The sequence below is a fragment of the Ailuropoda melanoleuca genome, chromosome 6 (assembly GCF_002007445.2).
Source record: "Ailuropoda melanoleuca isolate Jingjing chromosome 6, ASM200744v2, whole genome shotgun sequence".
Classification (NCBI taxonomy): domain Eukaryota; kingdom Metazoa; phylum Chordata; class Mammalia; order Carnivora; family Ursidae; genus Ailuropoda; species Ailuropoda melanoleuca.
Window position 1 is genome coordinate 92,216,872 of NC_048223.1, and position 60,913 is coordinate 92,277,784.

General features: G+C 44.4%; 2 protein-coding genes and 1 long non-coding RNA gene across 7 annotated transcripts in view; 2 read left to right on the plus strand and 1 right to left on the minus strand.

The window, feature by feature from the left end:
- The first annotated feature begins 15,089 nt into the window (after window positions 1-15,089).
- Window positions 15,090-34,608, plus strand: HNRNPF (heterogeneous nuclear ribonucleoprotein F). Of its 5 annotated transcripts, none has more exons than XR_004626199.1 (5): window positions 15,090-15,231; window positions 15,570-15,634; window positions 26,631-26,787; window positions 27,285-27,423; window positions 29,268-29,313. XR_004626199.1 is itself a non-coding variant. In XM_034662886.1 (5 exons), the coding sequence occupies exon 5, from the start codon at window positions 32,742-32,744 to the stop codon at window positions 33,984-33,986; it is 1,245 nt and encodes a 414-aa protein (XP_034518777.1). In that variant the 5' UTR covers window positions 15,188-15,231; window positions 15,570-15,634; window positions 26,631-26,787; window positions 27,285-27,423; window positions 32,691-32,741; the 3' UTR covers window positions 33,987-34,608. The 5 variants fall into 5 exon arrangements, 4 of the variants coding, with proteins under 4 accessions (XP_002917333.1, XP_034518778.1, XP_034518777.1 ...); XM_034662886.1 differs by lacking the exon at window positions 29,268-29,313 and adding an exon at window positions 32,691-34,608 and having other exon boundaries at window positions 15,188-15,231; XM_034662887.1 differs by lacking the exons at window positions 26,631-26,787; window positions 27,285-27,423 and adding an exon at window positions 32,691-34,608 and having other exon boundaries at window positions 15,163-15,231; window positions 29,268-29,334.
- Window positions 34,609-45,422: 10,814 nt separating this feature from the next.
- On the minus strand, window positions 45,423-53,304 carry FXYD4 (FXYD domain containing ion transport regulator 4). Its single transcript, XM_034662904.1, has 12 exons — window positions 53,201-53,304; window positions 52,651-52,793; window positions 49,631-49,734; window positions 49,304-49,403; window positions 47,745-47,804; window positions 47,157-47,189; window positions 47,015-47,038; window positions 46,439-46,504; window positions 46,267-46,341; window positions 46,135-46,171; window positions 45,803-45,840; window positions 45,423-45,609 (listed from the first exon to the last, which is right to left on the minus strand). Exons 5-12 carry the CDS (start codon window positions 47,782-47,784, stop codon window positions 45,590-45,592), a joined length of 333 nt encoding a protein of 110 aa, XP_034518795.1. The 5' UTR covers window positions 47,785-47,804; window positions 49,304-49,403; window positions 49,631-49,734; window positions 52,651-52,793; window positions 53,201-53,304; the 3' UTR covers window positions 45,423-45,589.
- Window positions 51,367-60,913, plus strand: part of LOC117802717 — a 25,859-nt gene continuing 16,312 nt past the window's right edge. The window contains exon 1 of the long non-coding RNA XR_004626202.1: window positions 51,367-51,590. This is a non-coding gene — a long non-coding RNA (uncharacterized LOC117802717). The remainder of the gene's footprint in view (window positions 51,591-60,913) is intronic.

The window sequence follows — 60,913 nt, forward strand, 5'->3', positions numbered from 1 at the left end:
GGGGGGGGGGATCATTTAGGGAATCCTCCTGTAGTAAAAGAAAGATAGATGTAAATATTAAGGACAGAAGATATAAATATTAAAACAATGGTGGGGGAGGGGTACCTGGGTGGCTCAGTCAGTTAAGTGTCTGCCTTCAGCTCAGGTCATGATTTCCAGATCCTGGGATCAAGCCCTGCATCAGGCATCCTGCTCAGCGGGGAGTCTGCTTCTCCGCCTCCCCCTCCCTTTGTGCTCTCTCTCTCTTTCTCACTCACTCTCTCAAATAAATAAAATATTTAAAAAAAATTTTTTTTAAACAATTGGGACCCCAGGAGGAGTTTATCTTCTGGAATCTGGTGATTTCCACTATGTTGGAGTGGAAGTTACCTCTATAGTAGTGCTGTCCAATAGAAATAGAATGTGAGCCATATATGTAATTTAAAATTTTTCTAGGAGCCACATTTACAAAAGTAGGAAGAAGTAGGTTAAATTAATTTTATGTTTTTGTTTGTTTCAACATGTCCAAAATATCATTTCGTATGTAATCAATATATAAAATTATCAATGAGACACTTTATATTATTTTTACTGGATTAAATCTTTGAAACCTGGTGTGTATTTTCTACTGAACAGCACATCTGAATACAGATGTTAAATTTTTATTGAGAATACTTAATGTATATTTATATTTTATAAAATTTACAGTTAAAAAGTAGATTCTTATATCCATATTGTTCGAAACATAGTTAAAAGTTTTCCAGTAACTGAATTATCAGTATTTAAATTAAGGCAGGCATGTGAAGAAATTGGAACTCTTGTGTATTGCTGACAGGAATGCAAAATGGTGCAGCCACTATGGAAAACAGTATGGCAAATACTCAAAAAATTAAAGAGAATTACCATATGATCCAGCAATTACATTTTTGGATATACTCAAAATAATTGAAAGTAAGGTCTGAAAGCTATTTATACACCAATGTTCATAGCAGCATTATTTACAATAGTCAGAAGGTAGAAGCAACCCAATTCATTGATAGGTGAATGACAGCCTTAAGAGAGAAGGAAATTCTGGGGCATCTGGGTGGTTCAGTCAGTTAAGCTTCCAGCTCTTGATTTTGGCTCAGGTCATGATCTCAGGGTCGTGAGATTGAGCCTAGCATCCAGGGCTCAGCAGATTCTCTCTCTCTTCCTCCCTCTGCCCCCTCCCCTGCTCGTGCTCTCTCTAAAAAAAAAAGAGAAGGAAATCTCAGGACATGCTACTACATGGATGAAACGAGGACATCATGCTGCATGAAATAAGCCAGTCACAAAAAGGCAAGTACTACATGATTTCACATACATGAGGTATCAAAAGTACACAGGTTCATAGCTCCGGAAAGAAGAGTGGTGATGTTGCCGGGGACTGTGGGCAGGCAGGAAATAGGGAATTGTTTAATATGTATAGAGTTTCAGGCTTTCAAGACAAAAAGACTGTGGAGATCGCTTGCACAACATTGAACGTACTTATCACTACTGATTTTATTTTATTTTTAATTTTTTAAAATTTTTTTTTTTTAAGATTTTATTTATTTGACAGAGAGTACAAGCAGGAGGAGTGGGAAGGAGAGGGAGAAGCTGGCTCCCGCTGAGCAGACAGCCCGACGCCAGGCTTGATCCCAGGACCCCGGGACCATGACCTGAACTGAAGGCAGACACACAACTGACTGAGCCACCCAGGCACCCCAACATTACTGATTTTAGAAAATAGTTAAGATGATCAACTTTATGTTGTGTATTTTACTACAATTAAAATAAAAAGTCAGGGGTGCCTGGGTGGCTCATTCAGTTAAGTGTCCAGCTCTTGATTTCAGCCCAGATCATGATGAGAGGGTCATGAGATTAAGGGCTGTGAGATTGAGCCTCACATCTATGCACTGAGCTCAGAGTCAGTTTGGGATTCTCTCTCCCTCTGCTCCTCCCCCCCCTCCTCCCCCACCAGTAAGTAAATACGTTATTATTTTTTTTAAAGTCAGGGGCGTCTGGCTGGCTCAGTCGGTAGAACATGTGACTCTTGATCTTGGGGTCATAAGTTTGAGCCTCACATTGGGTGTAGAGATTACTTTAAAAAATAAAAAAAATATTAAAAAGTCAGGTCCTCTGTCCCACTAGCCACGTTTCAAGTCCTTAACAGCCCTGTGTGGCTAAATGGCCCTCTTATCACACAGTGCAGCTTTAGACTAAGAAAGGAGGAACTGAAATGCTACTATCTTCAACTGTCACTTTGAAAGGGCTTCTCCACGGTTTGGTCTCTGCTGAAGCCACTGCCTTTCTTTACTCTGCCTAGAGGGCTAGAACCTGTTACCTTAATCTTGGGAGTTGAAAATACTAATGACTTCAGAATAAGCTTCGGCTTCCTTTAGGGAGTTTCACTTGAATACAGAGGGCAGGGCAGCCTTCGAATTGTTAGCTCTATCTACTTTGACTCTCTGAGTGTAATATTTCTCAAAGGGAGGCACAAGAGACTTCCTCTAACTCCAGTTGTCACCCCGTGAAAGTTTATTCCAAAATGGATTGTTTAACACTGAAATCACTGTGATCCAATGAATAAGATTGGAAAGCAATTTTTATAAAGTCTCATTTGTGAATAGCACAGAGATTTGACATTTCAGGGACAGAAAGAAGGGTAAAGGAACTAGATGAGGCATCGTCAAAGTTTGCTCTTGACTTTCCCTCTAGGGCTTACCTGTGATTTGCTTTTATTTACAGTTCTTACACTTTAGGTTTCCTATCAGGTGCTCAATATTTTAGACAAAGATTAGAGTTTTTAATTTTTATTTTAAGTTTGTTCGTTTTTCGAGAAAGAGCATGAGTGGAGCTGGGGTAAGGGGAAGATGCAGAGGGAAAGGGAAGGTGAGAATCTTAAGCAGGCTCTGTGCCCAGTGTGGAGCTGGACGCAACACTGGATCTCCTGACCCCAAAATCATGACCTGAGCTGCATGGACACTTAACTGACTGAGCCACCTAGGCACCCCGAGAGTTGTTTTTATAGTAATCGTTGTATTTTATTACTATGTGATTTAATTTTTCTATTGTCAAAGTCTTTTTAGTTAACTTGTGGCTCCCGAGAATTTTTATTCTTTTCTGAAAAGGCATAATATATAATAAGCCTGATAAGACATGCATTATGCCTTTTCAGAAAAGAATGAAAATCCCTTGGCTTGGTGGTAAACTCTTTAAATGCAAAGACCTAACAATTTAATTCTCTCTGTCTTCCATACCATTAAGCACAGGGCTCAAAATAAGTTCTCAGTGAGTATTTGCTGATGGCCAGAAATGCTTTTTCTATAGGTGTTAATGTGTGTTTTAAATGACATTTTTATTTAACAAGGGTTAAATGTCTTTGTTGCTCACCAGTAATCAAGGGCAGGCACCAAGTTTAGCTTAGTCACTGAGTATCCAGAACAGTTGGAATGGTGTCCTGCCTGAAGGAAGGACTCAAGTAGTATTGAATAGATAAGTAAATGAAACCTAACTACTTTTTAAAGTGAACTGCTTTAAAATGAGTATAGAGGTGGCACCTGACAGGCTCAAGTCTGTAGAGCATGCGACTCTTGATCTTGGGGTCGGGAGTTCAAACCACTCTGGGTGGAGAGATTACTTAAAAAACAAACAAAAAACCCAAAAAGACAAACCCACACAAACAGAAAATAAAGATGTACTTTATGGGGCTCCTGGTTGACTCAGTAGGTAGAGCATGTGACTCTTGATCTCAGGGTTGTAAATTTGAGCCCCACATTGGGTGTAGAGATTACTTGAAAAAAAAAACTTCAAAAAAATAAAAATAAAACAAAATGAGTAGATAATTGTATTTCTTAATCCTTAAGACGAACTCTCATATAAGTATTTTAAGTGTTAAAAAATACAGGAAAAGTTAGGTTTTTGACATCCTCTCAGATTTTATAAACATAAAGCCACATTTAAAGGGCACAGTTGCCTGAATACATTCAGCACCAGGAAGAGTTACGCTCATAGGAGCTCAGCCACAGAAATGGGGGCCTCTGTCAGTTGTGGTGAAGACGAATGAAAACCAACTTTGTGACTCTAAGTCAGTGAACATCCTAATAGGAAATGAAGAGTTTACAGTTCACATTTTCAGGAAATGCCAAAATGCTTTTGATCGCATTTGCAGATTTCAGGAGATTTATTTATAGATTCAATATTCATGACTGCATTGTAGATTGAGTCAGGTTACCCTCTCACTTAGAAGAGAATAGGAAGGTCTTTACCAATATTATGACTTGTTGGTTATCAATTGGCAAGGACAGAAGAGAGTCACTGTTAAGACCCCTTATTTCACTGTTGAGGAGATTCAGCCCAGGGAAGATAAATGACTTTTCCAAAGACACCCAAATAGTAAATTGTTGCACAGAAATCCAGAATGCTTGGAACCTGGTCTAGTGATCTTCCTCTTAAGCCAGACTGATTATTTGCTGTGTGTATATGTGTGCTTGTGTGTCCCTCACTCTGTACAGTAGTGTGGGACCATCGAAGTGACCACACAAGTACAAAGCCATCTCATTGTTCAACAGGGAAGAATTCTTATCAATAGTATTTCTGTGATCTTTAAAATTGTTGCCAAAACATTAAAAACCCTGTGACTGTTATAAGTGTATTGGGAAATGAAAACAATACTAAAACTAATATTTATTTTGTATTCTGTAACTTACTAGAAACATTGAGAATTAAAGTGTTTTATTTGTAAAACCTTACCAAAAATAGTCTGAAAAATGCTTGCCTCTTATTTTCACTGTAGAGCTTATGACAGAGCATCTTTTTATTTTTTATTTATTTATTTTTTTAAAGATGTTATTTATTTATGTGACAGAGATAGACAGCCAGAGAGAGAGGGAACACAGCAGGGGAGTGGGAGAAGAAGAAGCAGGCTCCCAGTGGAGGAGCCCCATGTGGAACTCCGGGATCACACCCTGAGCCGAAGGCAGACGCTTAACGACTGCGCTACCCAGGCGCCACCAGAGCATCTTTTTAATTCCTTGGCCAATTGTCATACGCCTTTATAAATTCAGATCACCTTCCAACATTTTATCATTTGCACTTTTAATGTCAAGAAATATCTCCAAGAATCCCCAGCACAAAGTTATTTTGCCAGCATCACCTTTTCTAGGACATCTTTAACCTTTTCATCATAAACACTTTCCCTGTGTTAAGTTCTTCAACGAGTTCCTCTGGCTGCAGATCTGGAGTCTCTTTTCTTTTCTTTTCTTTTCTTTTCTTTTCTTTTCTTTTCTTTTCTTTTCTTTTCTTTTTTTTTCTTTTCTTTTCTTTTTCTTTTTTTTAGTATATTATGTTAGTCACCATACAGTACATCCCTAGTTTTTGATATAAAGTTCCATGATTCATTACTTGCGTATAACACCCAGTGACCCATGCAATATGAATCTCTTGAACAGCAGCAATGTCAACATTCCCCTCTGTTAGCTCTTTTGGCTCTAACTTCACTTACTCTCAGTTCCGATTTCACTCCCAGCATTATCACTTTTCATTTATTTGCTGCATTTTTGTCTTTGTTGGTTAATTCCCTCTTTTGATGATCCATTTTTTTTTTCCTGAAATGTCACACAGGTTTATTTTGGGAGACAAGAAGTAACCCAATCACATGCTCTTCTGTCCATATGTGAGCTAAGCAACAGACTCAGTGATCCCTGACAGACTTTCAGAGAGCTTACATGCCTTGTCACTTACCGTGATACACATGTTATTTCTATAGTGATTTGTGGCCTGAAGACCTAGCAGCAAAGTTTATATTTTATTAAATTACAGTTGATACACTGTTTTAACTAAAATTTGAACCATGTTGTTGGGGGGCTGATGTGTTACTAAACCATGGTGAGTGTAATTTGTGTATAAGGGAACCCTTCAAAGTGAGGTCTGGCTGTATCCAGGTACAATCTAGTAGAGAGTTTAAAAGGAACATAGACTTGAGGGTTTGATAGGTTAAATACAGGATAACCATTGTCAACCTTTTAAAAGAAAAAGATAAGCAATTCAGCCAACAAAATCAAGTTTATTCAGGAATGGCACAAGAATGGCAATTTGGGACAAGCACACTATGGCAAATGATAGGTAAGTACATAGAACGATGGAGGAGAGCATCCGTTTATAGGGGAAAGAAGGAAGTTGGGAGGGGTGTATTGAACAAAACTCCATTGAAGGAAAATGAGAGTTCATTGGCTGTAGGCAAAGTGGTGGTGGCCTTTCCTTGGTTGCTGAGCTGAGAGGAAGTCTTCCTTCCTGCTGGATTTTGCAAGCTGTGAGGAGTGGTGTGTGTGATCCCTCCCTTCATGGCTTCCTGATTAATTCTGAGTTAGATTTCCTTAACACATTTTCACATCATAGACAAGTCCCTCACCTGTAAAACTAAGATAGAACTATCTCATCTCTCAGGTTACTGTGAGAAGTCGTGATCACATCAAGATCTCGTTTCACACAGCACAGGGCAGATGCCTGCCAGGCTTGTGAGCGGTAGTAGTAGCAGCAGAAATAGAATCTAAATTTTCCATAGACAATTCCAAAATTACTTTTACATTCTTATTGTAATTAAACAGGGAGATAAAATACTTTATGGAAGCATATCTGTTCACCTTCTTGCAGTTTGAAACCTCTTAAGACTACTTAAGGTGTCCAGTTTTGAGGGGGTGGGGAAGGAAGTTACAATATACAATAAGGTGGAACTGGGGTGTTAGGTGAGTAAAGGGATGGGGTTTCATGCAATGATCTGTGTTTCTCTGAGTCACATCTACATGGTATCTTTATTATTTGGTTTGGAATTATGTCCAGAACATTAGCCAGTCTGTTAACAAATGCAAGAATAGGGGCGCCTGGGTGGCTCAGTCAGTTGAACATCCGACTCTTGATTTTAGCTCAGGTCATGATCTCAAGGTGCTGAGATTGAGCCCCTCATTGGGCTCTGTATTCAGCGAGAAGTCTGCTTTAGAATTCTCTCCCTCTCTCTCTGCCCCTCTTCCTGCTTCCACTCTCTCTCTAAAATAAATAAATCTTAAAAAACAAAAACAAGTGCAAGAATAAATACATTCCAGGGGCCCCTGGCTGGCTCAGTCAGTAGAGCGCGGGACCCTTAATCTCAGAGTCATGAGTTCTAGCCCCATGTTGGGTATAAGGATTACTTAAAAAAGAGAGAGAGAGAGAGAACAAATACATTCCATTCCAGTAACAAGTAACATATTATCTTTTTGATATCTGTAATTTTAGTTTTCCATATCACTGTTCTTTTCTAGGAGTATATATATGGAAGTATATATATATATATATATATATATTGGTTGGTGAGTCATAGGCATTAAGGATAACAAGGTAAATGACTCAAAGTCTTTATCAATATTTTATTCCTAGTGACTGTAAAATGGTCACTGAGGAAGTGTAAGAACTTTCTCTGATGAGGGGATTTTTCCTCAGATTCTGGTGGTAGTCAATGATATTAGCATTGATATTAGGCAGTTAAGACCTGTGAAAGCAAAGAGAGACAACTTGTTTCGGGAGGGCACCCCGATGACCTATAAGTGAAATTCCTACAATGAAGCCCCTCAGTTTGGAGTGTGATGCTTGCTCAGCACTTTGAGATAATCTTCCATGCTTACAACCTTGACAAAATATAGACTTTTATTAAGAGATGCCTGAGAGTTCTCCCTGCTACCTTTTTTTGTAATTGAAATGTGGCCTCAATTGTTTTTGGTCCATGCATTTTCCCTCTGACATAGGAAACAATACACAGGAAAGGTCCTTCCTGGCACCAAGGAACAAAGGCTACTGAATTTGGGAAACTTAACTCTTTTTTTTTTTTTTTTAAGATTTTATTTATTTGACAGAGACAGCCAGCGAGAGAGGGAACACAAACAGGGGGAGTGGGAGAGGAAGATGCAGGCTCCTAGCGGAGGAGCCTGATGTGGGGCTCGATCCCAAAACGCTGGGATCACACCCTGAGCTGAAGGCAGACGCTTAACCGCTGTGCCACCCAGGCGCCCCTGGGAAACTTAACTCTTGATCAGTGATGCTTTTAGAGACAGATCTTGACCAAAAGGGAGAAATGTAAAAATTAATAAAGGAAACCTGAACTAAAATTGAAGTTGGGAAGACTTCTAGAGGAAGCTCTCATCACCTACCACTAATCAGTTATCATAAACAGGAAGAGAGGTGACTTGCATCTCCAACTGGAAGATGTCACTACTTTACTAGTCTCCCAGGAAGAAGGAAAATGTTCTTCTGCCCAGCAACAAGCCCAACCAATGGAAGACACTGCAGCTCAGCCAATGAAAAGCCATTGTCACCCTGAACTCTTACTTTCTTCCAATGAACTTTCATTTTCCCTTTGCCAATGACGTCCTTGCCCAACCCTCCTTTCTATAACAGCTTCCATTTTGTAGAACTTTCTTGGAGTACCTCTCTGCTTGATGAGATACTCTTGATTCACGAATCACTTGATAAAGCCATTCAATCTTCAAATTTACTCAGTAGTATTTTGGTTTTTTAATAGGAGAAACCAAGAAGAAAGGACAAAGGGCAGGAATAATATCAATAGGTGGTTATCCCAATATTCAGAAGAGGGGGACCATGAAGGAAACCTTAACACTTTTAGGTACATCCTCATAGAAATTTTTAACGTATGTAGATATGTATTGCACATTTGATGTAAATACCAAAATACATAATTTTAGGAAAATGTACACAAGACCAGTCTTAAAAAAAAAAAAAAAGATTTCTACTAGGGGTGCCTGGGTGGCTCAGTTGGTTAAGCGTCTAACTCCTGATTTTGGCTCAGGTTATGATTTCAGGGTAGTGAGATTGAGCCCTGTGTTGAGCTCTGTGCTGGGCATGTGTGAGACCGCCTAAGATTCTCTCCCTCCCCACCCGCCATGCCCTCTCTCAAAAAAAAAAAAAAAAAAAAATTCGCTGTCACATGTCAGGAAAACAGCAGAGTTAACTACTTGTCAGGTCAGGTGATTTATCTCTCCCAATATATTAAGCAGGAGGCACTGAGAACTCAGCCATGTCAGTAAGTACCCATCTATTATAGATGCACAACTAAAAATTTTGACTGGCCTTCCATATCTATCAAGGTTCAAAAAGAGGAACAGTACTACCAGATAATGTGCATATATAATTTGTTACAGGGATTTGACACTTAAGCCACTGTGGGAGCTGGTTAAGCGGTATCTGTCTAGAAGGGAAGATGGATATAAAGCCTGGGACAGCCAGAACAGCCGGAACTCAAGTCAGATATGAAGCTAAAATTCACCTTAGCTCTCCTTGTTCTTGTCTCTAACCTTTGTAGTATTGGCATCTAGCAGAAGACCCTTCCTGAGTTAAACACATATGTGGCCCAAGAGTTGGGGAAGTTAAAGGAGAAAGCAGGGGAGGTATAGCAGCTATAAAGCTGGCTTCTGCCACCCACCAATGATGATAAGGAACAGCAGGTTCTGCTCCCTGAAACCTCACACAAGGATCTCTCTCGAAGTCCCCTCCCCAAATGTAAACACACAGGGAAGGGAATTCTGGACAATATCCTTCAGCTTAACCAGGCTGCCACAGCATGAAGCCACTGACCTTGGTTTCTTTATAGTACTCCATGTGACCTGCCACTTGGTATGCCCTGACAAGAGCAAGAGTTTAGGACATTTTAGTGATTCTTGATATGAGGCTTTGATACAGGTAATTTTTGTTTTTTTTCCTCCTTGTACAGAAAAGTAAGCCCTATCCCTTCCCCCCCCCCCGTCTCTCTCATTGCCATCCATATACCAAACCACTTTACTCAACTGACCTTCTTTAACTTCTAACTGTCCCCCTTTTTTTCTCTTGTAGGTCAAAAACTTTGAAAGTCAACATTATTAACAACTCCTATTATGAAGATAAAGATCTCAAAGTTTTTCCAGTTTTGCAGGATAACATTTGGGGTTTATTTTTTTCATAAATAAAGTAGTCAAAATGTACATATTATTAGCTGGACACCATTGCTGCTTAATAACTGTCAAGTGATTAAAAAACAAAACAAAACAGGCACCTGGGTGGCTCAGTTGGTTAAGCGTCTGCCTTGGGCTCAGGTCGTGATCTCAGGGTCCTGGGATCGAGCCCCACATTGGGCTCCCTGCTCAGCGGGAGTCTGCTTCTCCCTCTCCCTCTGCTCCTCCCCTCTAATCCTGCTCTTTCTCTCCCTCATACTCTCTCTCTCTCAAATAAATAAATAAAATCTTAAAAAAAAAAAAACTTCTGACAAAAGCATAGATAATGAAAATGCTTAGCATATATTTAGCTCTCAGAGGGAGGACTGGAACCCACATGGCCTGTGCTCACACTTCTGTCTGATCACCTCTTCCCCACATGCAGTAAGGCTCAGGAATCATTGGGCAACACTGGCCTCCTTGCTCATTTGCCCTTGGGGAGCGCAAAGTCTGCCATGAAGAACTGGAGGCAGGAGAGGCTGCTCCCTAACAAGGGATTGGTATTCAGGGGGAGGGATTGTGGGGCTGACACAGGGACCTCAGCACAGGCTCCCTCCCACCCATTCAACCGTGATGGTTTCAAAATAGAAGCTGCAGTGGTAAGGAATTGTTTTCACCATATTACCTTGGGTGAGGTATGGTGAGGTCAGGCGCTGATCCAGAGAGAGAAACAGTTTTACAATTTTCTGTACTTACAGCTCTCGGGGGAGAATCCATCATGCCACCCAAGGCCCCTCAGGGGAAGCACCAGTTTGGTCACAAGGCAGAGCGAGGGATAACTGTGGGCAAGCACCTTTATTTTTGCTGGAAGGAAAGGGTTTGACAAGGCAAACAGGTTTAGGATTGGCTAATTTGAATAATTTCACTGGGCTCTAGGGTACAGGGGCTATCCCAGGATACCTGATCCTTGGCCCAGGGTGGGTGGGTGTATGATGGTCCAGAGTATATAATTCAGATAAGGGAGATGTTTGGTGGTGTGGACTTAACAGGTCACTTAAGAATAGGAATTGACCAGCCTCTAACTAGGGCCTCAGAACTGGATCAAGATACATCTACCCATACAATTTTATATCACAGCAAGCAATATTCTTTCAAAAAATGTAAATGATCACACATTTTGTTACTTCTCTGATCCCCAAACTTTAATACTCCCCACTGACTCTCCTGGGATGAGATATTTCATCAATCAAAAATTGTATTATAGTAATTGCTTTTTAAAGAGTTGAAAAACACCTCAGANTTTATTTATTTATTTATTTATTTTTTTTTTTATAGTAATTGCTTTTTAAAGAGTTGAAAAACACCTCAGAGCACTGGTTTATCTGTATTATTTTGTCCCCAAACAATGAAATAGTCAATACATCAAAATGTCAACATCTCTCACATTTATGTAGTATCTTCAATTTTCTGCACATTTTAAATAAATAAAATCTTTTTTTTTTTTTAAGATTTTATTTATTTATTTGACGGAGATAGAGACAGCCAACGAGAGAGGGAACACAAGCAGGGAGAGTGGGAGAGGAAGAAGCAGGCTCATAGCAGAGGAGCCTGACGTGGGGCTCGATCCCATAACGCCGGTATCACGCCCTGAGCCGAAGGCAGACGCTTAACCGCTGTGCCACCCAGGCGCCCCTAAATAAATAAAATCTTAAAAAAAAAATGGAAGTTACTGAGAGAGAAAAAGAGGCAGAGAAGAGCTGCACGCTGCCCTGCATCCGGTGCATCTTTTTTTCTTTCCACTTTTTATTGATATATAATTGACATCTTAAGGTCAGTCTTGATGTACGTCTTGATCCAAATGAAGTTTTCTTTTTTTTTTTAAAGATTTTATTTATTTACCTGACAGAGATAGAGACAGCCAGCGAGAGAGGGAACACAAGCAGGGGGAGTGGGAGAGGAAGAAGCAGGCTCATAGCAGAGGAGCCCGATGTGGGGCTGGATCCCATAACGCCGGGATCACGCCCTGAGACGAAGGCAGACGCCCAACCGCTGTGCCACCCAGGCGCCCCCAAATGAAGTTTTCTGACTTTCCTGAGCCCCACAGAAATGCAGGCATCTTACTGTACATAGTTTTGTATGTAGGCATCTTTTGTACATAGTTTATAATGAAGCTTAAACCTTACAACTCAGAATGAAAACAGAGAGACCTTAGCTCACTAATGTCCAAGCCAGGGCTTTTTTCTTGCTCGCCCTGATGAGGAAATGGTCAAAGGGATTGCCCAGTATCACGCAGTACCCCCCCAGTCTTTTGCCAGGCAAAAAAACCAATTCAGCCAAGTAACTATTAAGCTCAGAGAGGTGCCATAATTCCTCTTTCACTTTTTTTTTTAAAGATTTTTATTTATTTATTTGACAGAGATAGAGACAGCCAGGGAGAGAGGGAACACAAGCAGGGGGAGTGGGAGAGGAAGAAGCAGGCTCATGGTGGAGGAAGCCTGATGTGGGGCTCTATCCCATAACACCAGGATCACGCCCTGAGCCGAAGGCAGACGCTTAACCGCTGTGCCACCCAGGCGCCCCTCCTCTTTCAGTTTTTAATACAAAATGCTGTTTGAAATAACTGCAAAGTAATCCCTGAAAGAACTCCAAATAACCCAAGGGTCCAGCCTTCTGGGATGATGACTTACTTCTTGAAGCATTGGTGCGGCTTCAAAGGCGCATTTTTCTTCCTCCCTCCCTCCCTCCCTCCCTTCCTTTCTCTTTCTTTTTTTTTACTGATGTAAAATTGGCATATAACATTATGTTCCTGTCGGGTATATCACATAATTCGATATTTGCATATACTACAAAGTGATCACAAGTCTAGTTACCATCTGACACCATACGACCGACCTCCTTCACAAAGGTCTGTTTTTCTGTATTGGTCAAGAAAATTCTCCACACCTGCCATCTACAGGGGTTAATGACTGTGCCTCAGTTCCCTTCCACCAAGTGGTGATGGTAGTAACATCTACTGCTAGGTTGCTATGATGTTAAATGAAATTATGAGTATTCAGAGCCAGTACAAACTACAGTGAAGGTGCAATATATGTAAGCTATTGTTATCCTCATTGCAATCTGACAGTACAGCTTTGAGTGAAAGCCTTCTCTGAGCCTTGGGGATCCTGCCTACCCATTGGCACGCTCCTGGGTAGGGCTGGGGGGGGGGCAAAGCTTAACGGGTAAAGTGTCCTTTCAAGGGGTATTAACTGGAAAATTTTAATAGACTCCAGACAATACAAACTTCTGTACCATTTGTTATGGATGAGTGGCTTCCACAGAGGAGCTTATTTTTGAAATTTAAAAATATTTGTTGAAAGTTATTAAGTTTGTGATAATCTTTTTACATAAACAATGGGAATAAAAAGGCAGGTCAGGGGTGTCTGGGTGGCTCAGTCGTTAAGCGTCTGCCTTCGGCTCAGGGCGTGATCCCGGGGGCCTGGGATCAAGCCCCACATTGGGCTCCTCCGCTGGGAGCCTGCTTCTTCCTCTCCCGCTCCCCCTGCTTGTGTTCCCTTTCTCGCTTTCTCTCTGTCAAATAAATAAATAAAATCTTAAAAAAAAATTCTCTTAAAAAAAAACAACAACGCAGGTCTCTTTGAGAGCATACATCTTGGGGCGATCTTCACTTGTGGTGAATTCAGTTGTTTTTAAACCACAAACATTAAAGGTGCATCTCTCTGCAGGTACTCTCAACAATCAAAAAAACATGTCTCTTTAGATTTCAGAGCTTAGGTGAGACATCTTTTGTGAACACAGAGGTGAAAAGAATGGAGGCCCCTAAGACCCTACAGCTGAGGTGGTCCAAGTAGACCAGGTGTTGGCAAACATTTTCCAGTTGGTGAGATGAACTGGACGCTTGTGGAAAAGGCCCGGATCTGAGGTACCAGTATGAGCAATTCCAGCTCTTACGTGAAAGAGGGTCTACATGTGCTGTGCTGGTTCTCATCTCTGAAAAAAAAACATAGTGGGCACCTGTGATGACTCCTAAAACCAGAGGGAGGCTAATAATCAGGCCAAGGCCCTAGTCTTTCATTCAGGGAAGCCCTCAAAGATTATTGCATCGTTGATGAATAATGGAGAACTGTCAGACTTCATGAAGGGATTTGAGAGCCCATTTGGCTGAGTTTCTCTTAATGGACTACATGAACGTACCTTCTTGGACCTGGCTTCGCAGTCCCTTAATTCTGAAGCACTATTTTTTGGGTATAATTTTAATACTTGCCTCAGATTGGCTGCTTCCATTTTCTCTCTAGAACCAGAGTTTTCTACAGTGTGAGCTGTGATGGAGTCATTGTGGGGTTTAAAAACACCTACCTGATTTTTGTAGGACTTTCCTGTAATTTTGCCTTAATTTTCCCCTTGTACATTTTCATCTCCTCTGACAGCTCTCGCTTTTACTTTTCCCATTTTTCTTTCCTAGAATCAGCTTCTTTTGACAAACTGCTCTTTCCTCTACTACTGTCATCCACTCATAATCTGCCACTATTCCAAGCATTCCCTTAATATAACCAGTGATTTTAAAATAATTTGCTCTGCTAAATCTGTGATGAATGCTTGATCTCTTCCTCTTTATGAAGAGTCTCCAAAAATTAACATGGTAATAATTACTAACCCCGTAACACATCAAGAAAATCTCCACTGGGTAGCCATTTCCACCCACCCTATAGTCTCAGGTGTTCTGTGACTGAAAACCTGGAATTCTCCCTAGGCCTTCTGGGTCACCTTCAGAGACTGGGGGCTTCTCGGCCCAAGCGATAATCACTTGAGCCACCTCAGTAAACCTGTTAATCTTTCCCTAAATCCGGCAATCGGAGCCGCCTTTATCTGTCTCGGTGTTTTCGGTTCCCTATTTCTTCCTCGGCAGGAAATAACTCATTTTCTTCTCACGCTGGTCTTCAATCCAGGAGTCCTTTAAGCTCACGGTTTTGGGAGGGACTCTCAGTACATTCAAGAGCTCAACACTGCTGATTAGCAGATACCCCCCCTCTCCCATTCCCGGCCCCCCGCGAAGGGCTCGCCCGAGTCCCGCCGCTCTTGTCTCAACACCGCCCACTTCCGCCGGCCCCAGCCCTGCCCCGCGCCCTGCCGACCAATCCCTGGCTTCGCTCCATGCGCGTCACAATGGCGCCCTCGCAGCCCCGCCCCTGGACGCCCGCCGCGAGGCCCCGCCCCGCCGCGCTCCTTGCGCGCCTTGCGCGCCTTGCGTCCTTCCGGATCCGTGGTGGAAGTATCCCTGCGCCGTATCTTCCTGGAGAAGAAGGTGGGGTTCCGCGGGGAAACCGGCCGGCGGTTACGCCAGCAGCCGGAAGTGGGGCGGGGGCGCGGGCTCCCGGGCTGTTGTTCCTGGGTGCTGGGGTGCAGGGCAGAGCGGGGATCGGGCGAACCCACAGCAACAAGGCTGCGGTAAACGCCGCGTGCGCTCGACGCCGCGTGCGCTCGACGGGCGGGAGTTGTGCACTCGGGCCTTCCGCGCGCCAGACCCCGCCCCTCGGAGGCCCCGCCCAGGGCGCGCAGCCAGGGGTTTCCATGGTGATGGTAAACAAGCCTCAACTGCCTCAGCTACAACTGCCAAGTTCCCCGCGTTCCACCCTCCTCTAGGTGCTCAGAGGGACGATCGAGGTGCCGGATGTGAAGAGCGGGAGCGTGGAGACTTGGAGCCCAAGGTGAGGGGCGGGACGGGCGGCGGGTCCGAGACTGAGGGCCGCACAGCTGGGACCGACCGAGAACTGGGCTCTCGGGTGTGGGGACAGTGGGACTGAGATTTGGAGTCCGGGGAGGCTAGGTCTGAAATCAAGGGCCTCGCACAAGGGGACAGAATGGGGACTGGGCACATAGGGGCTGGGGACGGCGGGGCTGAGACTTGGGGTCGGGAGAGGTAAGATCTGAGGTCAAAGGCCTCTTGCTTGTTTACAGACCGGGGGCTGGGCTAACTGGGGCTAGAGGTGGCGGGGCTGAGAATTGGGGTCGGGGGAGGTCGGGTCAGAGGTCAACGGCCTTACACTCGGGGACTGGACCACTGGGCTGAGATTTTGGTGCGGGGAGGCAGGCCTGAGATCAAGGGCCGTACACTCAAGGACTGGACCGCTGGGCTGAGATTTAGGGCCTGGGGAGGCAGGGCCCGCGCGAGGAAGGGAGGAAAGGCCTGGTGCGGGCTCCAGGGGTAGCAGAGCTTGAGCGCCCCTGCCAGGAATAGCGTGAGGGCACCTGGCGATCGTGGGAGAGGGGCTTCATTTAAAAATGAAAGCAGTACTTTCACGTGGTTGAGTTGCACCAGACTGGTTGGGAACTGACTCCTCCCCCCTCCCACGTTCCCGCTCGCTGAGCCTCCACTTTCCGTCTTTGCGGCCCTTTCTTCCTCTCCGTGCGGCGTGTGTGTCCTGAGCGCCAGTCTGCGTTTTGTCTCCTGCATTTAGAGGTATAGTGTCCACATTTTGGGTAGAAACTCTGGTTTTCGTTATCTTTGCCTGGTGACCACACTTTTGCGGACCGAGCTTAATCGGCCTTTTCTTTTTCCTTGTCTTTTATTTCTTTGTATCCTTGAACGTATTTTGCTGATTCTTGACTGCGCCTAAGAAACTTCTGGAGTCGCCGGCGCTCGCGCTGCGCCCTCTACCTTCAGTGTTCCCGCGTGGTTCACTGAAAGTGGCGCTGGGCGGCCTGGTGACGCCGAGCGAGTCTCGGGGACTCGACCGACCCTGGTTTTTTATAGACCTGGTTGGGAGGCCACAGGCCCCTCCCCGTTGATTTGTACCTTTGATTTGTAAGGAGCTTTAAGGTTCTTTCCAGACAAATCCCCAGACCCGGGAGAGCCCCCTCCCCAGCTCTCGCAGGACCTCGCCCCCACCCCCACCCCCGGCCGGCCGCCGGGCCCGCGTCCCTTGGGTCCCGGCCCGCCTGCTCGCTGGAAGCTCTTCGCAGTAGTATATTTCCCCGAGGCCCTAGGACGAACGAACATGCTTCCTTCTCTAGTTCTCACTACTATTTGGGGGGGGGGGCGTCCGGGCTCCTATCTGCCACCGGGCCGCGTGCGTGGCGGGAGAGGAGTCCACGAGCCGCGGCACGCTGAGGGGGGAACCGCCGGGTGCGGGGGGGGGCGCCGAGATGCCGGAGGTTAGGGCCGCGCCTCAGGTATCCGGAACCTGGTGGAGCTGGGAAGAATTTTGAAGGTTTCAAATACCCTTTCAATTCAAAACGTTGTCGAAATTACCTATCAGTATAGTTATGTTACTTTCATTCACGTTTTTCAAAGGTTAACTATTTGTTTCTGAATTTCTAGTAAGAATGAAAATACCTCGGGTTCTCTGGTTAGACAAAAAATACATTAGGATATGTCCGTGAAAAGTAATGTTTTCAGTGTTAATTTCTAGAACGATTCTTCATTTCAAAATAAGTGAGTAAATTTCTACTTTTAATGAATTTTGGGAGAGATTGCTGATGTTACTAATTTCTAATATTTAAGCAAGCCCATCTTCAGTCATCTCTTGTGCCCGTATTTCTGTAAATTGATGAGCCTTATTCTATATTACGGTCTCCTTTTTATTTTTAATTTTTCTATTTTAACATTCTTTTTATGGTATTTGGTTTTTTTGGAATTTTTTTTTTGAGCAATGACTGGTTTCCATTTAAGAATACTGCTGCAAAGCTTTCTGTAGTATTCAAGTAAAAATGTGAATTGATTTAAGTGAAAAGATTGACTAAATAGGTTAGTCCTCAGATACGGGCAAAACTCTGAAGGAGAGAGAGAGCGGAGACATAGGGTGCTCGTCCAGGATAAGTGCCTACGGGGGCTGCAAAAATGGGAAGGGGTGTTCTGGCTCTCAAGACTTTTTGTAGAAGCATGTTAATTGACCCTTACTGGGTCCAGGCACAGAGCTACGAGTTTGACCGTATTTTAAAGTCACATGCTCATAACCGGTGTGGGGGGGGCGATATTGCTGTTATTGTACAGATGAGAAAATGGAGGCCCAGGGGAAAATGAAGTCACTTGCCCAGGGAGGGAATAGGACTCCGGTCTGCCTGACAGGGACAGCCCTCCTTTCCCAGAGACCCTTATCCCATCTTACTGCCCCGAATTGGAGTTATTGTGGAAAACAAGAGGCAGATCAGAGGGAGACACCGGCTCATCTAAGGCCAGTCTGGCTTATTTGACAGCAAATTACAGACTTAATAAGGTTTTTATCCATAAATATATTAGCTTATATTCTACAGGTTTTTTAAAAAATACAACTACAGTACCATTATCACATCTGAAAAAATAATAATTCCTTGAGATCATCATATACGCCGTGTTCAAATGCACCTACTGTAAATATTTCTTTAATAATATTTTTTTATAGCTGGAATCCAAACAAGATCACACCTTATATTTGGTAGAGATCTCTCTCTCAAATTCTCTTAATCAGAGCAGCGCTGTCCAGTGGAAATACAGTGCAAGCCACATATGTAATTTCATATTTTTAATAGCAAAAAGAAATGTGTTCATTCTAACAGTATTGTTTAACATATGTTCAAAATATTTTTAAATTACATTTTTTTCAAATTACGCTTTCAAAATCCAGTGTGTACTTTATATTTACAGCACATCTCATTTGTAGTAGACACATTTTAAGGGTGGACAAGTAGCTACCTTATTAGTGCAATCTAGAGGTTTTCTATTCTTTGTTGAATAAATTGGGTTGAGTGTCACAGAGTTAGTTCCTCGGGTGTTTGGCTTTTCTGATTACATTCAATGGTGGTGTTTGAATCTCTGACCTCTGCATTTTCTGTAAAATGGTAGTTACCTCTAAAGGCTGTTCTGGTTCTGCTGAGGTTTTCTTTTTGGAAAGAATACTTCTTTGGAGGTGCTATGTACTCCTGCTGGAGGCATTTGTGTTCCCCCTTTGTGATGTTAGCAGCCATTGATGGTCTTTCCCTAAATCCATTGTTGTGTTTATATTTCCAAATTAGTGACACTTTAAATATTCCTTCTCACTTATTAGTAGGAATACTTCTAGAGAGAGGAAACTTTCTTTTTTAATCATATGATTATTGTAAGTTGTACTTTATAAATGGTAGGTTAAGTTTTTGATTGTTTCCTGATGTTCATCAATATCTAACATAATTTAGTGATCTTTACCATGTGCCAAAGACACTTTGTCCGGTATCATTATGAAGTCATGAGTTTTAACATATAGGATGTGTGTTAATCCACTGTGGCTTTTATTCTCTTTGGTGCACAAATTACCCAGTTTGTGACCAGTGGGAGCGCTTCAGATTGGTTCCTGACTTTCTTGACACAACCGCAGTGGTCTTTGATGCCTTCCTTAGTTTAAGGTGTAATACTTCATTAAGTGGGTCCACCAAAGTTTATTCAACTGGACTTCTAATGGTAGACAATTGGGTTGTTTCTAGACTTTTCCTATTAGAAATAGAGCTGAGATGAATAGCTTTTACAGGTGTCTTTGCTTTTCTTTTGGCCATTTAATATTTCCACAAATGGTATTTGAAAGGGTTTGTTTTGCCAAGGGGATGTGTTTTCAAACTTCTGTATTTCTTGCCAAAATGGTAGGTATTTTAAATGTTCATTTTAAATTTTACTTTATCTTAAATGGATAAGGTGGAGCATCTTCATGTTAAAGGTCATTTCTTTTTCTGTCGACTCTCTTTACCTCTAGCCCATTTTCCTTTTTGGGTGGTTGGACTTTCTCTTTTTAGACCCTCTTTATATATTAAGGATATTAATGCTTTAGGGAAAAATTGGAAATGTCTTTCTCATTTTATCATTGGTATTTTTGCTTAGCTTGGTGTTTTTTAGCTATGCATTAGAGATTCGGAGGTTTTTGTTTTGGGATTTTTGTTCGTATTTATGTAATGAAATTTTTCAGTATCTTCCCATATTCTGGGTTTTGGGTCATAGGAAAGTTTTCCCTACTCCCAGTTTATAGAGGAATTCATCAATTTCCTTTTTTCCTTTCTATTGTGTAGGATATTTCTTAGCATTTCCCATAAAACATGAAAAATTCTTAGTTAACTCATTTTATCTTCATTAATATGTCAGTGTGACAGATTGCGGGGATTGACTTTGAAATGATGAGCTACAGTTGCATTCCTGGAATAAACCCAACTTGGTCATGATTATTGCATTGTGTATTGCTGGATTTGGTTGGCTGATAATTTCTTTAGGATCTTTCCATCTGAGTTCATGAGCAAAATTAGCCCATGAAACTTGATAAACTAATTCTAACACTCTTGGAAATGGAAAATCAATTCCAGGTTGATTGTAGATCAAAACATAAAAATGGAGATGAAAACAGCAGAGCTTTTGCAGTTAAAAAATATATATATATATATCCATATGGCCTTGGCCTAAGAAAAAGATCTCTTAAACACAGCACAAAAAGCGATAATCATTAAGGGGGGGAAAGACTAGAATGAAAAATTCTGAATTCCTGTTAGGTTTCTGTGACAGTATGCCTCTTTTACAAAAATTCTCAAATAGTGTGAATATTACAAATTCCTCACCCAAGTCTCTACATTGCAGAGATGATCCATTATTGGAATCTCCGTAGGTTTTTGTTCTGCTTTACACAAAATTTGTTTCGAATTACGCTGTCCAACAGAATATGAATGACAGATTTATTTTGTTTCATATTTAATTGAGATATAATTCACATGCCATATAGTTCACCCAGTTTAAAGGGTACAAATCAAAGGTTTTTAGTATATTCACAACATTGTGAAAACCATCATTACTGCTACCTAATTCAAGAACATTTTCTTACATTGAAATACCCTTAAGCATTCCTGGGATGAATTCCATTTGGTCATGGTGTATAATCTTTCTTACATGTTGTTGGATTCAGTTTGTAGTATTTTGTTGAGGAATTCTGCACCTGTACTCATGAGGGATATTAGAATGTAGTTATTTCCTGTAATGTCTGTCTGGTTTTGGTATGAGATTGTATTAGTTTACTAGGGGGCTGCCATAACAAAATACTACAGACTGGGTTGCAACAGAAATTTATTGTCTTGCAGTTACGGAGGCCAGAAGTCTTAGATCAAGGCATCAGCAGTGTTGGTTCCCTCTAAGTGCCATGAGAAAAGGATATATTCCAGACCTCCCTTTGGTTTGTTAGATGGCTGTTTTCTGTGTTTTGTATCATCTTGTCTCCGTTCAAATTTCGCCTCCTTAGAGGGACACCAGTCATAATGGAATATGGCCCACTCTAATCTCAGTTTGTAAAAAGACTATCTCCAAATCTCACATTCTGAGGTGCTGGGGTTGGGACTTCAGCATCTAAATTTTGGACACAAATTTCATCCCGTGAAACAGGGTAATACTGGCCTTAGTAGAATGAGTTGGAATGTGTTTTAATATTTTTAATTTAGTACATTTTAATATATTTTGATTATTATCCAAAGTTAATATTTCAATGTGTAATCAGCATTTTAACATTGAGATGTTATGTTCTTGTTTTAATCTTTGCAGTTTGGTGTGCATTTTATACTTACAGCACATCTCAATTTGTACTTGTCACTGTCAAGTGTTCAGTAGGCACGTGTGGTTAACTATCTTATTTTTATCCTTTGTATCCAGTTTGTTCTTTCTCCAAAGCCGTTTTTTCTATACTTTAAATGTAGGAGTTTTAGCAACACATGCCTGCCTAGGTTGTGTCTTTTAAAAATATCTGTTGGGAACTACACGACCACGTTTATCTTAAGCCAGGAAAATCTTCCTTTCATTCTTTATCTGTTCTCCTGCCTCCATTTGTGTGTTTTTCTCCTTCTGGAATTCCTGTTACTGACACGTTATTTCTTTTGTCTCGGGTTACATCTGTGTCCTCCAAATTTCATATCTTTTTCCCTCTTTCTCTTTGTTTTGAGATATTTTTTCCACTTGGTTTTTCAGGCCACTGTGCTTTCAGTTTATTACTAACTTTATAAATTCAAAATTCAAATTTTAGTACTAAAAAAGTTTTATATTCTGTAATTGAGTGTCTGAAAGTGCTCATATTTTTCTGTTAAAAAATTTAGTGTTTTGTCCAGCACTTCTCATTCCCTTAAAACTGTCTACTGTTCTAAGCTGCTGTCTGAATGCATGGTATTCTCTCTTGGTGCTTGAGCCACTCTCATGTGCATTGTCGTGTTTATTTCCTCTTGGATCTGTTCTCCACTCTCCCAGGGCAGTGTGCTGTGGTCCCCTGAGCGACAAACATTGAGCACAAGATGCTACAGCAGTTTCGCTCCTATGGCAGCTGCATGGGACCTGACAAGGTGTCAGCTCTGCACAGAGCCCCAGGAGGAAGCTTTAGGCCCCTTGAGGGACTTCGGGCACGCACTGTAACCATCTCTCTGGAGACCGAGACCATGAGTGTAACCCACAAGGCCTCCTGAGGCCTTTGCCCAGCTCTGGGATCTGAATGGTCACCTACTCAGGGGAAAGAGCTACAGGAAAGTTGGTAGGGGAGGTGTTTGGGAGACTGTATTTTCTTTAACAACCCCCCCTTAAATTTCTTAGATATGCTGAATCACATTTCTTACTGTGGGGAGAGCATTACCAATTAATAGAGATGATGAAATTTTTCCCTCACTTGAAAACAAATTTTATCTTTAGCAGTGGAAGTTAAATAGCAGTGTTTCTTTTTATGAAAACTTCACCTGATATATTTTTTTCCTCTGTGGTAACTTAGATTTTGATTCCTGAGTCACCTGCAGAATGCAGTCGATAATATCATAGAGCAACAGTTGCTTGTTCTATGTTGGGTAAAAATTTGTCCCTGTGTTAATTTTAATAGAAGCAATATAGATATAATTTACCTAACATCATATACTATTTTTTACTTTTTGTTAACACAGCTTTTGAGAAATGAACATTGAGGGAAAGTGTATTATTACCCCAGACTTAGCTACAGTATGGAAACTAAAAGCCCTAATAATGCAAAGATAATGGAAAACAGCTTTCCTGTTGCATAAAGATCATATATATCTCCTTTGATGGATTAAAATGTAGTATTAGCAATAAACATTTAGAATGTTAATAACATTTAATGATCCATCTACAGCTTCTCTCTCCTTAATAGCTCTGAGGTAGCTTTGTGTATCAAACCTGGCTTATTGTACAGATTAGGGTCAGAGTTCTCACACTTCAGATGCCTGAGCCCCTTGAAAATTTTGGCACAACTCTGGGGGGGTGTGCTTTCTTGAAGTAGTTGGTTCAGAACTACGTCAGATTCTTAAGTATTTGACAGCAAGAAATGTTAAGAGTCACTAAATTGGGACTTTATAAAATTGCTGGTTTGGGAGAGACTTTTGAGGTTTCCAGTCTAATTTCCAGTGGAACGGGAAAACTATCCATAATAAATTAGGGGTCTGGGTTCTGCTCATATACTGTCTCTAGACAGGGAATTGCTTTTTCCCCAGACCCATCTTTCTTCCTCAAGTGGAAAACAGACATAAGCAGCGAAATAATATCTAAAATCCTCTTCTGTGAATTTAACAAGAACTGAGTATGAAGATTAAAAGGATTCACCAGGAGTCGCCTGGCTGGCTCAATTGGTAGAACATGTGACTCTTCATCCTCGGGGTTAAATTCGAGCCCCACATTGGGTGTAGAGATTACTTAAAAAAAAAAAAAAAAGATCTTTAAAAAAAATAGAAGGATTCACCAAAAAGTAAAATATTTATACAAAGCAACCAACACAAAAACAGACCTTGGCAAAGGGCTGCATTTGAAAAATATAAAGAATTTGAACAAGCATTGAGAGAGAAGTAGGATAATGTACAAAGGAACAAAAAAAAACAATAGGGTCTTCTAAAATCTACTTTTATACCTTAGGTATTTACCAGGGGATAAAAGTTTCACATTCCCACCCCTACTCATGCTTAGGATCTGTTTAAATGTCACTTCCTCAGAGCCCCAGTGTAAATTAATCTCCATTGTCTAGTTTTGGGTCATTAAGAATTTGTTATCATACATGTATTTCTTCGTTTTTTGTTTGTTTTTTTAAAGATTTTATTTGTCAAAGCATGAGCAGGGAGGAGAGGCAGAGGGAGAAGCAGGCTCCCCGCTGAGCAGGGAGCCCTATTTCTTCCTTTCTTTACTGATTTCCTAGTCCACTGTTCTGTGGACCTAGCACAGTGTGTGCATTTTGTACGTGCACAATATTTCTGAGTTAATGAATGACTCTCCCAAGTTTGGTAAATTTTATCTACTGCACATCACTCAAATCCTTGCACAATTGCTTCATTTCTTCCACAGTGTTTTTATTGCAGGGTACCATCAGTTTTTCCTGAGCTTCTCATTGTTTCCCATCTCCTCTCCACACATCTGTTCCCACCATTTGTTTTCCAGATAGCGCTAGACTGTTGTGTTGAAAAGCAGAAACACAAATTATACCACATTCCATTTTGAAACAATTAAATGACTTCCCATTGGTCTTAGACTAAAGTACAAAATACCAAACCAGGCTTTCGAGACAATGCAGGATCTTCCTTTGCTTTCCTTTCATTGGTCTAAGTACAGCATGCTCCCGGTATCTTTGGTACATGTTGTTCCTTCACCAGGCAGGAGCCATATCATGGCTGATCAATTATTAACTGTCGCCTCCCCAGTGTCACCAAACCACTTAAGCCAAGAAGGCACCTGTAAAACAACTTAACTGCAACAAATACATTCAAATAAAATGAGAGAACACATACCAACCATATAAATTACCAAGAATATATTTGAAGAGGTTTTCAAAAAGTGAAATAAATGCTTAGAAAGTAGTCAAGGTTCTTAAGTTCCGTAGAGTTATTCTTTCCAAAAAGAAGCCAATTTTGTGGTTAATTTTTCTTCAGAATATTGTTTTACTTCTCTTGAATTCATGAGTTAAATTTAGTGCCTGTGTATAACTTTCCATGGGACGGCTGGATTTTGATTCTTGTCACCCTGCTTCCACAATCAGGGGCAGTTTTTCTTTACATTTCCCACCTAGTAATTTTCAAACAAATTCCAGCCAACACACTGTTTCATCCACAGACACTTCTGGTGAATGAAACTCTAGAAACTAATTCCTTTATTTTTATTTTTATTTTTTTTATTTTTATTTTTTTTTTAAAGATTTTATTTATTTATTTAACAGAGATAGAGACAGGCAGCGAGAGAGGGAACACAAGCAGGGGGAGTGGGAGGAAGAAGCAGGCTCACANTTTATTTTTATTTTTTTTTTTAAAGATTTTATTTATTTATTTAACAGAGATAGAGACAGGCAGCGAGAGAGGGAACACAAGCAGGGGGAGTGGGAGAGGAAGAAGCAGGCTCACAGCAGAGGAGCCTGACGTGGGGCTCGATCCCATAACGCCGGGATCACGCCCTGAGCCGAAGGCAGACGCTTAACCGCTGTGCCACCCAGGCGCCCCTAATTCCTTTATTTTTAAACATAACTACAATTCTGTATCTAAAATAAGTAAAATATACTTGAATATAAAAAACCTTACTATCAAATTTTTAGTCATTGTTCAGATATCTCAGTGTTTATCAATTTGTTTGACTCAAAATCCAAATATGTCCTGTGTTGTGAATCCATGATAAAGCTCTTAAATTTCTTTTATTCAGTAAGTGTTCACTTGGTCTTTTCCCTTGGAGCTATTTTGTAATGAAGGACTGAACTCATTTGCCACAGTCTGGCTTTGCATACATAGCCTCACCTAGCAGGTTCCTCTTCCCTATAAATCCTGTTCATTTCATAGTTATTTCTAGTAAGTAGATTCATACGACTTTCTCTTCTTAAGTAATTTCATTACTAAAAGTATTTAACATACAGAAAAGCAGGGACAAAAGTATAAGGAAACTGCATGTACCCATCGCAGTTTCAGTAATTACTAAATCATGACCCTTTAGTTTCGTCTGTAATCCCACTCGGTCCACTCCGACTTCGAACCAGATTCTAGACATCAAATAGACCTCTAAGTATTGACTTCAAAAATAAAACCATAGCACTATAATTACAACTAAATATTTTAAATTCCTTAATATAAAACTGTTCACATTGCAGTTGCTTTTTTTCAAGATGTTATTTATTTTTTTGACAGCACGAGCACTAGCTGGGAGAGCGGGAGGGAGAGGGAGAAGCAGGTTCCCCGCGGAGCATAGGGCTCCGTCCCAGGACACTGGGATCATGACTTGAGCAGAAGGCAGGCAGGCAGATGCTTAACCAACTGAACTACCCGGGTGCCCCTGCGGTTGCTTTAATAATTATTCTCAAGATTGTTCTTTTGAACTCGGATTCAGAAGTTCATGAAATGTAATTCTTTGTTGGGTATTAAGAATTACGAGTTTTAAAATTAATCTTTTAAACTCATGTAAAATATTTACATGAGTCTATGGCCAAATACATAAAACAAGGTATTGTATATACAAAGAGGTTCTACCTTTTGTGCATTAGTTTCCATTCTGAATTCTTCCTGCTTTCAGAGATGTTTCGGTTTGGGAGGGGTTTGTTTTGTTTAAATTTTATGGTTTCTCCTTCCACATAAATCGTACCAATCTGCCTCTCCCCAGCTCTGGTCCTCTCGACTTTTCCCCATTCCGGCACCTTTCCTCAGAACTCACTGAGAACGGTCTTCCTCGTTGCTTTTCTTCCCTTCTTCCTCCCACTTCCTGCCTGGGCCGACCGCGCGGGCCGCGGGCCGCACCTGCAGGACGCGTTTCCATTGGTGACATCTTGGCGGGCCCATCGGTGGCACTTCCTCCTTTACACCCCGTGACCCACGTCCGGCCCGCCGCCCTCAGTCACGCGGCCTCTGCCTCCGGGACGCAGCCCCGCGCGCCGGCCTTCCGGACTCCGGACCCGTCGTGGTGAGCCGCCGCGAGCGGACGACCCCCACCCGCTCGCCCATCCACCCTCACCCAGCCCCCAATCCACCCCCCACCTCCCGCTANCAGGCCCGGGAAGCCTTCGCCCAGTGACCTCTTTCCCCCCTCCCCCTCCGCTCTGCCCGGGAAGCCTCTCTCCCCTCCTCCCTCCTCCCTCGCTCAGCTCGTCCCGCCCCGGAAGCTCCTGTTGACCCCGCCCAGGCCCCGCGAAAGGGGCGCTCCGGGGTCTGTCTTTTCCTGTGGGGCCTGGCGGACCGTAGGGTCTCGCATCAGCCAGGTAGAGGCCGAGTGAGCGCCCCCGCCCCGCACCTCGTCCGCGTTCCCCCGCCCGAGGAGCTCAGTGCCTGCGACCGTCGCTGTGCTTCCCGCCGAAATCGCTCAGACGCGCCCCTGGCGGCCCGCGCGGCTCCGAGCTGAAGAGCGCAGTCCCAACCCTCCTAAGAGGCGTTTGCGCACAGCCAGTTGAGTTTCATTTTCAGGTTAATAACAAAAGGCGACGCATCTGGACTTTCCCCGGAGCCCTCTGCGTTTTTAAAGCGTCGGGTGGAATTAGGGGTCCTTTGGCTGTAAACCGCGCTTATTTGATGAAAATAGAAATCAGTCCTGCTCCCCTCAGCGGTAAGTCTTAGAGCAAAAAAGTCAACCTGCGTAGTCCTAAGGCAGAGTCTTTCGCTCACTGATTTGAGAGTAGAACTTTGAGTAATCAGGGCAACCTGGCCTTTGCGTGATACCAGCTGCAAGTGAGTATTTATTTACAAATAAGGGTGAAAATTATTTACAAATAAGGGTGAAAATGCTCTAGGTCCTACTGCCGCCCAAACAAATAGGAGGCTGAAGCCGGGGTTCCACTGAGTACCCCTCCCTGAACAGAGGATGGGAGTTGAAGCCGCCCTTGTACTCGGTAGATAAACCTAATCAGTCGTGGCACTCGGAGGCGCACCCTGTTTATCTTGATTGGATCTGCCTGAATCCGAACTAAATCCCGTCGAACCAGTAGAGTGAAGGAGAGTCTCGCGGGAGCCCTAGGAGCCTGTTAGAAATGCAGAATCTTGCCCTATCCCATATCTATTGTTGAATCTTTGCATTTTAACAACATCCATCCATGGTGGTCTGTGCACCCAATACAGTCCACTCACTTGGGGGAGTTGTGCAAAATCCTTGACCACATCCTCTACAGTTAAATTAGAATCTCCAGGTGCGGGACCTAAGAGTATTTTTTCACACTCGAGCGATTGCAAGGTGGTGCTCCAGTGAGACCCGTGCTCTCTCATCAGTGCTTCAGCGTGTGTTCGCGCGTGCGTGCGCCGCCTTTCAGTGTGGTGAAAATTGGCCTCTGTGTCTGATCGCCCCTGCGCTTTCTTGTCTGAGGAGGGTTCCGTAGATGCTGGTCTGCAGACAACACTGGAAGGAGCTAGGAGCTGGGGGAAACCGTAGAAGAAGGGAATCAAGTCGTTAAGATGCCTGGGTTCTTCTACCTTTTAGATTCCACTCTTCCGGGGGCACAGGGGAGGGACGGATGAAGCTTTTTGAAAGCCATCTTCCAGAGAATTTGAAGTTATTGTTTCTTAAACTGTAGTACTTAACATTTATACTGGGCTCCCCACCACCACCCGGATGGTATCTAATGTTAATACAGGAGGCTAGTAAGACAAGGCAAATTTATCTTTAAGACAACACGCTCAGCGAATTCACTTGACTTTACCAGTTACACTTTACCAAAACTAATAATGTGGTTTAGTTACCCGAGGCACTTAGTGGATTTCATGTATCCTAGCCTTTGGGGACACTTTCATCACTTGGCTGTGGGCAGTGGTAGTGATGATGTTTTTCCTGTTGAAAAGCATTATTTCAACATTTCCTCCCTTTATTCTCAATGTCAGAGCAAATACAGCTCACAAGAAATGAAGTTACCAAATAAAACTGGGGAGGAAAGACGTTGAGTATCTCCACCCTACCCCCCTCCGTGCCCCCATCGCCTGGATTCTTGTAAATTGTAAATCCTGTTGAACAATTCTAGCCATCAACTCTCCACGGAGCTCATCCCAGTGAAGATCATTGCTGCCGGGGGGTCTCACCTGCCCCTTCGGTCCCTTCCCAACTGGGGACTGTTGTGGCCTTACTCCACCCTCTCTCTGAAGAAGAAGCCCCTCCCACCCTCGGTATTAGATTTCCTCACAGAGCTTAAGAGTTTTCTAAGTCTCATCAAGGCTGGTGAGATGTTTCCCTGCTGTTATCCTCTGTATTACCCTATGAAAAGGTAAACCTTTTAAATGCTGTGGGGGCAGCCCCGGGTGCGTGCTTTAATTATGGAAGCCTGGGGCTATAAAGCCTCCAGCAGCCCCAGTCCTTCCTCTACCCAGGAAGAGGAACAGAGCTGGAGCCCTTCCCAACCACAGTACCCCTGGTTGCTCTGGTGACTCCTGGGGCACTGAGACAAGACGGCCATATCACTCTTTTTTTAGGACAGTTCGTTACCTACCAGGAGAGTCTCCGACTGTGGGGCATCCCCTCCCTGGGTGGTTCTTTAAGGTGAGCTCTTTCAAGAAAAGTAATTGCTGTATCCATTTGGTGTATTGAAGCAGGATGTTTCTTACTGTGAAGTAAGATTTTTGTCATTAGCTTTAAATCTAATGTGGAGCAGAAATCTATAGCACTGTTGTATTGAATTTTAGTTAATGTCCGAAGTACTGTAAAACTCCACAAGGGATCCAAATGTAGAAGGTTCTGAGGGCAAAGTAAGGATATTGAGTTATATTTGCACCTAAAATTAGATTTGCGTTCCATGGGAAGTTTAGAAGAATATGGAGTTAGCAAGTCTAGGACTTCTTGTGAGAAATGCAAGAGAAAATTAATTCTGGAGTATAAATAAGCAACGGAAGTTTATGTGTAGATACGTGTTTTAGAAAAGAATGCTCTTCACCTTTTCTTCAGAGACGTCACTTTGTTTTTGTAACTTTATTTTCTGAAGCAAAACATTTATAGTCTATACTGTACTCTTAGGTGTCTTAAGTAATTTTTATATGAGATGTCGGTGACGTTTAGGCTTCCTGCGTGTCTTTTTCAGCCTAGACTGCCATATTGTAGAGGAAGGTGTTGACCTCGCATGGCCGTTAGTTAATCTCTTGCTAATCTTGGGCCTGCTGTGCTGGGGGTGGGGCCACAGTGACCAATGGAACAGTCTGTCGGTCCCTGCTAGGCCCTCTGAGCAGTTTTGAAGACACATTTTAAACAAATCAGCAAGATTGCTGTGGGAGTATAGAACCATAAGACGTAATTTATAGTAGAAGGGGAACATCTTGTGGGAAGGTAGTATGTTTGAGCTGAGACCTTAAGGATTAGTTTGATTTAGTTAGAAGGTTGGGTGGGGTATATTTGGGGAGATAATTACCATGTGTGGTTGAATCCAAGGGAGCAGAAAGCCTGGCATATTCCAGGCACAGAAATAAATAAAGGAGTGGTTTTTTGTTTTTTGGTTTTTTGTTTTTTTTTGTTTGTTTGTTTGTTTGTTTTGCTGCTGTTTGTTTTTAATGGGAGTGATGCAAGCTAGATAAGTGTGTTGTAGGCCAAAGTTGCAAGGTCTGAGTACCCTTAGCTCTGTGGTTTATGTTCCAGTGCCAGTGGGAAGCCACAGGATTTGGAACAGGAAAATGACATAAAGTCGGTTTAGGAGAACACTTGAGCTGCCGATTGGGTTGCAATAAGGGCTAGCCATTACACTTGGAGAAGTTTAAGAACCGGATAAGAATATCCTGGCATGGGCTGTTTGTAGTGGAATTAGAAATGAGGAAGTAGAAAGAGGTAGGAGGGCAATGCAGAAAGAAAAATGTTGACAATTGAAATCACAAAGGGATTATTGAGCTCTTACTGTGCCATGCAATGGCTAGGGACTGAGTATAGAACTGTGGGAAACTTTTATGTTACTTGTTGAAGTCAAGAGTACTTGAATAGGATTTAGGAACGGCCATTGGTTAGGGTGGTGAATGGAATCACTCCAGAGAGGTAATGAATTCTTTGGATTTGAGGGCTTGGGCGAAGTTGTCCCGAGGATTATTTCACTTTCTTTCTAGAACCTCAGGATGACAGGTAAGGCTCCCCCCCCTCATCTGTAGGTGGGGTGCTAATAGAAGTTTCAGAGAAAATGAATGGTGTGTAGGAGCTATGGAGTAGAGTTTTGTATACCAGGAAACCTGAGGGTGGGGACTAGAGTGTCCTGGGCCCAGGTCTAGTTGCCCATGGAGAGCACATGAGGCTGTGTAGAAAAGGACTAACAGGAAGAAGCTGGGAGAACATACCTAACGAATTAAAAAACCAGGAGATGGTTGCATCATTAAGAGTCAAATGGAGAAAGGATTTCCAGAGGGGGTAGTTAAATCCTGCTGTGGGAACAAGTAAAATGAAAATAAGAAAATACTCTTTCTTGCCAAGGAATGAGAGGTCTTGCCCTTTCAATGGTGAGGAGTAGAGGTGACAGTAGAGGCTTGCCTACTGAGATTTTACTGAGGGGTTCAGCAAATCAGCAAGTAGCTGGAGGCAAAGTTGATGTCAGGGAAGGTATATTGTGGCATTGGTTAGAAGTGGGCATATTTAATTACTAAGGAGGTTGTCTTCATCTGGGGTGGTTCAGTTGATAAGTGTCTGACTCTTGATCTCAGCTCAGGTCTTGATCTCAGCTCAGGTCTTGACTCCCCTTGATCAGCAGGGTTGTGAGATCAGGCCCTGCGTTGGGCTTATCCCTAGGCATGGAGCTCACTAAAAAAAAAATAATTTCTCTAGAATGAGTGGAATTGGGACCAGAGCAGGATTGTGATCCTGCTAATGATGTCAGCTAATAAGAGAAGCAGCTCCTTGTTCATGAGTTCCTAGACTTGAGGCGATCAGCTGAAGGTAGGAGCAATTAGAATATATAAAGTTGGTGGCCCTGATTCTATAGTAGTTATTCTCAACTGGGAGCAGTTTAAACCCCAGGGAACATTTGGGAATATCTGGAGACCTTTGGGATTGTCACACCTGCGGAGGGGGGTGCTGTTGGCAGCTGGCGGGCAGAGGCCAGGGATGCTGCATAATACCCTACGGTGCCCAGGCTTGTTCCCCACAAGAAAGAATTGTCTGGTCCAAAATAAGAAACGTTTGCCTGGCTGTGTGCCCTTGAGTATTAACCATGAAACAGGTCAGATACTTAATCTTCCTGGGCTTTTTTACTGGGCACATACAATAAAGGAGGAGGAACATACGAATTTCATTTGTTGTAGGGGGATGGACTGAAGTCATTACAAAATTATCCTTTTGCATATTGGTAGTTTTTTTTAAAAAAATGATAAGTGCTACGTAGAGTGACTTCATCAAATGCTTAAATTACTATAAATTATTAAAATCATCGTGAGTCAAAATGGTATTTGTCAATAATTTGTTTTCCCTGATGGTAGTGCAGTTGAACATTTCATATATTTATTACAAATTTGCTTTGCCTTTAGTAACAAGAAGAAAATGTCCTTTTACTTGAGCGATGTAATAATCTGTTTTCCTCCAGTTCTGAAAAGTTCTCTTACTATTTCTAAATATTGGCTTATTTTATTCTTTTGTCTTCCTTTCTAAAACTTAAAATGATTGACTGTTAGAATTGATAGGTGTTGGCTTATTGGCCGAAGCTTCCAGATTGCTATTGTATTTTAAGACTACTAATGTGTTCTTTTTCAATCTGCTGTGAATAATACATACATTTTGGGGGACACCTGGGATTGAATCTCAGCTCAAGTGTGTTCGGTGTATTTCTTAACATATTTTACTCTCTTTTTTCATCTGTTAAGTCAGGAAAACAAGATTTACTGCAATATTCTTGTATATAATAAATGAAAAATTATGTAAAGTAGTTTTTGCTTTCTTTTCAGCCACAAAAAGCTGCACCCAAGCTTGTTTGACGTCTGTCCTCTCAAGTGTCCATGATGCTGGGCCCCGAGGGAGGTGAAGGCTTTGTGGTCAAGCTCCGTGGCCTGCCCTGGTCCTGCTCTGTTGAGGATGTGCAGAATTTCCTTTCTGACTGCACAATTCATGATGGGGCTGCAGGCGTTCATTTCATCTACACTAGAGAAGGCAGGCAGAGTGGTGAGGCTTTTGTTGAACTTGAATCAGAAGATGATGTCAAAATGGCCCTTAAAAAAGACAGGGAAAGCATGGGACACCGGTACATTGAGGTGTTCAAGTCCCACAGAACCGAGATGGATTGGGTGTTGAAGCACAGTGGTCCAAACAGTGCCGACACCGCCAATGATGGCTTCGTGCGGCTTCGAGGACTCCCATTTGGATGCACCAAGGAAGAAATTGTTCAGTTCTTCTCAGGGTTGGAAATTGTGCCAAACGGGATCACACTGCCTGTGGACCCCGAGGGCAAGATTACAGGGGAAGCCTTTGTGCAGTTTGCCTCACAGGAGTTAGCTGAGAAAGCCCTAGGGAAGCACAAGGAGAGAATAGGGCACAGGTATATTGAAGTGTTCAAGAGCAGTCAGGAAGAAGTTAGGTCATACTCCGATCCCCCTCTGAAGTTCATGTCTGTACAGCGGCCGGGGCCCTATGACCGCCCTGGCACAGCCAGGAGGTATATTGGCATTGTCAAGCAAGCGGGCCTGGAGAGGATGAGGTCTGGTGCGTATAGTGCAGGCTATGGGGGCTATGAGGAGTACAGCGGCCTCAGCGATGGCTACGGCTTCACCACCGATCTGTTTGGGAGAGACCTCAGTTACTGTCTCTCAGGCATGTATGACCACAGATACGGAGACGGCGAGTTCACTGTCCAGAGTACCACTGGACATTGCGTCCACATGAGAGGGCTGCCATACAAAGCCACAGAGAACGACATTTACAACTTCTTCTCTCCACTCAACCCTGTGAGAGTCCATATTGAGATTGGCCCTGATGGAAGAGTGACGGGTGAAGCTGATGTTGAGTTTGCCACTCACGAAGAAGCTGTGGCAGCTATGTCCAAAGACCGGGCCAACATGCAACACAGATACATAGAACTTTTCCTGAATTCCACAACTGGGGCCAGCAATGGGGCATATAGCAGCCAGATGATGCAAGGCATGGGGGTGTCAGCCCAGTCCACTTACAGTGGCCTCGAGAGTCAGTCTGTGAGCGGCTGTTACGGAGCTGGCTATGGAGGTCAGAACAGCATGGGTGGATATGACTAGTTTTGTAGGAGCATTTGAGTTATTGCAATCAAATTTTCACAGGCAGCCAACAAGCAGTGAAAAGCAATTATTACTCTAGAGGAAGCTGTGGGACCCATTTTGCACCATGAGTTTGTGAAATCTGGATTAAAAAATTACCTCTTCAGTGTTTTCTCATGCAAACTTTCTTCTAGCATGTGATATTGAGTAAACTAAAACTATTTTCAGCTTTTCTCAATTAACATTTTGGTAGTGTACTTCAGAGTGATGTTACCTGAGTTAAAGTAGTTTTAAGTACATTAAATGGATCTTTTACACCACATCACCGTGAACACATTGGGGAGACGTGCTTTTTTGGAAAACTCAAGGTGCTAGATCCCTGATTAAAAGAGGAACATTTCTCATGTTTGTTCATTCTAGTTTATTTTCATTTAAAATCTTTTAGGTTAAGTTTAAGCTTTTAAAAAATAAGTTAGTTTTGAAAATTGAGACACATTACTAATACTGTAGGAATTGGTGAGGCCTTGACTTAAAACTTTCTTTGTACTGTGATTTCCTTTTGGGTGTATTTTGCTAAGTGAAACTTGTTAAATTTTTTTGTTAACTAAATTTTTTTCTTAAAATAAAGATTTTTTCACAATGACTGGCACCGACTGTATACTCACCAAAAAGATGCAAAATGGGTGGTTGAAGAGAATTTGTTTTAATACTGCTGTATTTCAGTGTGAATTTCAAAATAATTTAGCACATGAAATCTAAGATTTCCCTATATTCCTATACCAAGGCTAAATTAAAAGTTTGATTTTAAAAATGTTGAATATGAGTGGTGGAAATGATGACTGGAAAACACATCCCTGAGAGTATGAAAATAGAAGCACACAGGCCCAGCCTTCTTCAAGACTGGAGTGCTTTTATCAGCCATTTGTAGTGTCCTGTTCTTCCTTTATGCTGGAGTCAACGTTCATTTCTCATAGCTAGAGATCCTTAATTTTGGGTGCCACATATAGTGGCAGTCACTAACCACAGCCACAATTTGTTTCAGGTTTTTTTAAGTGTAAAGTACGCTGACTTGAAGGTTCTTTTCGTGCTACCTCTGACACTCCTGGGTGTTAGTAGTTACAGGTTATTACAGAATACACATAATAAGATTGGGACAGACCTGTTCCTGAATTAGAAAGTGGTTCTCCACCTAGTGGTAGAAAACAATGTCCAAGTTCCAGGCACCTCTGCACACAGCATATTACCATCACTTTTTTAACTCGACATACGCTAAAACAGACTGAGGTGTGAATGGAGTTTTTCTTTTTTAACTGCTATTGGGGATTCCCCCCCCACTCCCCCTCTCCCGTCTTTAATTAGCATAGAATGTAGCCCAGATATCCTAACTATGCACCACTTCTAGGTCTTTATCCGGTATCATTTCAAAGGGACAATCCTCTGTTGGTTAAGCCCCTAAAGATTTTGTTAAATAAGCATTTATGTAGAGAAGAATCTTACCCAACCCCTCCCAGCCTCCTTTGACTTCATAGGCCCACCTTAACTGCCATCCTTCTACAAGTCTTCTGCAGACTCAGATGGCCTGAGATAGGGGAGCAGGAATGCCAGAGGTGCTTGGATACAGGCTGGACTAGGAAGATCCACTGTGAAGACAAAATGATGTGAGAATTCTAGGGAGGCAGACATCATGGACCTGGTCTAAACCATGTTCACAGGGATCTCTATCCATCCCAGGGGTTCATCATGTTCCCAAGTTTCCAACAATAGTCCGCCAGAGCGAAGCAAAGGCCTGGGTTGTGAAGACAGGACCCAGAGAAACCCAGGTAGAGCACCTGGGAGCTTTCGAAACCTGTAATGAATGGTAAGACGTGAAAGGCCAAGATTGGATATGGCAGTGAAGTTTTAGGAGTATGTTCACTCCCTTAAAACCTCCCTTGCTAGGTTTAGGGTCCAGATAAGGAGTCAGCTCCCAAGAACCTGGGACGGATATCCGGAGGAATGTGCTATATTATCTGAAATTGCTGGGCTTGCGCAGTGGCTCCCTCCTAGAAGTAAGACTGGAGGCTTCACCTGTGGTAGGTGATTAAGATGTCTGCCTCATCAAAGTCTGCTCCAGGTACTGTTTCTAGAATGGATTGGCAAACCACCCATCAAATTCAGCCTACCTGTCTTTACATGGTCTGTGACTTAAAGAATGGTGTTTACAGACGATTTAATGTCTGGGAACCCCAGTGGAAAATAACTCCCCAAATGAATTCCATTCTTAGTAGTACACTTGCAGTACAAAACATCGTACTTAATTTTGAGTTACATCAGTAAAAGATACTGTGAAAATTTGGCCTGCAAAACCTAAAATATTTGCTATCTAGCACCTTCAAGAAAACTGCTGATTTTTATGTTCCAGAAAACTAGTGTCAGGTCTTGACACACGAGGGAGACGCCCCACTACAGGAGGAGACACACATGCTACCAAAAAGCTGCAGGGCTTGATTCATAATGTGTGGACAGGACTCCTGACACCCCAGGGGACTTGGGGGATGCTGGACCAGAGGGTTGAGTGTAAAATGGTAATTGGAATCTCTTGGGACTCGGGATTTAAATTCTGAGTAAAATCCTTAGAGTCCATTCTAATAATCTGCCAAAGTCAACTCTAGAAGCTTGGAGGTAATGACCTATAGAAGGGAGGGATGCTGGGTATTGAGCAAAGGGGTCATCAGACTCAGGTGGGCATGGTAGGATTTAGTATATGAGGTGGGAAAAACCATCTAAAGATGTTCTGCAGAGGAGTGCCTGGTGGGCTCAGAAGAGCATGCATCCCTTGATCTTGGGGTCATGAGGTTGAGCCCCCCATGTTGGATGTAGTGATTACTTAAACTTAGAAAAAAGTTCTTGTTGAAGGGCCCAAGTATGCATCTATGTGATAAAGGAATGCGCTAGTGATATGCACCAGCATTTTAAGTTTAATGGAAATTCTCAGCCATAGTTAGGCTGAGAGGGATAAGAGAAAAGAGGGATAAGAGGTAAACAAAAAAGCAGTGACTGGTAGTGGACAGTAAAGCCCAAAAGGTAGTATAAGGGCTTCATCTGGCCGACTCTGTAGCGAAGACTAATAGACCTCCATATGCCCGGGGGGCCACACATAGGCACAGCTATAAGATCTCAGCTCTCCTCCCAGCTATTACTCTTTGGCTGTATGAGCAGAAAGCTAACTGAAAATCAGGATCTTCTCTGTTAGAGTGGGAACATGAGAAGGCCAGGTGACAAATGGATTCCCAGGCCAAGTTCATCTCACTGTAGGTCAAGTAAGTTTGCAGACCCCTCAGGATATCTCCCTGAGTGAATTAGTACAAAGGGGTACACTAGGCAGTTAACAGAAACACCCCCCCCCCACACACACACACTGGATCCTTGGCTTGTGAGGTAAGAGCCATAATGGTAGGAAAGGCCAAGTCCTCTTGGCTGCTCAAATGGTGTTCCCCATTCAAGACCATTGCTTAAGGAGAAGTGCCACGTCTGAGGTTTGGGCCTTGCTCAGACTAAAAAGGCAAGCAAATGCCCTTTTAATTTGCTTGTCTGTTTTCAATCAAACCAGCTGAATTCTGGTAGAGGATAGCAGGTGACCAGGACCTTAACCAAGTAATTGCCTCTACACAGCTCAGCGCTTAATGTGGTGCCCTTGCCAGTATAGATCGATTAAGTCTCCAGCACTTGAGAAGCTCCTGACCTAGTGAATACATTCTCTTCAATCAGCATCAAGGAGGAGATTAAAAATATTACCTTCTCACAACATGGTATTAGAACACATTCCCTGGGTTTCTCCAGGGCTCTGGTAACTCTTCTGCTGTCTGTTACAGTAGAGTCTGAGGAGACAGTGATCACCTTGCCATGATCCACTGTATTAATGAACTCCTCGTTGGGTTTGTTGGGGGAGAAAGCAGCGAGTACTTTGGATACCTTAGGAGGACGTGTGTGCTAGAGGGAGGAAGAATTCAGGCCTCTGCCACATCAGGGAAGTCTTTAGGGTCTAATAGTCTTGGGCAAGGATGGGGAAACTAGGGACCTAGGGCCAAATCTGGCCTGCTGTCTTTTTTGTAAATGTTTTCTTGGTACATGGCCGTGTACCAAGAAATAGCTGGGAGGAGAGCTGAGACCTCGTTTTGTCTGGTGGCTACTCTTGTGCTACATTGACAGAGAGATGGGTAGTTTCGTCAGAGACCACGTGGCCCACAAAGCCTAACATTATCCTCATGTATGTACAGTCTGAGCCTTTACAGGAAATGTTTACCAATCTTTGGCCTTGGGCAGAACTGGGGACATTTCTTCCAAAGTAAATGTCAAGATACTGCACCACTAAGAGGTAGAAGTTTTGGTAAGACATTTGGATTTTGGAGAAAGCTTATTTTATACATGAAAATACTGCTCTGACCTGATTATTAGGTGACCAGAAGGCTTCAGGGGTTCTGCAAGCTGCCCTGCCATCTGCCACAAAGGGCAGAGTAGGCCCCATCGTGGAGGTATCTGTGTTCACAAATGGTTTTGTGATTCTTGATCTCGGGGGTCTCTGACCAGTCTCAGTGACCAGTTACAGCTTAGACCCTGAGTATTATGAATCAAGGCCACGTCTCCTGCATCACAGGGCTACTTACTATTCAAAAAGCAGCTCCTGGAGCTACTGAGCACATGAGCTACCACCCATGCTCTGGGATGTTGGCCCATGCAAGTCCTAAGGCTCTTTCAAGGCATCTCAGTTTTCGTTTTTTTGTGTAAAATTCCTTGCATATATTTCATGAGATTTGTTTCCAAGTATTTTATTATATTTTACATGGTGTCTTTGATTTGATTTGCTGAGAGTTTGTTGCTGGGATTTCTTAGGATTAAAAAAAAAAAGAAATACTATGGATATTTTTAAAAGTAAACTCTGCACCCAGGGTGGTGTTTGAACTCACGACCCCAAGGTCAAGCATTGCATACTCTACCGACTGAGCCAGCCAAGTGCCCCAAGAAATACTATAATAGATTTTTTTAAAAAGATTATTTTAGAGAGAGAGCGTGGGGTGGGAGCCGAAGGAGAGGGAGAGAGAATCTCAAGCAGACTCCCCACTGATTGCAGAGCCTGACACAGGGCTCAATCTCACAACCCTGAGATAATAACCTGAACAGAAATCAAGAGTTGGACGCTTAACCAACTGAGCCACACAGGAGGCCTGAAATACTATGGATTTTTATATTGATTGTGGCCTTGCTAAATTCACTAATCTATGCTAATTTAAATGTAGATTTTCTACATAAAAAAAATGCTTGTTTGCAAATAATGATAGTTTTATTGATTTCTTTCTAATCCTTATACACTTTATTCTTTTCTTGCCTTGTTGCCTCTCCCACTGCCCCTGCTTGTGTTCCCTCTCTCGCTGGCTGTCTCTCTCTCTCTGTCAAATAAATAAATAAAATCTAAAAAAAAAAAACCAAACAAAAAAAAACCAATTGTTAGGGCACCTGGCTGGCTCAGTCAGTGGAGTATGCGATTCTTGATCTCGGCGTTATGAGTTCAAGCCCCACGTTGAGTCTAGAAGTTATAAATAAACTTAAAAAAAGCAAAAAAAACCACTTCGATAGTTCTAAAATTTCCACTTGATTTTTTTTTAACATAATGCAAAAACTTTAATTTTTTCACAGTTCCGGAGGTGAGAAGTCAAAATCAAGGTATTGGCAAGGCCACACTCCCTCTGAAGTTCCAAGGAAGAATCCTTCCATGCCTCTTTCTAGCTTCCATGGTTGCCAGCAAACTTGGTGTTCCTTGGCTTTCAGCTGCATCATTCCCATCTCGGCCTCTGTTGTCACATGGCCTTCTACCTGTGTCCAAATTTTCTTCTTATAAGGACACCAGTCATTGAATTAGGACCCATTCTAATTCACTATGACCCCATCTTAAAATGATTATATCTGCAGAAGCCCTATTTCCAAGTAAGATCATAGTCCCAGGTACTGAGTACTGAGGGTTAAAACTTGAACATACTTTTTTGAAGTACACAGCTTAACCCACAGTGCATACATTCAGTTTTCTTCTGAGAATCTCCACATATCATCTCATTCCTTGAACATTTTAGTCACAGTTTAAAGTCTCGGTCTGATCATTCCAATATCTGCATCTTCTTTCTCTGCGTTTATGTTGTCTGGTGTTAGTCTTTTATGCCTGGATATCTTTGATAGGATACAGATATTGTGTACATATATCGGAGGCGTAGGATAACTATAAGACGCATGTGCTATTATCATCTATGAGGGGATGGTGGCAGGAATGCAGCCAGATTTTTAAAAATTACCCTGAGAACACAAGAAGCTCAAAATGGCCAGTATGTACCCAATGGAAACCATAAAATGGCAGTTTGAGAAGAGCCAAATCTGTGACCCAAACTCAAAATTCTGTAGGCACCAATTTGAATGTACATTCTGGTCAGGGTGGGAGGCCATAACAAATCAATAAAACATCAATAGTATGAGAATTAGGACTGAATACAAAGAAGCAGCAGCGAACAGGGATGAGAAGGAAAAATAATGGTGCAGCAGTAGCGTGGCCAGGAGGCCTCCTAACAAGGGACTACGGGAATAGAATTTGTGATTCAGGGATGCTGGGGAATTGGGACAATGGGCAGCAGAGGGAAGGGTGTGCAGTGCCTTAAGGCTGAGGCTGGAGCCTATGCTGTGTTCAGACCACACCTAGGAGCATGGTGATTGTAGGAGAGGAGAGTGAGTAAAGATGGAATGTTGGTAGGGCCTGGGGTCAGAAGTAGGGCCTATAGGCCATGTTAACGGGATTTTTCTGTAAGATAAATAGGGTATCTTCAGTTCATTTTTATCCAGATTCCTCTGATGGCTGGGTTGAGACTTGAGTTAATAAATCCCTCTACAGAGCCAGGCATAGGACCTAACCAGTGATCCACCCAGATGACTCCAGTCATCCTCCCTTGCGTTAGCTGTTGGCCCTTACTTCTTACCCTGGGTTTTATAGCATTTTACACAAAAATTGAGGATAACGGGTGCCTAGCTGGCTCAGTCAGTAGAGCATGTGACTCTTGATCTCAGGGTTTGAGCCCCACATAGGGTGTAGAGATTACTTAAAACCTAAAAAAAAGGGTTTGAGCCCCACATAGGGTGTAGTTTGAGCCCCACATAGGGTGTAGAGATTACTTAAAAATAAAACCTAAAAAAAAAAGGGTAAGGTGCTGCTACCTTCTGGGAAACAGAAATATTACAATGTTTAAGCCACAAGTCTTAGAATAAAACTTAGAACTTTTTCTTATGTTAGTAGGCCCTTATTTTAAAAGCTCTCAGAGTACTACTCTGCAATACAAAGTAATGAACTATTGATTCGTGTAACAACAACCTGGCTGGATCCTCAGAGAAATACAGAATACTATTATACATTATAACTATTATACATTATTATATATATGTATATATAATATTTATATATAACAGTTACAGAATATTACATCAAACTTTTGCCTTGTTTATTTCTGAGTGCTGGGTTAAGAACTGATTTACCTAAGTGAGATACCTCTGTAATGTTCAACTTTTCTGTAACAAGCATGAAAGATGTTTGCAGTCAGAAAAGAATAAGATAGGGGCACCTGGGTGGCTCAGTTGGCTAAGTGTCCAACTCTGTTTCGGCTCAGGTCATGATTTCTGTGGGTCAAGAGATCGAGCTCCGAGTTGGGCTCCACTTTCAGCAGGGAGTCTCCTTGAAGGTTCTCTCCCTCTGCCCCTCCCTGTTGGGCCCACTTGCTCTCTCTCTCTCCCTAAAATAAATAAATCTTAAAAAAAAAAAAAAGAAAATAATATTATTTAAATTTAAAAATGGGGAAGGGATGCCTGAATGGCTCACTGGGTAGAGCATAAAACTCTTTTTTTTTTTTTTTAAGTTTATTAAGTAATCTCTATCCCCAGCCTGGGGCTCAAACTCACAACTCCAAGATCAACAGTCTCATGCTCTTCCAACTGAGCCAAGCAGGCAGCTGGAGCATGCAACTCTTGATCTCCAGGTCGTGAGTTCCAGCACCACGTTGGGCATAGAGCTTACATAAAAAATAAATATTCACACACATACATATGTACATACATACATAAATGGAAAGGGACATAGAGAGTCCCCAAGCAGACACAGTCACTGGGTTCTTTCTCAGATAGTGATAAATACCAGAAAGGCAGGATAGCCCAGTCCTTCAGAAACAGCTTAGGAGCAAGATGGCCTGCGAGAACCTCTGAGAACCTTGGTCTCCTCCTATGCGCAGATGGAATAATACAAGTTCCCATCTCAAGCTGCTGGGGAAATTGAGTAAACATGAAGTGTTTGTAATAGTGACCTTCACATATAAGTGTTCAGTTAAGTAGAAATTACCCTTTGCTCACTGTAATTCTTTCCTGGGCTACCCCTCCTCTGGGAGAAGATGACAAAAGGTGGGAATTGTGACTAAAGCCACGTTCCTTCAAAGAGAAATAAGCCGAGGGAAGAGGACTCTTCCACAAAGGGAAGCCTGGGCGGAGACTCCGCTCATCCTTTTTTTTTTTTTTTTTTTTTAAGATTTTATTTATTTATTTGAGAGAGAGAGTGAGAGAGAGCATGAGAGGGGAGAGGGACAGAGGGAGAAGCAGGAGCCTGATGCGGAACTTAATCCTAGGACTCCAGGACCATGACCTGAGCTGAAGGCAGTTGCTTAACCAACTGAGCCACCCAGATGCCCCTGACTCCTCTCATCCTATGGCTACTTTTCTTTCTCCCTACCAGGGGGGTGGTGGTTGAAATGGAGGTGAGGAGGGGAGTGGGGGCAGGAGTTGTTTTTCTTGGGAATCAGCAGCCCAACTCCAGGGCCCAGCTGCCAAACTCACTGGCCAACATGGACTCCAACCTGCATGGTGCCCCCTACCACCCATCACATTCCCTGACTTCTTCCACCCATGATTAATCCAGACCCCAGACGTCCTCCATGAGCCCCTTGCCCCAGCCTTGGACAGGCAGAATCAGCCTAAACTACTAGGCACCAGCCTGTAATTGGACAAAGGCAGGCTCACTGATGCTGCGCGATGAGGGAGTCCCACATGTTGGGGATGTAGGGGTCATGGGGTCCATCACCCCAGAGTGGTTGCTTAGAGGACTCGAGGGAACTGTGTAATTTGTTCAGATGAAATTGGAATAAAGCTGTGTTTGGCAGGCTGAAAGTAAAGCAGGACTGGAACTGGTGTCCACTTAGCTAAAACGTTAGGATGGATGTGGAATGTTGTGTCCAGAAACCCTCTGCCAGAGTGGGCGCCCAGGTCGGAATCACTGAATGTTGGGTCAAAGTGGCTTAGGTGCCACTGTGCCTGGCTGGCTCAGTGGGTAGAGCATGCCATTCTTGATCTCCCAGTGAATTCGAGCCCCACGATGGGTTTTTGAGATTACTTAAATCAACTTTTAAAAAAAAGCAGTTTTCGGTCACTCAGAAGGTGGCGTTCTGACAATGTCACTTCAGTATCTGCTAGTCCGGCCCCACGAACCAATGGCCACAGATTTTGCTTTCCTAAGTGGAGCTCATTTTTGCTTCTCAAATGCAATCCACTCACACCAGCGTCCTCCCGTGTCCAAGGAGGAGGGGGCATGCACCCCACTCCCCAGGATGGAAAAGCGAGTTTGGAAGCTGCCTTCAGGTGGCTCTGACTTGGGGGTGCTTCTGGTGGACCCCCCGTACTGGGCTCCGCACGCCCGGGCGCCTGGTGCTCTTCTGCATTCTTCCTGCTCCCGCCTCCCGTGGGGCTCCGGGGTCTCCCAATTCCCAGCTCAGGAGGGGGCAGTGGTTCTCCTTGCAGTGGCTGCACCTGCCTCCTCTTTGATCTCACCGATGTTCCACTCATGCTTTTCTCTGGTCCTCAAAAGGCCTATTGCAGGCGCTATTCTCTCTACCAAGAAAGATATCTGTGCGGCCGGCTCCTCTCATCATTCACCTTTGAGGATTCAGCTCTGATGTCACCTCTTAACCTGATCACATCACCCATCGCTGCCCATGCACACGGGCTGCTGAAACACACTTGTTTTTTCTTCTTCACAGGATGCATATGCATTCTCTCAGGATCCTGGGGCCTAAGGGCCTTCCTTATAGGATCGGTTCTGGTGGGTGAGGAGCTTGGCTCCCTGCCACCCTCTGTCATCCACTTAGGGGCTGCACTTTCCGCCAGGTGTCTCCAGTCTCACTCAGGTTCCTGGACTTCCTGCTGCAGCTCTGGTCCCGCCTTGGAACTCTCCCCCACACCCACCCCCACCTCCTTATGTGTCCTCTTTCAAGGGCCTCAGGCAGATCTATGAATCTCATTTTGAGACCTCAGGGCCTGGGATGGGCTGCCAACCAGGAGGAAGGATTCAGCTTTCAGACTCCCCTGCTCTGGCCTCCTAACGCAAGTCTACAAGTCAGGCGCCTGGAGTCTAGGACACATGGTAATTTCCACAGGATGTGGCCTGACCCTGATAAGTGGAGGGAGGGTTTGGAGCAGTGCACCATTAGAGAAAGCTGGCTGGAAGCAACACCAAGGTGCACCAGCATAGCTGCCCCTTCACCCCAGATCTGGTGCACCCCAGACTGTGCACCACTGTCTGGCAGGGACGGGAGATCTCTGCTGCTTCAGCCTGCTTCCACCCCAGGGTTAATGCAGGGAGCGGGGGCGGGACTGAGGGCACCTTAGCTCCTTCTGTCCTGGACTATGGATGTTGGCATGAAGGATAAGGCCGCAGACAGGCTGATGAGGTGGGAGAGGCATTTCCCCAGCCCCACCCTGTACATGTAGGGAGCTTTCAAGTGAGGTGTTCCAGGAGTGGACTTCGGACGTACTGGGGAACCTAGATTTGTATGGATGGTCTTTGATTCTAAGATGCAGGGCTTCTTCGGATATGGCTTATAGTAGGGTCCTATAGGATATTACCTAGGGTAGACAGAGAGTCCATGGGTTTGTCTGAGGGTTATACAGGGTTTTACTGGGATGGGTCAATGAAGGAATTGCTTCATTTCCTGAGCTTTGTGAATGATAGAGAGCATTCACTGAGTGAGGTGGCCTCTTAGTGGAGGGTGAGTCCCTGGGAATCATTCTAGGTTAGAGAATGTCATGGGTACCAGGCTCACTGAAACTTCTAGGGTCTCTAGGCAAGGTGTGGAAATTGTAAGGTCCTTTGATTATATAACATTGAGGTATCTTGCATGGTTCCTGGATGAGGCAAGGGGGCAGAAGACCAATTACCAGGTTTTCAAAGTGGGGGGCATGCTGGGAGTAGGCCTCAGGACAGACATGTGGCCACAAGAAGCATTAGTAATCTATAGGACCCCCTCCCCACCAGCCATGGAGGGGCCTGAGCATTCCTGAGCAAGGGGTCAGAGTCCCCGCTCAGCCTCCCATCCCCAATCAGACCCAGAGGAAGACCACTCACAAGACACTGGAGGGAGAGATGAGACAGTTTAATTTAGAAACAAGCTTTGGACAGCCTCCTGATCCGAAGGGAGCCTAAGGGCCCACCCTGGGGGAGAAAGGCCATCTTGGACGGTAATGCCCTCAGGTGGGGAGCGGACAGCATGGGAGCTGATACCGACAGTGCCACGAAGCTGGTCCTGTGCTCAGCAGGTACTAGCAGAGCCTGAAGAGAGAATGGGAGTCAGGTCCTCACAGACATGGTCACTACAAAGACAACCCACTCAGCCTCCAGAAACCCCAAGGCTGGGCTGGCTCAGGACAGCCTTACACAAGGCATTTAATAATGCTCAAATACTACGGCCACCCTGCCTGAGTGCCTGGAAGCCTCTCAAAGAAGCCAAAGAAGCCCGTCTTACCTGGAGTGATGAGTGGAATGGCTTTCTCAGGTAAGGGGCTGAGAAAGGAACACATCAAATTAACATCCCCAGACCTTCTTTATCCCCCATGAAGATGCCTGGTGCTCCCTCTCCAGGGGGCACACTTCCTTGCTTTCTTCCATTGTTACTTTAAACAATACCAAGGGTTATAGCTTTCCCTGATTTGGGGCACTTCAGGGCTGATTATCGGTGAATAACAAATCCTACTGCAAGCCCAGGGGCTGTCCTCTTTCTCTGAATTGCAGGACTTTACCCCAAAAGAGGTGTGCTCTGCTTACTCCCGGGGGCATACGATAGGGGCCCTGTCTCACCTGTGCTTCTGATTGTACTTGCATTTGCATTTTCCACCTGTGAGAGGAAGAGCTGGTCAGTGCAAAGAACCTGGGGCGCCTGGGCCACCCCATACCCTCCCCCGTGCCCAGCCTGCCAGCCCCACCACTCACTCAGGGCTATCAAGATTCCAGCGATGCACAGGAGCCCTCCAAAAATCATCCCGCCCAGCTGCAGGCTTTCCCAGTCTGCAGGAGCGGAGAATGAGCTGGCACCAGCCCGGTTCCACCCCACTCACGCATTCAAAAGCTATTTATGATCACCTGCTTGTGCAGACGCACTTACATTTCAGGCAACAAGAAAGACAAGCCAGTAAATAGATACGCGGTATAGTACCTGGTGGGAAGAGCACTAGGAAGAAAAAATAAGCAGAAAAGCACAGAAAAAAAAGGGAGTTGGAAGACTTTTTGATCAAGGAAGGCTTTTCTGAAAAGTGGTATTTGTGCGGAGGCTAGGGGGAAAGGGGGGTGTGTAGGGATACTGGAGGCCAGTGCAGGGCAGAGGAAGAGGAAAGCTGCAGGGGGCTATAGGGCAACAGGGAGCCAGTGCTCCGGAAGGCAAGTGAGACAGTGGAAGGAAGATCAGGTGAGATACCTAGGGGCCCAACAGCCTCCAGCCCCTTCCCCAGAATCTTAATTCTAAATAGCCTATGGGTACTTTCCGCCCTTGCTGGAATGAAGTTCTCCCAAAGACCATGTTGCATGCTGTCCTCTCGCTCTTTTCACAGACCATGCCAACTCTGTAATCCCCAGTCCCAGCCCCATCCTGACCCTCTTTTCTCATTAGGCTTCACCAAGCTCTAGCAAAGAGGTCCAGGATAGGCAAAGGTAGGGGTGGGGGATGAGGGAGATCAGCTCTTACCATAGTAGAAGGGACTGTCTTTATCTGCAGGAAAGGGGGGGGGGAGAAAAAAGAATAAGGACCAGAACCAGGAGGCAGGATGTGGGGTCTTAGAGGGAAAATGTGGGGCAGCAGGAGCAGGGCAATCTAGGGCCTCACTCACCAACCAGGTCATTGGCTTCCAAGGCAGGCAGGCCTGGGTGGAAAAAGCAGAAGGATCGGGTTTTAATTCATAACACTGGTCTCAAAATGAATCAGCAGGCATGTCCTCAGCCCAGACCAGCCTTCAGGGTGAGCGGCGGTGGGGGGTGGTGGGACCCTCACACCTTCCGCAGCCCCAAATAGCCCTGGGATTTTGTCTCCCACGCTATAGCCTTTGCCCACCCCCCACCCCCCAGCCCTTCCTCAGGCTTCCTGCTATTCTTTCTTTCATTTGATATCGGATGGTGTGTTGGTATCTTTTACCCTCTTCTGAGAAGCTTCCTACACAGATCCCAGCTAATGCCCTGACAGGGAATAGGGAATGCTCCTCTCTTTATGCCAACAGATGGTTACTGTTCAATTATTTAGGACAAATTTGCAATATCCACTTCCTCCCTGTACTATTATTTCCTTAGTGCCACTCTTTAAATTGACAGTTTAAGTGAAAATACATTTGTTCAACATCAGGCCCCTTTGGGAGATGCTGCCCTGGTTTCCACTGCCTTGGGGGAGGGCGAGTGGCGGCGGGTTCACTTCGGGGAGGACTCACCTGCCAGCGTGAGGAGAAGGCCCCGGGTCACTCTCTTCATGATACAGCTGCACAGCAGGGCTGCAGGGGAGAGGGGCGGGCTGAGGTCAGACGGCCAGGACCTGCCCCAGGTTCTCAGTGCCTGGGGCGCAGAGCCAGGGCACAAATCCCAAGGGTGCACTTGGTTTACGAGGTGGTGTGGGGAAAGTTACTAATTTCTGTTTCCTCATCTAGAGATGATAATAGTAAATGTCTAGTGGGGTTACACGGATTGAGTTAATACTAGTTAAGTACTTGGAACAAGGCTCGCACCTGGTGAGTGATTTGTTACAGTCTTTGTTAAACTCTTTAATCAGAAGCCTGACTGACCCTATGTCAGAGGAGTGGGGCTACTGTTCTAACTCAGGCTTTTGGTTCCTTACCCCCACTCAAAAAAGGCTAAGGTACCCTGAGCTATTGTTCCCAAAGGTCTGGGCCTCAGGCGATATCAGGATGAATTCCAAGATAGTCTCTGCAAAGGGCGAGCACACCCAGGGCTGAGCAGCAGAGGAACGAGCAGCTGAGCAGGGGAAAGGTGGTACTGGAAGCAGGTGAGGGCCTCCCGCCCCAGCCCAGCCCCAGCCCGGGATCCTGCTCCAGGGCAGCCCCAAACCCCACAGCAGGGACTGCCTGGTGGGTGGAAGGAACAGTGCTCCTTTCCTTCTCCTCAGGGTGGGAACTATCCATGTCCCTAAGTACTAGTTCCTACAGTGGCCGTTTCCTTGAGATAAGACTCCTTCCAGCTTTCCGCATGTTGTTGGCAGCAGGCAAGCTTAGGGATTGTCAGCTGTTGCAAACTGAAGCCCCGGTTATTATCTGCAGGGCCCGGCCAACTGAAACTCTAATCCCCTCAAAATCACCGAGCAGCTGTGTGACTCAGTGGGTTACCTACCCTCTCGGTGCTTCAGTGTCCTGTAAAATGAGGACAATTAATAGCCACTGCATAAGGTTATGATTGAATTAAAGGAATTACTATATGTGAAGCCTAAGAATAAAGCCTAGCACATAGTAAGTAATATGTGTTACAATAAATACATAGCCCTCTATACTTGTTAAATAGGATGCTGCCTGATTCATGAATCGCTTAATAAAGCCAAGTTGATAGATAAACAGATACATACATACATACATACATACATGGGTCCTTTTGCACTAGATGGAAGGGTCTAGTAATGTGCAGCTTCTGAATGTGGGAGTTTGTGGGCTTTTAGCAGTCTCCGAAGCTGGCCCTCCTTTGGACTCATCCCTCCTCACCACCCTGGGATTCCTAAGTCATGAGGGTTGCAACTCCCCTTTACATATTCTTTAGCCAAAGGCAGGCTCCTGTTTCCTTCCGCCCCTATCCCACTGTCTATATGACAGTGGTGACAGAGCAAATGGCCTCCAATCCTCAAAACCCTCAAACATGAACCCTGATACTGAGAATACCTGGTCACCCACCACCCTTCCTCAGACTGGTACCGCCCCCACCCCTGACCCTCACCCTTCTTCCCCCACCCTTCCGCTTAGCAGCCCTGAAGTCCTAGTAGACACTTGCTCACCTGAGAGCTGGGCGCAGATCTGGAGAGGCTGCTGGGGCCGTGTTCACCCAGGTGGGTTCCGGCTCTTTAAACCCAGCAGCTCCGCCCAGGGCAACAATACCTGCAGGCAGGCGGGAACTGGTCAGATTCCTTCAGATTCCAGTAGTTCCTTACCACCCCCCCCCCACCTTAGGACAGCTTGAGCTTGTCCTGCCACGCCCAGTGCTAAGCTGAGCTCCTGGGGGCCCCAGGGCCATCAGAGGCTAAGGCGGTGGTGGGAGAGGGATGGGCTGGGCCTCAAGACCTTTCTCTTGAGGAGAAGGTGGACTTTCCGCTTCTTTAGCTCACCTAGGTCCTAAAAGAGGGGTCCAGAGAGTTGCTGGAAGGGGGACAGGATGTTTCTGGGTTCTTGTGCTGGCAGTGGGGATTCCAGGACTTCTGTGTGGGGTGTCCTGGGGACAAGTGAATTGACTAGGAGTCAGGGACTGGCCTTGAGGTCCCATTGCTTTTCCCTGCTCTGGGTGTTTATTGACCAGACCCCGACATCCACTTAGCCCCAGGAAACTGATGGGTAGGATTAGAAACCGCTCTGGCCCAAACCATGGTTTCCTGCCTGCCCCTCAGAGTGTGGGGGGAGGGGTGGTGCCAGGAGGAGGACTGCCAGTTCCAGGCTGAATAGTGAGCTGCTTGCCTCTGCGGACGCCCAGATCTGCCTCAGGGGCTGCTGGTCAAGCTCCCCTTTCGCCCCTCACTCCACCACATGCTTTTGGCCTGTGCCCTTGGCTCTGGGTGGGCCCGGGCCTCTCCATTCTGCTGTCCCTCCTCCCCAATTCCTCTGCTGCTTTTACCACTAGATGGTGATCAGCTGAAGGCAGGACTGTTGCCTCCCTTATTCCCAGTGGCCAGTCATGGACACCAGTAAATAGATTTTGATTGAGTTGTTGAATCAATGAGGGCAAGAAGCCACCAGAGGCTCCCAGTGGTGGGGACCACGGGCGGAAAACAAAGCCTTGAAAGGCAGGGTGGGGAGGAAGGGTGAGTAGGAAGGGGGAGGATATTCCTAGTATGAACATGTTACACCTTGTCATGAAAACCTTCCATGGTGCTCCCTGCTTTCAAGATTCAGTTTCTGGGGAGTTCAAGTTCAGGGGCTCTGGGGCTAGGAAGAGCTAGAGTTGAAGCCCAGCCTCCCGTTTGCTCACTGGGTAAACTCAGGTAGCTCCTTCATCATTCCGATCTTCAGTTCCCTCTCCCCTAAAATGGAATAATGATAGGACTGCCTTTGAGGTTTGAGGTGTAGGTTCTGCAGGGGTATGGGGCTGCTCTATGATCAGCCCTCAAATGTATTTGTGGATTGAATGCCTCCTAGGTCTGGTGCGAGGAAAGTTTGTTAACCTCAAGATTCAGAAGAACCATTAATTGCACATACTTTGAAGTCAAATCCAGGCTCTGTTAGTTACTTGCTATGTGCACTTGAGCAACTAATTTACCCTTTTCCTGCCTATTTATTCATCCATAAAGTAGGAACCATGACCGAGCCTACTCTGAATGTTTGTGGTGACATCTGATTATGCTACTCAGTTCACTGTAACTATAGCTGGGAATGGCCCTGATACACACCCAGAGATCTGCAGCATAAGAGAAAGGGGGTCTTCAGTAGAGAGCCCCCCACGGAGAATCCACATTCCAGAGAAGAGAAAGGTCTTGCTCAAGGCCACATTGTGCCTTGGTAGTGGAAGGTGGGTCTCAGCCCAAGTGACCAGACCCTTCAGCTGAGTTCTTCTGCCCCGTCAGGCTACAGTGAGGAAGAAGGAGCCACGAAGCAGGCATTTGTAAAAAGGTGACCTTTTAGGTCCCAAGGGCCCTCTTTGCTTTGGGAGGTCTCCAGGAAGTATGAAAAGGACCTCAGATCCACTTCTCCAGAAGCACCTTTGCTCTGCCTTGCAGCTTCTGCCCTCTTCAGGGATCCTCCACTCCCATCCCTGTCACCAGGAGACATCTTAACATCATCTTTAACAGGCAGAAAGGAAACTTCGCCTGAGCCTGGTGGTATTGCACTGGTCCAAGGTAGGGGGTAGGTGGAGCCTGGTGCAGAACCAGCGAGAGGGAGCCCAGCTACCTGTGTGTGACTTCTGCAGGCACAATGGTAAGTCGCCACCTCATCTCTTCCTTTTGTCCAAACTGACGGTAGGTGAAGGTGCACCATGGCTGAAGAGTGCATCTGTCCCTCTGAGGGCCTCAAAGGCTGGCCATTCACATCAGGCAGCAGTGCCTTCTACACTGGAAGTGATGCGAAGTCAGTTCCCAGGTCAGTGAATTTGTCTTCTTAGATGTTAAAACCAGTGCTTACACATGGTCATGAAACTGGGTGTTGAAATCTTTAGACCTTTGGCATGTTAAGTGTTTACTAACCTGTCCTTTCATTCGTTAGGAGTATTTAGGATAAACAACTGCTCGCTCTCTCAAAGTATAATTCCTGAGAGGCTGGACTGGCAGTGAAGGCTGTTTTTAGGAAATCACTTTCAAGGAGGGCTGGCTGCTTGCCCTGCTTCTTGGACATACATTCCTTGTCAGAATCTCTGGAGCTATCCATTTGGGTCTGGTTTCTTTTCCTTCTTTTTCTTTTCTTTTAAGGATTTTATTTATTTGAGAGAAAGAGCACGAGCAGGGTGAGGAGCAGAGGGAGAAGCAGACTCCTCGCTGAGCGGAGAGCCGATGCGATGGGATGTGAGGTGGGGCTCAATCCTGGGACTCCAGGATCATGACTTGAGCTGAAGGCAGATGCTTAACCGACTGAGCCATCCAGGCGCCCCGTGGGTCTGATTTCTTATCTTCCAAATGGGAGATCTGGGTATGAGGCACTGAGGCTTACAGGGAAATCAAACCTTGGGATGATGGAAGGCTGGGAAGAGTGCGTGATGGAGAGCCAGACTTAGTTGGATGGGTGCAGATGACAGCCTGGAGGTATTAAAAGTTGAGAGTGAGAAAACAGAAAGATCCAGTCTGAACTCTTTCTTCCCCTTCTGGAGTCATTGTTGCAATGGATACAAAGGACCTTGTGTGGAAGACAGGAAGTCTGTTGCCAAGAGTGGCCGCCTGAAAATCAGCACTGATGCCCAGGATCCCGCCTCTGCTCATGTCAATCACTGCCACACCTCCCCACACTCCCAAACTGTGCTTTCCCCCTCCTGCAAGCACCAGTATTGCTCTGTGAAAAACAGAGACGGATCCTCAAAGCCATTAACTTCCCTGAGGAAAGGTAATAAAACAGGAGTTATCAAAGATTGACCAGAGGTAAGTAAAATAAAAGGGAGGTGGTTAGTATCTTGCCTGGCACATAGTGGGAGCATAGTGTATTTTTTTCCTACCTTCCAAGAGGGACTGAATATCAGCATCACTAGAAGGCTGAGATTATCTATTTTGAGGGGGTCTGGTAGAGGAGGGAAAAAACTCCAGGAGAGGTTATCTCTGTCCTCTGAGGCTTCGCTCAGTTGTCTCCAATGTTTCATCCCTATGAGAAATACATAGTGAATTCCCACCTGGCCCCGCTTCCTGTGCTCTGCCTCCCTCAGGAGTCCCCCTGCTCTTCTCCCGCTCCGCATTTTCAGCAGATGCCCCTATGTGTGTTCAGAGAGCTGGGCTCCTACTGGTCTGGGGCCCACAGATCTGGGCCTCACTCCCTTTGATGATGGAGGATGGGGGTGGGAGAGAAAGAGGCAGCCCGTGAGAGGAGGGTAGCAGGTGTAAGACAGGGTGCAAGGGCGGCCATCTAAAGGGTAGCGGCGGTCTGAGGCTTCATTTTTAGGCCTGGGCTGACTCTTGTGCGTTAGGAAGGCAGCGGGAGGGGCCCTTCACTGCGGATTTTAAGTGCCTTCGGGAAGAGGGGACACGGAAACGATGCGGGAAAAGTTGTCTCACGAATGGGTATATATGGGTCTCGGTGGCAGCCACTCCCTTCAGGAATGTGTAGTAAAAGCCTGGCTCTCTCTGGCAGACTCCGGAATCCAGAAACGACTCCTCCGTCTCTAAAACGCCCCTTCTAAATGGCCTTCAATTACCACCCTCCCACTCCGCGCAAAGGACCCAGAAACAGCCAATCGGAATAGAACCATGGTGGCTTCCAGCCAATCACCACTAAGAGATGGCTGTTGAGGCGGGGCCGCGGGTGAAGCCGCCTGTGGGGCGAAGGCCCAGGCAGCATGGACGGGGCTTTTCTGTTGTCCCTCCTCGCGTAGATTGGCTGCTCCGGTTCAGCCGAGCGTTTGTCACGCAGCCGCCGTATTACGCATGCGCAGCCGCTCAGGCATCTTTTTGCCCTGTAAAGGCGGTGACTGTTTAAATTTTGCCGTAGTCTTTGTCCATCCATTCATACGTTCTTGTCCCGTGATTGTCACGGTCTTCGGAAGTCGTGGTCTTCGGTAACTGAAACCCTAGAGGCTGTGAAGGATAGCTGAGGTGAAGGGACAGCACTGCTGCTGTCAAGCAGGCCAGGGAGGACGAAGACAAGAGCAGGGCGGCCTGGGGAATGAACGGGCAGGAGGAGGCGAGCTGCGTGGAGTGAGGCCAGAAAGCCGTCAGGGAATCTTGGACTTGGGAAGGGCTTCAAACAAGGGCGAGATACAAGGCTGGAGACCTATGCAGGAGAGAGGCGAAAACTGTTCATTGAACTGAGGTCGCGACGACACTTCTCATTGACTTTTCGTTCTGTTTCTGTCAGACCTCAGTAATGCTTTCCTCCCACCCACGGGTCCCTTAGCATACTTGTGCAACTGCTACGCGTGTCTCTCATCAACCAGATGTGTCAGCTCTCCACCTTGTATTTGAAGCATCTCGTGGACACGCCTCTTCACTTCCTAGGGATACTTGACAGCAACTTCCAAAAAAAGCATTCCCAGGTGCCTGGCTGGCTCAGTCGGTAGGACTCTTGATCTTGGGATTGTGAGTTCGAGACCCAGGTAGGGTGGAGAGATTACTTAAGGGGAACCTGGTGGCTAAGTTGGTTAAGTGTCTGCCTTCAGCTCAGGTCATGATCCCAGGGTACTGAGATCAAACCCCTTGTCCCTACCCCCTGCTTTCTCTCTCAAATAAATAAATAAATAAAATCTTTAAAAAAAAAATCTTCCCATTGTCTCTCGCTCTCTCTCTCTAACACACACACACACACACCATATATCAGAGTTCCCTGTCTTAGGTCACCCCCTTATCCACCTGGCCACACAGGCCACCACTAAGCACATAAGGAGATTCTCTGTTGATGTGTCTGCTCCTCAGGCTATGACCCCTTCAAGGGCACGAGCACCTCTCACTCTGGGTGACAGCAGCTTTGTCCACTAGAGCAGCCTAAGTGAGTGCTTTCTACCTGACAGGCTGTTTTCCAGCACTTTCAAGTGTTAACTCAGGTTATCCTAACAACAATCTATCTACAGAGGATTCATCGTGGGATTTCAGGATGAGGAAATGAGGTAAATGGTTAAATGAAGCTCTGGGCCACACAGCTGAAAGTGGCTCTCCAGCCCCAGAGCTGGCTCTTAACCACGACTCTCCACATTAAACTGTGCACGAGATTGATTGATTGATTGATTGATTTTTTTAAAGATTTTATTTATTTATTTGACAGAGACAGCCAACGAGAGAGGGAACACAAGCAGGGGGAGTGGGAGAGTAAGAAGCAGGCTCTCCCCGGAGAAGCCTGATGCGGGGCTCCATCCCAGAATGCTGGGATCACGCCCTGAGCCAAAGGCAGATACTTAACAACTGAGCCACCCAGGCGCCCCACGAGATTTATTTTTAATATGACTTAAAAATAGCTCTGTTGAGAAATGATTTACCTACCAAGCAGTTACCCCATTTAAAGTGTACAATTTGGGGCGCCTGGGTGGCTCAGTCGGTTGAGCTTCTAGCTGTTGGTTTCAGCTCAGGTCATGATCTCATGGGTCATGGGATGAAGCCCAGCAGTTGGGCCCCGCCAGTGCGTGGAGGGAAGTCCGCTTGAGATTCTTCGTCTGCCTCCCCCTTTGCCCCTCCCCCTCTGCACGTGTGTGTGTGTGTGTGTGTGTGTGTGCGCTCTCAATTAAATAAAATACATCTTTTTTTTTAAAGTATTTATTTATTTGACAGCACAAGCAGGGGGAGGGTCAGACAGAGGGAGAGGGAGACGCAGGTTCCCTGCTGAGCAGAGAGCCAGACCTGGGGCTCAATCCCAGGACCCTGGGATCATGACCTAAGCAGAAGGTAGACACTTAATGGACTGAGCCACCCAGGCGCCCCTAAAATACATCTTAAAAAATATATATATATACATATATATGTATATTATATACATATCATGCAAATAAATATGTATATAAAATATATAAAAAATATATATTTCTCTTTGGGGCGTGTGTGTGATTTTTATGCAGATAATAATATTTAGATATTTAAAAAATTTTAAAGTAATTTCTGTGCCCAGTGCAGCTCGAACTCACAACCCTGAGATCTAGAGTCACATACTGTATAGGCTGAGCCAGCTGGGCACCCCTAGATATTTTGAGTCAGTAAGTGTACTTTTTATTTTCACTAGGGTGCCAATTGCCAAAAAGTTGGTATCACTTACATGTATATATATGCCATGCTTTTTAAAATAAGTTACAGGGGTTCCTGGCTGGCTCAGTTGGTAGAGCATGAGACTCTTGATCTTGGGGGTCATGAGTTCAAGCCCCATCTTGGGGGCAGAGTTTACTTACTAAAAAAAAAGAACAAAGATAAAATAAGTTACAATTTGATTTTACAACTTTTCAAAGTATTTCCGTTCTAATATAATTAATTTGATATCTGTTTAATAATTCAACACACATTTTGATTCTCATCCCAGTTCCATGAACTGGGGGCTCTGAACCAGGCAATGCAAAGCTCCTGCCCTGAGTGGCTGACATCACAGTGAGGGCAAGGAGTTGGAAAAAGAAATAGATGGTACAATATTTCAAGTACTGATTGACAGGTCCAGTCAAGACACAGAAAGTAGCTGAGATGTAGAGAGTGATGGGGGAGAGAGACAGCTTTCTTTTTTTTTTTTATTTTTNCATGATTTGGCTATTGTGGACAATGCAGCTATGAACATTGGGGTGCATATGGCCCTTCTCTTTACTACGTCTGTATCTTTGGGGTAAACACCCAGTAGTGCAATGGCTGGGTCATAGGGTAGTTCAATTTTTAACTTTTTAAGGGACCTCCACACTGTTTTCCAGAGTGGCTGTACCAACTTGCATTCCCACCAACAATGTAGGAGGGATCCCCTTTCTCCACATCCTCTCCAACAATTGTTGTTTCTTGCCTTGTCTATCTTTGCCATTCTAACTGGCGTAAGGTGGTATCTCAGTGTGGTTTTGATTTGAATTTCCCTGATGGCTAATGATTTTGAACGTTTTTTCATGTGTCTGTTAGCCATTTGTATGGAGAGACAGCTTTCTTAGACTGGGACATCAGAATTGGTCAGTGATAGAAACGTAGGTTTAAAGCATTTGTATGCCATAAATTTCCCTTTGCCAATTTTTTTTTTCTGGTTAAATTGAGCCAATGAAGTCAAACATATACCCAGATTAATTTACAAAAAAGGTTTTTTTATCTAGAGCCAGTGGCTCTCATTCTAAGAAATGTCTCTCCATCAAATCTGTTTATCTTGTTAAAACACGATAACAGGCCGCCAAATGGAGTCACTTATGCTAAGCCCCACATCACCAAACTTAGACTTAATTACAGTTTTGACTCTTTCCAAAATGGAATCTTAAACTAGTCAATCAGGAACTACCTGATCAGCACTAAAGGGGTAATCTGCCTGATAGACCCCTGTCATCTCCTAAAGGAAAGAGACCTTGCCACAGCCAATCCACTTTTTGCTAGTATAACGTCTTTGTTCCCCCTCCCTTCTGCCTATAGAAGTCTTTCACTTTGTATAGTGCCTCAGAGCTCCCTTCTGTCTGCTAGATGGGATGTTGCCAGATTCATGAATCATTGAATAAAGCCAATAAATAAGATCTTTAAAATTGACTCTGCTAGAATTTTATTTTTAAAGAATCTATATCTTTATATAAGTTAGTTATAATAAGTGTCTTACAAGGAAAATTACTTAGTTATTGGCAGTAATAGAATGAAAGAATGTTTTTACTGACTGGCACTGTTAAAGTTGAAAGATCCAAAACGGTGGTTCAAGGGGTGCCTGGGTGGCTCAATCAGTTAAGGGTCTGCCTTCAGCTCAGGTCGTGTTCCCAGGATCCTGGGATTGAGCCCTCCTCAGGCTCCCTGCTCAGCGGGGAGCCTGCTTCTCTCTCTCCTGCTGCTGCTCCCCCTGTTTGTGCTCTCTCTCTGTGTCAAATAAATAAATAAAATCTTTTAAAAAAATGAAAGAATAAAAATGGTGGTTCAAGAGACCACACTATGATTGGAAAGGGTCTGCAGTGAAGCTCGTTTTAGTTCTGTGTTGGCACAGAATGTTGATTATGAATGTCAGTAATTTCTAGAAGCTTGTCTGTTAAGTTAAAGAATGCATTGAATTTGTGGCCGCTTTAAATCTGAATTCAAATACAATCAAAGCTGGACAAAGTCTTCCTTGTCTCCACTGCATTAGCTAATTTAAGAACCCTGCGACATTTTGCTGTCATTTGTTATGCAGTTTTACCAGTACACAAAGGGAGTTAGTGTTACGTTCCACTCTAATCAGACTACAGAAGAGAATGACAAGTTCCTCCAAGCAATGTTTACCAAACTAAAAAGAACTATTGAGAAACTGAAGTTTAGTAAACAATGGGAAATAAATCATAGTATAAACATTGAGTAGCAATTTAAACTTTGTTCCTGTAATGTAAAATTAAAATGCCTTGTAGGTTGATATATAAAGTCTTGATAGCTATTTGTTACCTTTAAGTTCTTAATAAACTAGTAAAATATTAATATATTAACTTCTAATGATCAACTGGGATTTTCCACAGTGAGGGCTGTAGCCATTCCTTCCACCACACGCCCTTGGAGAACCAGTTTTGCTGCTAGAGGTGGGTGGAGTTTGCTATATTCTATACCCTTTCATCCATGGTGACTGAGACTTTCTGGGCTTCTAGGTCTGGGCACAGTGGGGTACACAGGTCTCAGTTCACCTGTCTTGAAAAACAATATTGCTTCTGAAAACTGAAATTGTGTGAACTTGGTGCCCAGTGGCGATGCCCCAGATATGTCCCTCAGAGAACAGACACACCTGCCCTAGAAGACCCCCGTGGGCGATTCCGGAAATGGAAGCTGAAGCCATGCAATGCCGGAAGTTCTCTCTAGGAAGAGAACACAAAATTATGAACGTAATGTTTGTGTGAAAGCCTATATGTATATATATACACACACACACACGCACCACACATAATTTTATTTATAAATATATATTTATATATAATAAATATATCATAAAATAGTAAAACAAATATGTAATATATATTTAAGATTTTATTTTAAAGTAATCTGTATACCCATGGTGGGGCTCAAACCTACAACCCCGAGATGTAGTGGCATGCTCCACGGAGCCAGCCAGGCATCCCTGAAGGTTTATTTATGTTTAGAATGACAAAGCAAAGCAATTGCAAATTTAAAAAAGCTGACGACAAAATTTTTAATATAACACATTTTAAAATTAATTGCCTGTCAAAACATTAATTTTACTAGTAACATTGCATAATCATAGCCACTACTTCATATGATAGTGATTTGAATATTTTTTATTTTATTTATTTATTTATTTATTTTTTTAAATTTTTTTTTAAGAGTTTTTATTTATTTGACAGAGATAGAGACAGCCAGCGAGAGAGGGAACGCAAGCAGGGGGAGTGGGAGAGGAAGAAGCAGGCTCATAGCAGAAGAGCCTGATGTGGGGCTCGATCCCAGAACGCTGGGATCACGCCCTGAGCTGAAGGCAGACGCTTAACCGCTGTGCCACCCAGGCGCCCCCGATTTTGAATATTTTTTAAAAAAAGATTTTATTTATATATTTGACTGAGAGAGAGCACGCGCAGGGGGAGCTGCAGGCAGAGGGAGAAGCAGGCTCCCAGCCCAGCAGGGAGCCAGACCCGGGGCTTGGGCCCAGAATCCGGGGATCATGACCTGAGCCAAAGGCAGATGCTTAACCAACTAAACCACCCAGGTGCCCCCTGAATTTGAATATTTTAAATTAGAATATGTAAAATTAGAATAATTTCTATGAGGAAAAAGGGAAGTCTTCCTTCTAGGGTGATTAACCCACATTTTTTTTTTTAAGATTTTTATTTATTTATTATTTGAGAGAGAGAAAGGGAGAACATGCAGGAGCAGGGGGAAGGCCTGGAAGCAGGGTTGTGGTCAGAGGTTGGGGTGATCAGACTTGGGGTGGGGGCTTGGGACCTGGGGATGTGTGGGGGAGGGGCCTGGAAATGGGTGGGCAGGGACACTGAAGGACATCTGAGAGGGCGTTCGATGTGGAAGGAGGCCCAAATGTGGGTGGAGTTGGGTGTGGGAGGGCGTCAGGCCCTGGGGTGGGGAGTTGTGTGCCAGTGTGCCCTGGCCTTGGGGAGGAGGCCCGGATGTAGGCTGGCGGACATGAGGGTGGATCCCAGAGTGAGTGCAGTGGGTGGCTAGAATTGGAGGGACAGAACTTTGAGGTCATCTGGCTGTGGGAAGTGTGGGGTAGGGGGTCTGGACGTGGGCAGGGATCTGGGCTGCAGGCAGAGGCCAGCTTGGGTGAGGTTGGGGCGTGGGACCTCTTAAGCTTAAGCTTCAATAGCTTCAGTAGCTCAGAAATGTTCCCATCAGGACTGTTTTTGATGGAAGAAAACCCAGAAACAGTGTTAATATCCATTGACCGGAGAAAGAAAATTATTACATTTCATGGGTTAGAACTTTATTCGGCAGGGAAGCGAGTGATTTAGTCATGGATTAGTGTAAATACCAGCCTATCGAATGAAAAAAAGTTGTAGAATAATGTCATTTATATATAGTTAAGACTGTATAGTGGTAAAACTATGAATAAAAGTACTGGACTAGGTAATAATTTAAAAAGTGCACAATTCAGACTGGGGTTGCCTCTGAAAAGTGAGGAACGGAGTGAGGCCATGTGTGTACAGGGAGACCTCACCTGGCCCGTAATAATAGGTCTGTTACGCTGGACCGGGTGCCACTTGTTTCACTGTTGTGCTTGCGGTTGTGCAAGGAAATCACCCAGAGCACAGGTGAAGCCTAGTTAGCGCCTGGCACTAGAAGGCTGTGAGGGAGCAAAGGGACTGCTGATTTGAAGAAGGCCTTCCAGGTGTTTCATGGGAATGACATGGGAATAGAGGGATTATCTGAGGACCAGCAGCTGTTGTTCGGACAGCCTGGAATTGATGAGCACTGGAGGGAATGTTCTGAGGATTGGCAGCCATAGGCTGGGCAGGCCAGACTTTATGGAGAGGCACGAAGAGGAAGAGGCAGGGGCCGAGTGGTGTGGAGGGATGAAGAGGCACAGCCTAGGGGATGGGACATTTGAAAGCCACAGTAGCCAAGTCTCACTTCTCAAGTCCTTTAGGGTCTCTCATGACATTTATTATTTTTTTTTAAAGATTTTATTTATTTATTTGACAGAGACAGAGACAGCCAGCGAGAGAGGGA

What these genes read in the sequence shown, in the direction of transcription:
- HNRNPF (XM_002917287.4), top strand. Translation starts at nt 32,742, where the DNA reads ATGATGCTGGGCCCCGAGGGAGGTGAAGGCTTTGTGGTCAAGCTCCGT.
- FXYD4 (XM_034662904.1), bottom strand. Translation starts at nt 47,784, where the DNA reads ATGAAGAGAGTGACCCGGGGCCTTCTCCTCACGCTGGCAG. An exon ending in AGACAGTCCCTTCTACTATG is followed by an intron (nt 46,505 to 47,014) that starts GTAAGAGCTGAT and finishes TTTTCTTCCTAG; the next exon opens with TGCTCTTCCCACCAGGTACT. An exon ending in CATTCCACTCATCACTCCAG is followed by an intron (nt 45,610 to 45,802) that starts GTAAGACGGGCT and finishes TTCTCTCTTCAG; the next exon opens with GCTCTGCTAGTACCTGCTGA.